Here is a 72,089-nt window from a genome sequence, read left to right as displayed (position 1 = left end):
CATTTTCCCAACATAAGATATACCAATCCTTAGTTGAGGCATCATTTTGACAGTAAGGAAACACCATCTAAAAAAAAATATAATAACTCACGAAATTTTTCTAGTAAAAACTAAGGCAGAAAAATTTTGTTTGTTTGTTTGTTTTGGTGTCTGAGCAGCTTTTACCTCGAGGCACAGAGTTTGAAATGACCCAAAAGAAGAAGTCTCAATCTAGAATAAAGAAAAAAAAGTGAACCCACAATGTAGAAGGGGATGAAAAGATGTTGACTGCCCAAGACATGATTGAAGTCACGAGCATTGCATTTTCCTTTTTGATCAGAAGAAGCCATAGAAGAATGAACTAGCACCTACAACTAGCAAGCATCAAGATTGAGATCAGGGTCTGCATGAAGAACCAGTCAAGACTCAAGATCAAGTTTCAGAAGACTTATAGATAGGAATCTTGTAACTCATAGCTAGTAGGATTGTTTAGTTTCTCTTGATTTTGATTATGGTGTAATAAGGAGTTCATCAAGCAGTAACAACAGAAACAACAGTGAAATCACAACTCTTTGTTAGTCCCAGCTACCAAACTTCCAGAACTACACTGACCTGATTCCTTTATAGCCAAGGATATGTAGGCAACATCGAAGCAATGTTCGGTCACACTTCTTCAAAATGCTTCCCATGGAGTATCAAACGGGCAAAAATTGCTCATAATTGCTCACTTTATCTTTGTCCAAAAACTCTTCATGTTTTCGAGCAAAGAGGGGTAGCTGTGAGCACGTAATTTTTGTCCCGTGTATAAATTACTCCTAAAATCAAACCAAATATAGGTTTAATTGCTTTATAGAATTTTATGAAAATTTTCTCTATTTTTAATTGATTTGTTTGGTATTTATTTGCATCTTCATGCATTTAGAAATACTTAAAATTCATTATAAAAAAGGGCCAAAAATATTTTGTATCTTATTCATTACATTTTTATATTTTTATTGCATCATTAGCATCTAGTTGCATGTTAGTTGCATTCATAAAAATAAAAATCACGAAAAATACATTAGTCGCTTTGCCGTTGTTTTGCATTCTTAGAATTAATTAATTAGTTAATTAGTTATTTATTCAATCTTTATTTAAAATTAGTAAATAGGTTAAGAGACCATTTGGATGGGCTTATTTTAAGTGACTTTTAAGCCAAAATAGCTTTTAACCCATAAGTTAGGAATTCTAGTTTTTGGCTTTTTGCATATTTTTGTCATTTTTGTTTAAAAATAAGTACTTAAAAATATTTTTTACTTTATCCAAACACTACAAAATGGATTAAAGGCAATTTTGACTTAAACGCACTTAAAATAAGCCAATCCAAACGGGCTCTAAGTTTGTAATTTGAGTTTTAAATGTTAAGTTAGTTTGATTAGTGGCTAAATACAAAATGAAGAGAAAGAGCTTAAGGCTTTTTTGAGTTCAATTGAGACTAGGCCACAATTTTCTGAAGCCCAATTGCTCAAAATACGCCCAAACCCGCTCCCATACCCGGTCCAATACCTGACCCCTAAGACGTCTCAAACGGCGTAGTTCTATAACCAAACTACATCGTTTTGCTGATTGGATCCCTTTTAATAAAATACCCCTTTAAAGATCTGATTTTTATTTTTCTTCAAACCCTACCCCCAAATGTCCTCTTCCAATTTCTAGAATCCTGGGCGGCCGAATATCGCCTCCGCCACCCATCCGCCACCGTTGACCACCGTCTAACCACCGCCGAAAATCGTCCCATGATGGTTGGCCACCCCTATCAACCCCAATTTTCACTCTACAATCGTCACCCCTTCCTCATCCTTATTCCATCAACTATTTCTTCAAAATCTATCCAAACTCCACAATTTGACGGCAAACAGTATTGATAGGTAATCTCTGCCCCTATGTTTCATTTAGTGTAGATTAATGGTCGCCCTTGTTCGATTTCGGTTCGCCTTTAATTTTATTCGCTATGTTTTAGTTAGTTAGTGATACTTGCACGATTAGAGTAATAGTTAATTACATGCTTAAATTAGTTTACTTGAATTTTTAGGTAATTAATGTTTAAGTATAATTTGTTGCTTAGTTTGAATCTGCATTTGTTAATGTGTGGCTTTTTATTTGGTTTTGGGCTTGTCTTGTTTGATAGACATGCCCATTATGGGTAAAGTCCAATAGGGAAATAGTACTCATGGGCCTTGATCTCGTCCAATTTCACGCCTCAAATCAAGGTTATGAAACGGTCGATTGCAATAATAGTACCCAACAAGAGTCGGGATCGATTTTCACAGGGAGCTATATATGGGAGTTAGGAGTATATATTGTAGTATGTGAGTTTGACTATCTCAATTTACACTTCCACAAATTTGGGTTGTTTCTATGTCTTATTTAAAACTAAGATTGCAAAGTTAAGAAATAAAACTAATAGAATTATTTTTGTTGTTTTTCAAGTTTTGTAAAAAATCCTAGGGCTATGACCATCACCTAGGTATTTGCCTTATGGGATATAGACCTTAATGCTTGTTTTATTGATCGGGATGTATTGTAGCTATCAACTCTCAATTACCCACCCAATACCTCTCGTTCAAATAGTGATTTTGCCCAATTTGGCTTTCTCAAGTCCAAATGGGTATTGCACAAAATGGTTGATAAAAGCTCATGTCGGGTTATTACTATCTCTAGGTTGAACCCTTTAATTGGGATTATCAATCTTTCGATTGACCCAATTTCTTATTAGCCAAGTTGTCCTAGACTAAGTCTCTCTTTCTCAAGTAGAGACTAAGTCAAATATGCATGAACTAACGTTTGCAATCATTAATTCCATAAATTAAAGTATGAACAAGGCAAAATAATAAACACCCAACCATAAACAAGCATCAAATTAAACACCCATAAGGTTTACACACTAGGGTTGGGTCACAACCCTAGTAAACATCTAGCTACTCATGCTTGAAATTGAAGAAATAAAAGAAGAAATGATAAATAAACTCATATTGTGAAACCAGAATGATAAAATCTATGTTAAAATATCCCAAAATATGAAAAATTACTAAAAGAAGTAAAAAGAAATGGCTACTGTAGCTGCTGATGTCAAACGTTCACCTAAAATTGTGAAACTCGTCTATTTATACAGGGCTAGAAATTTCGGACAAATATGCCCTTCGAGAGAGATTTCTTCAATCTTGCCCTTTGAGAAGGCATCCTTTCTGTGGTCCGCACTTTTATATCTGCGGTCGCAACTGGGTCTTCTGCGGTCCGCACTTTTACACCTGCGGCTGCAAGGCACTTCTTCTGCGGCCGCACAATTCCTGTGCGGTTCACACTTCTGAGGGGCTTGAAATGCACATTCTCTGAACTTTGTTCCTAGCCATCGTTTGCGGCCGCACAATTCATGTGCGGACCGCACTTTGCACAAAGGTCTTCCGGCCTTTCCTTCATCATCTACAGCCGCAGATGATATTTTGTGGTCCGCACTTGTGAGCTTTTGTGCCTTTTATGGCCTTAAATTTAGATTACTCCTTTTTGAGTTGGATTTCATCTCGGGAGTCCATCTTCCAATATTCTTGCAATTTAGCATATTTCATCAGTTTTCGAGAACACAATTAAACTCTTTTGGACTAAAATAAAAGCTAAAAGGCGTTAATGAATAGTCAAAATCCTCACTTATCAACTCCCCCAAACTTAAGTTTTTGCTTGTCCTCAAGCAAATAGATTAGTTCCCACCTCCACATGTTAAGGGCCATTCCAGCTAATCAAAAGTGAGTAATTCACACATTAATTGGGATCAACAATTACCCACGCCACTTATTTATTATCAACAAGGCAACAAGTTAAAATTTTATGCACATATAGTTCTAATATGACACTTGAGCATCAAGAGTTGAATTTATTCATCAAGGAAGCTCGCTCTTTCATGTAGGTCATTGTGGATCCCAAACTCCTCCTCCTGTACTCTCCGTTTGCCTATCTTGCTTAAGAATTTTAGCACTTAATCCAAATATTTGTGAAAGGTTCACTCATCTCTCTCAAAATAATATCGTAAGTACGGCTTTAAGTACCATAGGCTTGCCCCTCATGTAGATCGTCACTAATGTAAGCTCACTCGGCTTGAGATCACGTAGGGCTTTTTAGGAATGCAATGAAAGCTTTTGGACTAAGGTTGGATATGCTATGATAGAGTGGGTTCATCTTTCCTTAAGCACTCTATTTTCTGTTCTCGGCTCATGCCTTGCCAATTCTTTGAGGCATTTTATTTTCCTTGGGGGGACTAGAGATACTTAGCATCACTCTTTCTTTATGATGACATTCATTTTTCTCTCTTTGATTTCTCCACGCTTTGCATCATTACTTTTCTTTGAATCCCATCAACTCTTCCACTTATTCACTTTATTTTTGCATTTTTCTTTTTATTCTTTCCTTTTCTTGCCTTTCCTTCTCTTCATTATTTTTGTTCCTTGATACCTCTTTCAAGTTCCTCATCTCTCCCCCAAACTTACGTTTTTAGCCAATTGTTTCACAAGAGTGTTAAGGAAATCTCGGGTGCCAAGAGAGGGTCACGACAAAACGGGCATAGGCTTGTAACATGGTTATCAACTAAGAAAGGTTCGAGGCTCAAATAGGTTGACTAGGGATAACAACATTGGTGGGCAATGAAAAACTTCAAGGGGGTCAAGTAGATCCTGCAATCACTTCTCAAGCCAAGCAACACTTAAGATTTCGTCTTGAAACACATTCGGGGCAAGTTCTAGACCATTCGCACGAGTACTTAGACTTGCAATAAAAACATCTCACCTCTCACGCAGCTGGATTGTTAAAAAGGATAGAGTCGAGGGCCCACAACGAACATATTCAAGATTGAAAATCACTCTGGTTCGATTAAACCACTCGTTGATTGCCTAAGTCAACACAAGAGTCACAAGGTCACTAACTAGAGCTATTTATTTTCAAAAACCTTGTTTTTAACCATAAGCATGTAGTTAAGTGTGTTGGTACCAAGTGAATCATGTTTGACTCTTCGAGCATGACTTAATTAGGTCTTTTTATTCATTACTACTACTATTATTACCTAAACGCAAAAATTTTCGTACGTGAGAGTACATCATAAGTCAATTGATGTAAGACCAGAAATGATATCATCTTTGAAAGTATAAAATGTAAGTTAATCATGTTACCTTGGAGGTTACAAATCTTTAAGATCATGGATAACAACTACCAAGAGGGCTGAAAGGCTTAGGAGCTAAGCAAATTAAAGAAAATAAGTTTCGTTGAATATCAACAAGTTGGGAATGTTATAACATGTACTTTTGGAGTGATACTAGGGTTCTTAACGTGATACGGAGGTCATGTTATGAGTTATTTTAGTCGTATGATAGTCATGTGTTATATTTTGAAGTCAAGCGAGTTTTGGATCAAAAGTTGGTAAAGGTCATCACAAGTTATATTCATAATGTGCTGAATATTAGGTCAAATGTAGCAGAGCTTTTCTCCTAATATACTTAGAATTACAGGATGATCCATATACCAAATTGAATATCTACGAGTCTAGTTTCTAACACATTAAACCGTTTGTCGATCCGACATCGGAGCAGAGAGATATTTGTCATTCCGCGAGACTGCACAAACTGCATAGGTGACAAGTAGGTGGGTCACTAAAGCTTTTTGAGCTATACCTTTCGTGTATTATATGAGGTCTTTTTGGGACATATTATATACCAAATTGAAGTTCTAGTAATGTAGTTTCAAACACTTTTAAGTATTCATTCATACGACATCCGGATAAAAAGATATAAGCGTTGGAAAAGGGCCAATGCTAGGGTGCCAAGTAGCACCTTTTTGACTTTTCAACAAATTGGATATTTATATCCCAATGTCGTCTCTTTCTTCATTTTCCCAGAGACCACGACCAAATAAGACCCATAAACTTACCCTTAAGCTCTTTACAAGGGTTTCAAAGAAGATTAACATCCCGGGTACGAAATCAAGAAGCGATAACATTAGAACGATCCCTACGACGTAATTATCGCTATATCACCTCTCTTTTTCTTTGTAGTTTGAGTTTTGGAAGGTATTTAATAGTTAAGAAAATGCCTAATTTCTGTATTTAAGATTTTAAATATCAAGAAAGGTTGATTCGTTTCCTAATAGTTAGAACTCACGAGACGATGATCGGAAGCCATGAGTTCGAGTTATTCGACTTGTAGTGGACTGTTTTGTGGGTTGTTTTGTGTTATTTTTGGGTTGTCTATTTTGCTACTATTTAGTGGAGTTTTGGAGGGAAAATGGTGTGAAGAAACACCACAAATTGAGAAATGGTGGATTAGTCGTTCTTTGTAATATTTTCGGGGTGTTTGACACTACTATAGTTGTCGTTTTGAGTATGAAGTGATTGGGATGTGTTGGGCTGTTGTAAGCTAAATATAACATGTATTTAGACTTGAATCCACTGTAGGAGATAATTATATTGTGTTATTTATTAAGTTAAATGGATGGGCTAGACATGAACTAGTGAATACAGTTACTAATTGAGGATAGTTGGAGTTATGGATTATTTTCTTTGTTATAAATATATGGTATAAAGATGGAATCATTGATGAATGACTTCATTATCATGTTAATGATACTTTTAAGTTAAATTAAAAAGTCTATAAGGGGTGATATGGGGTATACAGGTTTCAATCGGAGCTTGCCGCTCGTCATGAAGTAGTTGTGACTTGTTGTTATTATATGGTGTCTTGTTATTGATAATTATGTATTGCTGGATTGCTATGGCCATTATTTTTGGTATATGGTATTGGATGAGGCTCTTGTTATAGGGTATATGCTTCCCAAATTTACATAAGCGAGCTACTAATTTAAGTTGCGGACTTAGCCTTTACTCTACACTGATTTTGATTCTCTTTATGCTATGGTAGATTGAGTTGAGTTGTTTGAAGAATTGCCTGGAAGGTATTAAGGACTCAATGGAGTTAAGGTATGTTAAGGTAATCCCTTCTTTCCTTTTGTCATGATCCATATGATTCAACGAAATGAGCAAGCACGCAACTTTCACAAATGATTCTATTCCTAGAAGTAATAGGGTTTCATATGTTCTTTATTCCCCATATGTCCTACTATCATATCGTCTGTTCATGGGTCTCATGAAATTCCGAGAGATCTTATTAACTTACTTCATTATGCATTACATTCATTTATACATGTATATTGACCCATATAGTATATGTATATGGGGTATAGGGAAATGTTATGGCGTTATATACGCACCACCACCTGATCAGCTGGTCTACGTTGATGATTTCACCCACAGAGGCCGAGATGATATGATGGGATGCCCTCATGGGCTTAATGATATTATGTAAGCACATACCTATGCATGATGTGACATTTATACACATATGCATGAAATTATAAATGTTTCATGATTCACAGAGCTATTCAGACTTACAGGTTAAGTTCTTTACTCCATGTTTCTTTCATGTCTTTTATATACTGCTTTCATGCCTAACATACTCGGTACTTTATTTGTACTGACATCCCTTTTTTCCTGGGGACGTTGTGTTTCATGCCCGTAGGTCCCGATAGACAGATTGAGAGTCCTCCTAGTAGGCTATCAGCTCAGCGAAAGGTGTTGATGCACTCCACTTGCTCCGGAGATGCCTATTTGGTCAGTATGATTTGGACATGTATTAATTGGTATGGCAGGACCCTATCCCAATCTTTATGATATTTATGTACTCTTAAAGGCTTGTAGACAGATGTCATGTTTATGGATACTTGTATGGCCTTGTCGGCCTATGTTTTGAGTGTACAAATGATCATGCCGGCCTTATAGGCCCGTATGTCACATGTATAAGTTTCTATGTCATGTTGGGTCGTCCTATGTCTAGTATTCCCTTATGTTTTATTCTGGTTATCTCATGAAGTCACTTCTGTCCTATTTACCCATGATGGTATGATAAAAAAATATACGTTACATTGGTGCTCGATTAGGTAAGGCACTGGGTGCCCGTCGCGGCCCATCGGTTTGGGTCGTGACAATTATTACCTAAACACGAAAAACAGACTCAATCCCTTAAGAAGGTTGTCACACCATCCATCGTTGGGAAGAGTCACCTGGTTCACACAAAAATTACCTTTGGAAAGAATCGTGCCATTAAGAAAACCAAAGGCTTATTATCCACTAAAACATAAAAAAGCTATTAAATCAAAAAGAAGCTACCTAGTTAAACACTAACTAATAAGAAATCAAACATAAAGAAACTACAAAGCAAAAACTATTGAAAGCGTAACGAATATATATAATGAGAGAGAAGAGAATATATATACATAATGAGAAAGAAGAAGAAAATAGTATCAAGTTAATTACAGGCCAAATATTTCAGAATCATCAAAATATATCAAATAAACTCCCCCCCCCCCCCCGAAATAAGAATAAGCATTGTCCCCAATGCGTAAAAATAAGAGTAAAGGAAGGGTAAGAGTGAAGAAAACTCCATATGGCTCATTGGCCATCTCTTTTTCCACAACAGTATCACCGACCTCAGCCTCATCCAACTGGATCTCATCATCCTCAACTCCGGGAGTGGCTGGGTTGGTGAACATCTGACGTACTACCTCGGCAGTGTCAGCAGCAAAGTTTGGCTCCTCAGACTGGCCAACTGGTGTTATATGTGCTGTAGGATCTGGGCTTGGATGGTGCTAGTCAATCAACATGTCAAATGGAATGTCTACGGCTACTGCAAACAAGGTAACCTGTCTCCGGAGCTTGTCCACTGATTTCTTGGAGGCCTGGGACTTCTGCATCTTCTGCATTTCCTTTCCCATCTCTTCTATCAATGACCCATGTTGCACCAAAGTGGCCATGATTGTGTTCTGATTCTCCAAGAGCTTCTTCAGAGTTTCTTCAACCGTTGGGGGAATCTGGGGTGCCATAATGGATGATTGTACTGCAACATTACTGGATATGTGAGACCGCTTTGCAGTAGCTGTCTGCATCCAGTTGTTGAGGCTCGCCAATGTCGGGGTATTGTTGAGGCTCACCAATCTCTTCTATCAATGACCCATGTTGCACCAAAGTGGCCATGATTGTGTTCTGATTCTCCAAGAGCATCTAGTTGTTGAGGCTCGCCAATGTCTGGGAGACTCGCACCGGCTTCAAAGTCGAGGTGGAGGCACTGAGGCTAAAGGTGGGGGCATAGCTGCTGCACTGGATGAAGGGTCTGCCAATGTAGATGGCATGTCGACTATCTGTGTAGCTACCACCGATGGCTCATCAGACTAGCCTATGGTGGTAGTCGGCTGACCCTTTTCTTAGGGTTGTGTGCATCCATCAGAGAATACGATGAGAAGGGCTTCTTTTGCCTGAACCTTTGTATCAAAATCTCTCGGCTCTACCCGTGCATCCATAAGATACTCAGTAATGGTGTTGGGATACGGGTAGGAGGTATCAGCTTGCCTGGCGACCATATATATGTTGGCCGACATCACGGCACCCATATTGATCGGGTACCCGGCCATGATGGAGGCGACTAGAACTGCCCGCAGGATAGGAAGACTTGTTTCATTTTGGTACGGGTCTAATCTACTACAGACAAATGCCTGCCATCCCTTCACCTCAAATTTTAGGGTGTTCGTCTGAATAGGAACCCCTATTGTGATCCATGGTGGTGGTGGCCCCAGAGCTCTAAGAATCTCAGCTAGCCATGGGCGAGTTGCATCTCCCATTGCCAACTTCTCCAAGAACTGTACAAGCTCAACATCATCAATCCCCAATTAGGTGTTCAATGTGTGCTGGTCAAAAGGCACCTTCAGATTCTTCACTTTAGTTACTTTTGTCCCTTTCTTTATGTGCGCCATATTGGCGTAGAACTCCCGGACAAGATATTCTTTTGCATCCAATACGCTCTAGGTGAACCACATCCACCCCTTCCGCTCTTGGAACTACCTCAAGACTGCAAGATTGTACTTTTCAAGTTCTTTCAGCTGAAACTGTTGCTCAAGAGTGAGCGATCTCACTGGCCACCATCCACGAAAACTTGTGAAGGCAGCCAGACTGACGAACCGGTCCTCCCAGACCTCTTTCTTCTTCGACCGCTCAAGTCCGGCAATTGTAGTATCTCCCCCTCATCCATCATTTGAAATATCATCAACTGTAGTCGTTGGTGCCTCAGGGACAGGTGTAGAGAAGAGCTCAGAAGACTAACTGGCACTCTCCGAACCCTTAGAGGTGCTATGTGATGTGGAAGGCTCGTCCCGGAGTTGATACCTTCCTGGTGGCTTTGATTGGACAGCCGGCTACTCTTGAACTAAGTTGCCCTCCGATGCTTCCCTAGATGGGGCATAACAACTGGATTCAGAGGGCTCTGCATTTCTTCCTGGGCTGGCTGTAGCATTCTTTGTGATTATCTTTTGGAGGGCGAGGGGTAAAGTACTTTTGCCTCAGCCCCTGGAAGGTTGACCCCTTCCCTTTGAAGTATCTCCTCTGCCTCGAGATCTAACCATTTTATGTAATAAGCAACATCATGTGTCAGTAGTAATTCAAGCGTAAATGTACAAGAACACACCAGAGAGACAGTGAACAACATAGTGTAAAACATGCTTGCAGGGTAAGGGAGTGTGGTCCGCAGAATTAGAAGTGCGGCCGCAGGCTGGGCATTGCGGAACGCACAATTTAATCTTGCACCCACAGAATTGGATTGCGGTCTGCACAATTGCCAGTCCGAACGTAGAATTGAATTGCGATCCGCACAATTTCTATTATGGCCGCAGATGAGAGTGATCAAATTGACAACTCTCTGATAACATAAAACTAGTCGTTCTGCGGTCGCGATGGGATTTTTTCGGTCCGCACAATTTTAAGTGCGGCCGTAGAATCATGCTTGACCAAAGTCCCTAATCTCAACTTCTGAGGACCGCACAATTTCTTGTGCAGCCGCAGATTTCAAAATAAATACGATCAGAGATTCTGGGGTTTGCAATTGTTTGCACAAATTTGACATGGTGGCATTATATAATCATGAAAAACTGTTTACCCATTCCCCATACAGCAAGTACTAGTTGACCCACTACATATTCACCCCAAAAGATTGTTCAAATAGTTTCACTTACAAATGGTTCACAATTTTGCTAAAAATCTAAAAATTAAAAGAAATTAATCAAGATGATGATGCATACCAGAGATGAATTTGTGCAAGAGATGAGTGATCAACAATTGTTAGGATTGTGATCAGCTAATTTAACACGAAATTGTGATTTTAACACTTTGTGAGCTCATAGAGGGAAAAAGAGGAACAGTGCCCATCAACCCTTATTTATAGTGAAGAAGTTCTGGAAGGTGAAGGGGAGGTGAGTGTGGCCGCAGAATTTCTACTGTGGTCCGCACTCTTTTTCCTGGGGCTTAGAAGCCATTGTTGATTTGCGGTCCGCAAAATAAGCTGTGCGGCCGCAGATTTATTTATGGTCCGCAGAATATGGGTTGCGGCTGCCGATTGGCTATTTCTCTGACAAACCAACTTTAGAGAGTTGGAATTTTTCCTTTTCAATTTGTCCGGTCCGCACTACAATTGTGCGGCCATAGTTCGCCTTTTGTTGTAGCAACCAAAATTGTGCGGTCTGCACAATACACTTACGGTCCGCATTTTGTTCCACACTTAGCCAAATTCTGGGCAGAATTCCTGTAGAGAACACTCATTCCTGCAACACATTTCAAATTCAGTTAGCACAAAAATAACACCTAACTATAAAAGAAGAAAATAAAATAAAATAAAAATAAACATGGGTTGCCTCCCAAGAAGCGCCCGATTTAACATTGTGGCACAACACAGATTACCATCATTTGAAATGAATAACTGCCACCACGTGGCCATCATCAACATTTCCCAAATAATGCTTCACCTGGTGACCATTGACTCGGAATACCTCATCATTTTTGTTCTTCAAGTCCAATGCACCAAAAGGTGTCACACCCACAATTTCAAAGGGACCACTTCATTTAGATTTTAGCTTTTCGGGAAACATCTTCAATCGTGAGTTGAACAACAAAACAAGATCGCCCACCTTGAACTCCTTGTGCCGAATGTATTTGTCATGAAGGTACTTCATCTTCTCTTTGTACAAGGACGAACTTGCATATGCGTAGTACCGGAACTCATCCAATTCATTCAAATGTGAAACCCGCAAGTTAGCGGTTATATCCCAATCAAGATTCAACTTCTTTAAAGCCCACATAGCTTTATGTTCAAGTTCCACCAGAAGATGACAAGCTTTGCCAAACACCAACCGGTATGGAGACATCCGGATATGAGTTTTGAAAGAAGTCCGATAAGCCCATAGTGCATCATCAAGCTTCTTTGACCAATCCGTCCGGTTAGCATTCACTGTTTTTGACAAGATACTCTTTATCTCCCGGTTGGAGACTTCCACTTGACCGTTAGCTTGTGGATGATAAGGACTCGTAACTTTATGAGTGACACCATACTTTCTAAGCAAAGTGTCAAAAGACATGTTGCAAAAATGCGACCCCCATCGCTTATGATAGCCCACAGAATACCAAATCTTGTGAAAATATTTTTCTTCAAGAACGCCACTACACTTCTCGTTTCATTGTTGGGTAGAGCAGTGGCCTCAACCCATTTAGACACATAATCAACTGTGACCAAGATGTAAGTGTTTCCATAAGAACTCACAAAAGGACCCATGAAGTCAATACCCCTCACATTAAAGATATCAATCTCCAAAATGGTAGTGAGAGGTAATTCATTCTTATTCGAGATTCCACTGGCCCGTTGGCATTCATCACATCTTTTCACCATATCATTTGCATCTTTGTAAAGAGTGGGCCAATAGAAACCGCAACTTAGAACTTTGGCCGTCGTTCTTGCTCCGCCGTGGTGACCACCATAAGGCGAAGAATGGCATTTTTCTCTTCGTCCGGTATACATCTTCTTATTACCCCATCCGTGCAAATCCGAAAAAGGTATGGCTCATCCCAATAATAATCTTGACAATCCCGTTTGAGCTTCTTCCTTTGATTTGAAGAGAACTCATCCGGGATGATTTCACACACAAGGAAGTTTGCTAGATCCGCGAACCATGGCACCTCCTTCATTGAAATAGCCAAGAGTTGCTCATCGGAGAAGGAGTCATTGATTTCAAGGCCATCATGTGGCCTCATCTCCTCCTCTAAATGAGACAAGTGGTCCACCACTTGATTTTTACTCCCTTTTCGATATTGGATGTCAATATCAAACTCTTGCAACAATAGCACACATCTCATTAACCGAGATTTTGAATCTTTCTTGCTCATAAGATAACAAAGTGACACATGATCCGTATGAATAATAACCTTTGCACCCATCAAGTATGGGCAAAACTTCTCAATTGCAAACACAATGGAAAGGAGCTCTTTATCTGTAATGGTGTAATTGACTTATGCATCATTCATTTTCTTACTTTCATAGTATACCGGATGAAAAACCTTGTTGATGTGTTGCCCCAAAACTGCTCTAATCGCTACATCACTAGCATCGCACATGAGCTCAAAAGGAATACTCCAATTAGGAGCGGTGATAATGGGAGTGATTGTCAACTTGAACTTTAGCAATTAAAAGGCTCTCATGCAATCATAATTGAAATAAAATTTAGCATCTTTCTCTAAGAGCTTGCAAAATGGGTTCACCACTTTAGAGAAATCCTTTATGAAGCATCGGTAGAACCCCGCATGACCCAAGAAACTTCGCACGCCTTTCACTGAGGTTGGAGGTGAAAGTTTAGAAATCACCTCTATCTTTCCCTTGTCGACCTCTATGCCATTCTTTGAAATTTTGTGACCAAGGACAATGCCTTCCTCGACCATGAAATGGCATTTCTCCCAGTTTAGCAACAAGTTCGTTTTTTCACATCTTGCCAATACTCTATCCAAATTTGCCAAGCAATCATCAAAAGAATCCCCGACCACCAAGAAGTATTCCATGAAGAGTTCAAGGTAGTCCTCGACCATATCCGTAAAGTTTGCCATCATACACCTTTGAAAAGTCGTCGGTGCATTACATAAGCCGAATGGTATCCGCTTGAAAGTGAAAGTACCATAGGGACATGTGAAAGTTATTTTCTCTTGATCTTCCGGATCAATAAGGATTTGGTTGTAGCCTGAATATCCATCTAGAAAGCAATAGAAAGCATGGCTGGCCAATGGATCAAGCATTTAGTCAAGGAAGGGAAGTGGAAAATGGTCTTTCCTCGTGACTTTGTTTAGCTTGTGATAGTCCATACACACTCTCCACCTGGTCATCGTTCTTGTGGGAATCAACTCGTTCTTGTCATTGGTGACCACTATCATGCCCCCTTCTTTGGGACACATTGTACCGGAGAAGTCCACAAACTATTTGAAATGGGGTAGACACCCCCGGCATCCAACCATTTGATAATCTCCTTTTTTACCATATCTTGCATAGCTTCGTTGAGTCTTCTTTGATGTTCAATAGATGGTTTCACATCTTCCTCTAATTTAATCTTGTGCATGCAAAAGGCGGGGCTTATTCCCCGAATATCCATCAAAGTCCACCCAATAGCCTTCTTCCTCTTGTGGAGCATCGCCAATGTAGAGTCAACCTGCACGTTAGTCAAAAAAGTGGAAATAATAATCGGTAATGTAGAACAAGGACCAAGAAATTCATACCAAAGATGTGGAGGCAATGGCTTCAACTCCAAGGTAGGAGGCTCTTCAATTGAAGGCTTTGTAGGAGTAGTTTTCCTATTTTCAAGATCCAAGGAAAGTTTTCGAGGTGCATAGTTGTACGACCCTATTCCTTGCAAAGAATTCACACATTCCATGAAGCCATCCATCTCGTCATCATCAAAGTTGAGCAAGACGGCCTCCAACATATCACCCACATTAATCATGGCACTTGTATCATCAATAATCACATCGATCACCAAGTCCACGAAAGAACATATTTCATTGCTATTTGGTTGCCGCATAGATTTGCACACGTGGAATACCACCTTCTCATCACCCACCAAGAAAGTGAGTTCACGAGCTTCCACATCAACAAGAGCCTTCCATGTAGCAAAGAAAGGTCTTCCAAGAATAATCGGTACCTCATAGTCCACTTCACAATCAAGATTAACAAAATCCACCGGAAGAATGAACTTATCAACACGAACTAATACATCTTCAATCACTCCCAATGGTTTCTTCATTGTACGATCGGCCATTTGTAATCTCATAGATGTGGGTCTTGGTTGCCCAATTCCCAAAGTCTTGAAAATCGAATAGGGCATCAAATTGATACTCGCCCCAAGATCACAAAGAGTTTTAGCAAACTCGGCAATTCCAATGGTACAAGGGATTGTGAAAGCACCGAGATCTTCAAATTTAGGAGCCATCGAATGCACAATTGCACTCACTTGATGAGTGACTTTGATAGTTTCAAAATTCATCCACCGCTTCTTTGTCACCAAGTCTTTCATAAACTTTGCATAACCATGCATTTTCTCCAAGGCTTCAACTAATGGCACACTTATCGAGAGACTCTTCATCATGTCAATGAACATTTTGAATTGATTCTCGCCATTTTTCTTGACGAGCCTTTGAGGATATGGAGGAGGTAACTTAGGCAGTGATGCCTTAGCCTTTTGCACTACCGGATCTGGTATATCAATAACATGATCCCTAGACGGGTTCACTTCCTCTTGAGTCTCTTCCACAGTGTCATCAAAATCAATTCACACTTCATCATTTGCTTGCACCACATTATTCGGGATCTCTTCTACTTCTTTTACCACTTGCGCATCATCCACAAGTTGCCTTTGACTTGAGGTGGGTGTATTCCCACCTCTTCCACTTCTTGTAGTAACGGCCATGGCATACCCCGTATTGTTCCCACCCTTTGGATTCACCACCTTGTCACTTGGTAGTACCCCCTTAGGACGAGAATTTAAAGCTTGAGGGATTTTCCCCATTTGTACTTTTAAGTTGCGGATCGATGTGCTGTGTGAGGCAAGTTGGGCATCAGAATCGGCATTCTTTTCCATCATTTGGTTAAACATATTCTCAATACGACACATTTCATTGTTGAAAGAACTAGGACCATGTGAAGGATAAAGAGGTGGGTAACTCGGTTGTTGATACATCGGGGGCCTTTGAAAACCCGACCCTCGATTTTCTTGATTGTTATTCCACCCTCCTTGATTGTTGCCTCCCCAATTCCCTTGGTTATTGTTGTTATGCCAATTCCCTTGATTATTGCCTCCACTCTAATTGCCTTGATTGTTGTTGTTATTCCAATTGCTTTGATTGTTTCCACCACTCAAATTACCTTGATTGTGAGAATTCCAATTTCCTTGATTATTTTGAGGTCTACATTGTTGTTGGCTTGGGAAATGGGAGTTGTTTCTTTGCCCTTGAAAGTTGTTCACATATTGGACTCTTCTTCTTGGTCATTATAAGAATCCTCTTGCTCAAACCCACTATCTTCTTGAATAAAATTTTCCACTCGTTGTTTCACTTGTAGACTTCTTGTTCTTCGCTTGTTCACCATCATACTTACTCCCTCCATTGCATTGACTTGCCTCGGGTTTTGCACTTATTGAAGTTGAGCCTTTGCCAATTGGTTCATGATGGTGGTCAACTCGGTTATGGCTTGCCCATGGTCATACAATTCTTTGTGAAGGTGAATCACATTGGGATCACCTTGTGGAACATTTGCTTGGGATTGGCACGCCGATGAATTATCTTCCATCTCATCCAAAATATTGCACGCCTCCGCATAAGGCATAGTCATGAAGTTTCCACCGGTAATTTGGTTCACTACACAGTGGTTGGTTGTATTGATCCCCCGATAGAAAGTTTAATGAATCATGTTCTCCGTCATATCATTGTTGGGGGCACTCTTTCACCATTGTCCTATACCTTTCCCATATCTCATGTAGTGGTTCATTGGGCTCTTGCTTGAATTCTAGAATTTCATCTCGAAGAATAGCCATTTGCTCGGGAGAGAAGTACTTAGAAATAAATTTCTTCGCTAATTTATCCCACGTATGAATGGAATGATTTGGCAAATGTTCCAACCAATCTAAAGCTTTCCCCCGTAGAGAGAAGGGGAAAAGACTTAGCCTCAAAGCATCCTTGGAGACATTTGTTTGTTTACTCCCCCAACATGTATCTACGAACCCCTTCAAGTGTTTGTATGCATTTTGACCCGGTGCACCGGTGAAGAACCCTTGTTGCTCGAGTAAAGTGAGCATCACGTTGGTTATTTTAAATTTGCCCACCCTGATACGGGGAAGGACTATTGCACTTGCGTACCCTTCATTCGGCAACAGACGGTGTGGAACCGCTCGTGGTGGAGGTGGGGGTGGAGCGGGCACATTATCATGAGGCACTCGGCCTCGTCTATTGGCTTGAGGTTCAAGAGGGACCTCATCCATTTGATCATTCTCAATATCCACATCCCCCAAAGCTATATTTCCAAGCTCATTGCTTGCCATGATTGCACCTACAATAACTCAACACATTAGTAACAAGGAAGGAAAAGAAGATATTCTCAAAAATACACCTAAATATATAGCTAACACAGTTTTTAGCTCCCCGACAACGGCGCCAAAAATTGATCTCGTCCAATTTCACGACTCAAATCAAGGTTATGAAACGGTCGATTGCAATAATAGTACCCAACAAGAGTCGGGATCGATTTTCACAAGGAGCTATATATGGGAGTTAGGAGTATATATAGTAGTATGTGAGTTTGACTATCTCAATTTACACTTCCACAAATTTGGGTTGTTTCTATGTCTAATTTAAAACTAAGATTGCAAAGTTAAGAAATAAAACTAAGAGAATTGTTTTTGTTATTTTTCATGTTTTATAAAAAGCCTAGGGCTTTGACCATCACCTAGGTGTTTGCCTTATGGGATAAAGACCTTAATGCTTGTTTTATTGATCGGGGTGTATTGTAGCTATCAACTCTCAATTACCCACCCAATACCTCTCGTTCAAATAGTGATTTTGCCCAATTTGGCTTTCTCAAGTCCAAATGGGTATTGCACAAAATGGTTGATAAAAGCTCATGTCGGGTTATTACTATCTCTAGGTTGAACCCTTTAATTGGGATTATCAATCTTTCGATTGACCCAATTTCTTATTAGCCAAGTTGTCCTAGACTAAGTCTCTCTTTCTCAAGTAGAGACTAAGTCAAATATGCATAAACTAATATTTGCAACCATTAATTCCACAAATTAAAGTATGAACAAGGCAAAATAATAAACACTCAACCATAAACAAGCATCAAATTAAACACCCATAAGGTTTACACACTAGGGTTGGGTCACAACCCTAGTAAACATCTAGCTAGCCATGCTTGAAATTGAAGAAATAGAAGAAGAAGTGATAAATAAACTCATATTGTGAAATAAAAATGATAAAATCTATGTTAAAATATCCCAAAATATGAAAAACTACTAAAAGAAGTAAAAAGAAATGGCTATTGTAGTTGCTGATGTCAAAAGTTCACCTTAAATCGTGAAATTCGTCTATTTATACACGGTTGAAAATTTCGGAAAAAAATTCCCTTCTAGAAGTTTTGCGGCCGCACAATTACATGTGCGGTCCGCAGATTTCTTCAATCTTGTCAGGAACTGGAGGTCTGCGGCCGCATAATTCTGATCTATGGCCGCAAGGCATCCTTTCTGCGGTTCGTACTTTTATATTTGCGGTCACAACTAGGTCTTCTGTGGTCCGCACTTTTACACATGCGGCCGCAAGGCGCTTCTTCTGTGGCCTCTCAATTCATGTGCGGTCCGCACTTATGAGGAACTTGAAATGCACATTCTCTTAACTTTATTCCTAGCCATCGTTTGCGGCCGCACAATTTATGTGCAGACCGTACTTTGCACAAAGGTCTCCTGGCCTTTCCTTCATCATTTGCAGCCGCAGATGATATTCTGCGGTCCGTACTTGTGAGCTTATGTGCCTTTTATGGCCTTGAGTTTAGATTACTCCTTTTTAAGTTGGATTTCATCTCGGGAGTTCATCTTCCAATATTTCTGCAATTTAGCACATTTCATCAGTTTTTGAAAACACAATTAAATGCTTTTGGACTAAAATAAAAGTTAAAAGGTACTAATAAGTAGTCAAAATACCCACTTATCAGGCTTCTTGGCCTGCGGCCCAAGCACAATGTTGAAAGGAAAGAGTAATTAACAAGAGCTGGGAAGGGTAGTTTAGGGTTTTAACTTAGGTAATAATGTTAATAACTACTTAAGAGCTTCTAGAAGAGGGTAAAAGGACCGACTAGCAAAGGAAAAATAAAAAGGGGGTCAGATGTGAGGGATTTAATGAGTAAAAATAGAAAATTAAAAGGGTTGAAAGGAAAAGAAAATTAATGAAGGAGCCCTAAATCTTTGGCTATAAAAGGACACTCTTCTCATAGAACCACACACACATTTTTTCACACGCCTAAGCCCTATAGCAGCTGGAAATTTGAGAATTCCATATTTGAACTTCAGAGAAGCTTCAAAACCCCAAAGTTGAAAAGGCAAAAAAAAAAGGGGAATCAGAAGCTGATCCAAATCTCAGCTTATTTACTTTATATTCTCTGGGAATTTCAAGATATAAGTGATGTTGTTTGCTACTGTTTGTTGGATCTGTTATTTGAGCTTCTTCTTCATCATTCTAGACCTTTATTTGGTCTTTGTTTTGTTCTTTTCTACCTTAGGTATGTGTACTTTCATCTATAGCCTTTCGTTTTGAGTTTGAGAATGCAATTTGAGTTGCATGTGCTCTATTTGTGTTTATTCTTATAGATCCAAGCATGCTGGCTACAAATCTGCCTGGTTTGCCTTCTTAATTAACCTTTGAATTGTTTGTCTACTCCTGACAATGATTTACACTCTTAAATAATAATTTCTAAGTAATGTGGTCATTAATAGTAATTGATTTGAGCCTAATGTGATGTTTATCTACTGGATTTTTAAAATAGCCAAACTGATTTACAAGAGTAACCCAAATAGTTGTGTCTTTGTAAATTTAGAAGTTGTTTGGAGAAAAGAGAACCACACGGGAGGCAGACTTTTGTTATGGAAGCTCATAGAATAGAAGCCTAGATTTAATTTTATATTAATGAGTCTGTAATTCATGCTATGATTAGTGAAATGTATGATTTAAATTGCCCGCCTCTGTCTTTGCAATTTTATATTAATGAGTTTGTAATTATACATTTCTGAGGCCCAGGTCTATTGCTTAGAATTTTGAATTTGTTTGTCCTGGTCCAACAGTTTTTGAGGCCTGCGATAATTTGTGGACTTCTGGAAATATTAATGACATTGAAACATGATGATTTGGGCTTCAAGTTTAGCCCATTTATGACTACAAGACATATTAAAGGTCTGGTGCATTTGTTTAGTTCATTTGAGTCCATAATGATTTACTTCTTTAAATATGCATGTTCACCAAATAATTCCTTAGGTGTGAGACCTCATTCAATAATCTCAAACATTTAGAAATTAATTAACCTATGAACACTCGTAGAATGCTTTAGGCGCGCTCTTAATGTACTATCGTGATTATGTATATGCTTGCGTAACATAATTATGATTCCAAAAATAAATCAAGGTACGCGTTAACGCGACATTGGTTAAACAATCTTATTAATAATAAAGTATTATTAATTATGTACACGTATGTGCGACATAATTTTAGCACACCAAATAAAATGGATTCACACACATATGATCTGTTCCAAGATTAATTCCATAACGTCACAATCAAGTAATTAAAAGCGGTAAAAGGTAAAAATGCACATAGGTTCCTAAAATACGTAATTAACAGATAATCAAGCCAAGTTATGATTGTAATGCGACCGTGCTAAAACCATAAAATCCGGAAGTAGCTAACACCTTCTCCCGAGTTAACATAATTCCTTACTCGATCTTCTGTGTTTCGCAAACTTAAACAAATTCAAAAAAAATCCTTGATTTGGGATTTAAAATAAATGGTGACTTGGGGCACCGTAAATAATTATTCCAAGTGGCGACTCTATTAGATTAAAATAATCCCGTTTCAATATTATCACTTAAATTAAAAAAAAATATTTCCCCGTAAAAAGGAGGTATGACAACGGTAAATTCTCGATACCCTTCTAAATTGTCTCTGATGCTTGATAAGACGCACGTCTCTTCTCATTTAATACCCCGAACACGTGTTACCCCACGATTTAGCACTATCTTTACCCGTTCTCGAGGTAATTATGACTACGATTTTAGCCGTCTATACCTTTACTTATACGCCTCATTTTACCTCTTTCACTTCTAAAAATCCTCATAAGCTCTTCTATCCTCTTTGACTTTAACTTCCTTCTACTTTACTCTCTCTCTGATCTTCTTCGAAAAACTCTATCACCTTTTTACTATCATGGTTTCTTTGGTTGAATCTTTTAAGAACTCAGGTCTTCTCTTTGATGGAGGTCCGAAGATAAGCAAAGATAAAGAGGTTGATGTTGATGTTGATCCCCCTACGATAATCACCATCATACCCAAGTACTTGAGCACTGTTAACGACTTCCAAGAGAAGTTCTCTTCTGCGAACCCTTGAACTTGGGCTGTCAGCATGTGTCCTTATTCTATTCGTCTTTTCAGTATTCCTACTGTGAAGGAAGATTATAACTGCCATGACCTAAACATCATTGCCCCTGACCCTGTGGAGTGGGTGACCTTCACCAAGAAGTGTTTTACATATGTTTCTATGTACCCCTACACTTTAGGCCCGTTTTCTTTGAGCGGGGGACTTGACCCTGTGATTTTGGAGTTATGCCACCGGTACCAGGTCTTCTTGGCACAAGTTGGCCCTTCTGTGTGACGAACGGTTGCTTGCATACGCCGGTTGTGCACAAAAATAGGTAAAACCCTAACCCTGGCACATATGATGAACCTCTACTCCCCCAAAAGCTTTTGTGGGGGAGTAATAAAGTTTAGAAAATGTGGCCATCACTATTTGCTTACTAGCATGGATGATGACAATGATCGTGTATGGATGGAGTAGTTTGTCGTCATTGCTACCACGGATATCATCCCGGCCACAACTTCATCAATTTCGGAATCATGTAGTCGTTCACGTAAGTTTATAATCTACCTCTTTCTCCGTAAAAGGTTGTTCCATGTCATTGCTAACCCTTTTTCTTCTGTTATTTCAGCTACTCGGCGGACACCACCAAGGGTCGAAGGCCTGGACCAATGGGTTCAGAAGATTCTGGACATTATTGTTCTAGATACCCGTTGGTGGAAGGAGTTGGACCCCAAATACGGGTGGAAGGCCAAGAACCACGGTAAATTGATTCTTTATACTTTTTGCCTTTGCATATACATAAGTAAACTTGCTAACCATAACTTTTTATTTGATTCAGGACTCCCACAAGGTTCTGTTACCTGCCCTAAAGTCAAAGTATTGACCGATCCTACGGAGGGATCGAGATTTTTGCAGGAGGCTCTTACTCAGAGCGGTGCCCTCGGATCTGCCTCAGATGTAGGTGCTTCATCCCAGAGTCCCCAGCTAGAGAACAAGTAACCAAAAAGGCAGCATTCTTCCTCGACTGGGAAAAAAATAAGAAAATAAAGAAGGCCACGCCCGAGTCGGTCGCAACCACTATGGCTATTGATAATGACGGGGAAGCTAATGATGAATAGTTTCCCCTTCAATGAAAACAACGATCTTGATCAGCTCAACATAATGCTCAATCTGGAGAGCTTAGAACCCCAACCGAGGGTGAGGTCTGAGCGCTTTGGGGAGAAATGGATTTAGTGGAGAATGTTGATTCTCCTTTTTCGATCCCAGTTATTTCTTATGGTCCTATGAGGTCGGATACCGGGCCTCTTCTGCCTTTGGTTGATGAGCAACCAATAATCAGCATTGCATCTGTCGCAGTTGCTTCTCAACCTATAATACCATTAGCTTCATCTCCCTCCACACCAGCTGTGCATTTATTACCAGCAACTGTTACATCTCATTTACTGGCCGCAGGTGCCCGAGAAGAGGATGCCTCCCCTCCTTAATCCCATAACCATGGGAATTTGGGGCACAACTACTTACCCACTTCTCCAGATCCCCGAGGGAGGAGGAGCATCGCTCTCTCCGTTTCAAAGGAGTGGCATCTGTTGTCCAGGCTAGTGGAGCTTGCCAACTATCTGAAGTCGCTGACTTCAGAAAAGGATAAGAAGAAAATACACTCTCTTCCAGGGGAGTGTATGTTGAATAATGCTATGCACATTGCGGCAAGGGTACCTTACTTGTTCTCTCACTGTTTGTTTTTATTTATCTGTTATAACCGGGTTTCTAACTTTGATACACGTTTTACAGGCCAACTTCCTCGCTTTTAAAAGCCTTTAGAGATTGATCCTTGATAAATAAGGACTCATATCCGAGCGGGATCAGCTGTTGGCCGAGAGAGATTAACTCATTACACGCCTCCCGGTACTACAGGCAAAGGCTGCTGAAGTGGCCGAGCTTGAGGCCCGGTTGTAGCAAAGTGAGCAGGAGTCGATGGCTCATAGTCAAGAAGCCACTCAACTACATGCACAATTTCAAGATGCTAAGGCTAGGTGGGCTGAGTCTCAAGACGTTGCTCTTGCTTCTACCGAGCGCGAGTCTGCCTCCATCGAACGAGCAAATAATTTGGAGGCAACCTTGAACTCCAAAACCGAAGAGGCTGCTGATGCCGAGGAGAAATGTAATGACCCGGTCAGTCGTTTCAAGTATTACAACCCTGTCTCCCCATTTACTACTCAAGTTATGATTTTCAGTTATTTTATGATTTACCGGATTAAGTGGTTCGTGTCCGGTGAGGTTTGGAATGATTTGGAACATTTAGTTCGAAGGTTTAAAACTTAAGTTGAAAAGATTTTATGGTGTTGAGGTAGATTAATTAGTACAAAACAATGCACCGATGTGTAAAGGAAATTTTTTGCCAAAAAAGGGTCATATCTGTGACCCACTATGCGGTCGCAGAATCACTCTGCGGACCGCATAATGGCCGCAGAGTGAATCAGGAGTGGGGCAAGTGTGGAGGAAAGTTTGCGGTGCATTATGCAACCGCATATCAGTTATGCGGTGCATTATGCGACCGTAGAACAGGTCTGCAGATCGCATAATGACCGCATACTCATGCAGGCTTGCCCAGTTCCGGAGGCCACATTTCGCGGCCATTTCGCGAGCCGCAGAAGCGTTATGCGGTCGCATATGCGACTGCAGAGTGTGTTTCGGGGCTTAATTTTTCTGGTTATATAAACCCGACCCCATTCTTATAAAATACTATTGGGAGTCATTTTAAAGGGTTTCATCTGATATTTTAGAGAGAGGTGAGAGCATTTTAGAGAGAGAAAGTGAAGACTTAGTCATTTATCCATTAATTCTTGTTCAAGGTTTGAAGATTTCACAAGAATCTTGCTAGGGCTTCAAAGAGGTAAGAATTTCTTTCCCCAATTCTTCAATTTCAGGTTTGGAGTAAAAGATGGGAGATTAAGAGTATGATTCTTGGGTGTAAGAGTATCATGTATACATACACATACCAATAAGGTTGTGGAAAGATTGTTGAGTTCAAATGGGTAAAGATTGGATTGAAAATGGTAGAAATTTTCATAAACTTTAATTGAAGATTTGAGAGTCGAGTTGATGTCGGAATTTGGTGAAATATGTATGGTTGGACTCGTGGTTGGATGGGCGTTCATATTTTGTAACTTTTGTCGGGTTCCGAGACGTGGGCCCCACGGGTGATTTTTTATTGCAAATTTCGGATTTTGTTAGAAAATTTGTATTTTCATATGGAATTAATTTCCTATAATTTGTATTGACTGAATCAAATTAATTATGGCTAGATACGAGACTTTCGGAGACCAATTCACGAGGCAAGGGCATAGCGGAGTAGGAATTATATGGTTTGAGGTAAGTAACACTTCTAAACTTGGTTTTGAGGGTATGAATCCCTGAATTACGTGTTGTATGAATTGTTTAGAGATGACGCACATGCTGGGTGACGGGCGTGTGGGCGTGCATCATAGGAATCATTATTTAATTGATTCCGTGGAGTTGTATAATTAAATAATATAATTATCCACATATCCTCCACATGTTATAGAAATTGAGCTGAGACTCATATTAAAGATCATGTTTAGGCTATACACCGATATATTTTGGGACCCACATGGGTCGTGCTGTTGTTGAATTAAACTGTTTAAAATGTAATTTTGTACTCAGTCACATCTATCACTTGCATATCATATCTCAGTCTCTGTTATTATTCATTGATACACCATATCATTATTTTGGGCTAGTTTCATGACATTATGAGCCCGAGAAACTGGAGAGAATGATGACTGAGTGAGGCCGAGGGCCTGATTGTGAGGTTATTACTATGAGATCGGGCTGCACGCCGCAGCAAGTTTTATTTACTTATGCTTGGATCTGGCTTATTATAGTGCTTGGGCTGAAGGAGCCCCTCCGGAGTCTGCACCCCCACAGTGAGCGTAGTTGATATATATATATATATATATATATATATATATATATATATATATATATATATATATATATATATATATTGAGGGATGGATCTTTCCTGGGCATTGATATTGCTTGAAGCATTTATATTGAGGGATGGATCTTCCCTGGGCATGGATCTTGCCCGAAGCATTTTTATTGAGGGATGGATTTTCCCTGGACATAGATCTTGTCCGAATCATTAATGATTGGGAATGGATCTTCCCCTGGGCTGGATTGGCCTTATACAGTATTGGGTGACTGACTGTCAGTTGATGGATATACATATATATTTGGGATGGATTTTTCCTGGGCTGGATTGGTCATATACAGTACTGAGTGATTGAGTATTTTAGATCGTGAGTACACGGAGTTTTCACTAAGGTGCATCACATACAGTATGTACATTGGCATGTAGATACAGAGATGTAATATTCCTCACATTGTTCAGAATTGATCTATTTTATTTGTACTGAGAGTAACTTTTGAACTTGAAATCATGCCTACATTTCTGTATTGTTATTTCTATACTGGACTGTACCTGTTGAGCTCGTCACTACTTGCAGCCCAAAGGTTAGTCTTATTACTTATTGAGTTGGGTGTACTCATACTACACTCTGCACCTCGTGTGCAGATCCAGGTGCTCCCAGATATGACGGTTGCTAGATTTCGGAATTCATTCTGTGGAGATTATTAAGGTAGTTGTTTGGCGTACGCAGACTTTGAATCCCTTCCTTTTTAGTTATTGTACTGTTTTGTATTTTCAGACAGTGATTTTATCAGTCAGACCTTGTATTTATTTAGATGCTCATGTACTCAGTGACACCGAATTTTGGGAGTATTTATATATGTATTTGTGAGTTTTCTTCCGCTGAATTTAGATATTATGTTTTCAAACTTAAAAGATATGGTGGTTTATTAAGATTGTCCGTTTGCCTAGTATTTAGATAGGCGCCATCACGACAGGTGATATTTCGGGTCGTGACAAGAAATGGGCTCGGATGCAAGATAGGTATAAAAAGATCATAGATCAAAACTGGTTTAAAATATCTACAATCCGTGATCTCGATCTTAGCCTTAGTGTCATGAGATCCAAGTGGGATGGCATTTTGGCCAAGGTCAACAGGTTTAAGGCAAAGCTCCAGTACCAAGGGGATTCCCTCATCTTTGAAAAGACATATTTTATGTACCATATAAGGAGGAAAACCTTGGAAGAGGCCAAAATGGGCATCATTGATATTGACGATAAGATCGCCAAGGCCCGAGCGCTGGAGTTAACTGCTCGAGAATGTCTCCCGGCTCAGCCTGATGCAACTGTCTAGTGTCATTTTGAGTATTCAGGAACTGAGGAGGAACTTGAAAAGAATGATGATGAAGGCCAAGATCCTGCACCGGTGGCAGATCCGCCTACTTCTCCCGGGGGCATAGATGCCTCTCTTCCCCCGAGTTCCGGTGGCGATGAAGTTTAGATTTTTCCTTTTTATTTTGTTGTTTTCTCTTTGTATTTTTGCACTTATGCCATTTGGCATGTTTGATAAATAAAAAGGACATTTTGCTTAAGCATTCCTCAAAGTTCATTATTTTTGCGACGAATTAGGTGAGGCTTCGGGTGTTTTTTTCCAGATAGCTTTTAGGTTTCGGGCATAAACTCTTATGGAACCAACCCTTTACACTGAGGGTTTCATAAGAAAGAGCCCTCTTATGTTTATGAAAGAAGTCATCCATGCTTCTCCCCAAACACAAGACCTCTAGGTCCTGTACACTGACGGCGCGTCCAACACGTCAGGGTCTGGACTGGGACTCGTACTCGAAGTCCGAACCAGTGAAGTGATTCGCCATTCCATAAAGTGCCCCGACATGACTAACAATGAGACCGAGTATGAGGCCGTGATTGCAGGGCTGAGACTAGCACTCAAATACGGGGAGAAACGGCTAAGACTACATTGTGATTCTCAACTCGTTGTCAACCAAGTCACAGGAACTTTCTAAATCAAGGAACAAAGGTTGCAAAAGTACCAGACCGAAATCTGCAAGCTGCTTCCCGAGTTCGACGAATGCCAACTCGGCCAAATCCCCTGAACCTGACTTGGGACTGGCGCAACCGTATTGTCACATATTTGCAGGACGACGTACTCCCAAGTGATAAAAAAGAAGCCAAAAAACTGAGAATGCAAATAGCCAGGTATAGCATCATCCACAATGACCTGTATAAGAGAACGTACGGCGCCCCTCTGGCGAAATACTTGGGCCCAAATCAGACGCGGCGCATTCTTGAAGAGGTCCATGAAGGTAATTGTGGAGCTCATTCCGGCAATCGGGCTTTGATCAGATGCCTCATACGGGCAGGGTATTACTGGCCCAGAATGAAAAAAAGGCCGCGGACTTCGTGAAAAAATGTGAGCAATGCCAAAAGTATGCCCCAATGATTCACCAAGCAGGCGAACACCTCCACTCAGTCACTTCCCCTTGATCGTTCATCAAATGGGGAATGGACATCGTAGGCCCCCTCCCGGCAGGACGAGTTAACGTACGATTCCTTTTGGTTTTAACTGACCATTTATCTAAATGGGTAGAAGCAGGAACATTCTCCCAAATACACGAATAGGAAGTGATCGCCTTCATATGGAAAAACATCGTATGCCGATTCGGCCTCCTTAAAGAGATCAGCTGCGACAACGGACCCCAATTTACAGGAAAGAAGGTCGCTAAATGATTTTAAAAATGGCATATCAAAAGAATACTCTCAACGCCATATCATCCCGCGGGCAATGGACAAGCAGAGTCCTCCAACAAATCGATACTGAACATCATGAAGAAAAACCTTGACGACGCCAAAGGGTTGTGGCCGAAAATATTACCAGAAGTACTCTGGGCCTACCGAACAATGCCGAAGACAAGCACAGGAGAGATACCTTAATCATTAGTTATTGGGACTGATGAAGTAATACCGGTCGAAGTCGGGGAGCCCAGCCTAAGATACTTCCATGATAGCGGACCAAGGAACGATGAAAGCAGAAGGCAGGAGCTCGACGAAGGAACAAAGGGTCAATCCAACTAGAAACAATGGAAGGAAAGCTACTACCAAACAACTGGAATATTACCCACCTCAAGTACTTCATATTTTAAGGGATTAAGCATCCCCCAAGTCGTACTCTTTTTCCCCTCACTTGAGTTTTGTCCCAATTGGGTTTTCTCAAGGAGGTTTTTAACGAGGCGACGAAAGGGACACTTCAGGTCGAAGTGCGCACAAATGGAGACACAGGATGGCTAAATCATTACTCGACCTCTCAAGACTTCTCCAGGTCGACCAATGAAGGGACTAGATAAACTGGGACTGGGACTGGAATGCCAGCCAATGCCCAAAAAAAGATGTAAATTTCTCCAAATGTATGAACAAAGCACAAATGCATGAAGTTTATTTCTATTTCTCCGGATATACAACCAAGGCAACGTTGCCTTAAAGTTCAACACGTAGACAAATGTTGCACCTAGAGGAATATCTTTCAAAACATAGGTTATGTTCGACCTCGCTCGAATTAACACCTAATTAGCCCTCGGCCATAACTCAACATATGTTATATTAGACCTCGCTCGAATTAATACCTAACTGGCCCTCGGCCATAACTCAACATAGGTTATATTCGACCTGGCTCGAATTAACACCTAACTGGCCCTCGGCCATAACTAAACATAGGTTATATTCGACCTTGTTCGAATTAACACCTAACTGGCCCTCGGCCATGACTAAACATAGGTTATATTCGACCTCGTTCGAATTAACACCTAACTCGCTCTCGGCCATAACTAAATATAGGACATGTTCGACCTCATTCGAACTAACATATACTGGCCCTTGGCCATAATCAAACTTAGGTTTTGGTTCGACTCTGTTCGAACTAACACCTGCTGATCCTCGGTCGTAATTAAACTTAGAATGTGTTCAACTTTATTCAAGCTAAATGATTACGGCTAAGAAAATCAAAAAGCATACAAGCGCGAACCAAAGAAAAAGAGTCAGGTACGAGTAACAAAGTTGGCATTTCATACTTAAAATATTTTTACAAAGGCTTGTAAAGACGCCTACAAAAATGCACAAGTTTGCAGCAAAATAAATGAAGGAAAAAGAAAAACTATTGGTCGCCACCAGGACCATCAGTGTCATCGGCTTGACCAGCTGCCCCCTCACTATCACAACCGCCCTCAGGGTACGCGTCCTCGTACCAGACATCCTCTTCAATCTGATCCACATACGCATCTCACTCATCGTCACCGGTCTCCGGCGTAATAGGATCATATCCACAAGCAATTCAAGCTTCACGGGCCTTAACACGAGCATCTTCAAGGGCGTCCCTAGGAATAGACCTCGTCGCATGCAAATCTCGGAACACGTCCAACTGTGCCTCAGCGTGAACCCATTCATCGTACAGGCCCAGGGGAACGTTTGGAAAATCTGAAGTGTGAGAAAATGATGGCTGCGCAAGCATTTGAGCCTTCTCGGCCTTTAAGGCGTCCACCTAGTCCTGAATGAGGGAGTTGTCTTTATCCAACTCCCCAGTCCTTTCATTAAGCCACTCTTCTTTAAGCCTGGTCGTCTTCAAGTCATTTTCTCGCTCTGAGCAAAGAATACGGATCACTACCTCCAAAGTTTCCACCTTCCTCAGAGCCCCTGACCGAGCAAACTCAGCTTTCTCAAGGTCCTCTGCCTTCTCGGTGACCTCACCGCTTAGAGCATCCACTCTGAATTGCCATTCCTCAAGTTGGGCGCGCAGATAAATCACTTGGGCTTGGAGGTCGCCGCACTAGGCTTCGACCTCCCTGCTAACCTCAAGATCTTCCTCTTTATTTCTCAGCGTCCTCTCAAGGACGCTGCACTTTTCGATGACCCTCACCACCTCGTCACCCTTCTCCTTCAGTTCATCTCGAAGAGCCTGGAAATTACCGTTCTCACCAAACCGCCTATAAATTTCCCGGTGCTTGCCACGGTACTCGTAGTATTTTCCCTGGAACTTCATAAAAATAGCCTTACGTCGCTCCTCTCTTCGGGCACTTTTAATTTCCAAGATCACGGTCTGAAAGGAAAGAAAAAGAAAACAGACAGAGTAAGAACAAAGCCTAAACGTTGAGCATAACGAACAGAAGTGTCAAAAAACTTACCCTGAGAGCGAGGCCGGCTATGCTCCTCGATAAGGTAGCATATTTCAGCTCTTGGAGAGTTCGACTCTCCACGTCGGAACAAAGGGGACCGAGGGCACGAACCACGTTCTCAGTATCTTTTAATAAATCCCGATCAATGGGGATCACAATAGTCCGCGTGGACCCCTCCAGTCTCACCTCCAGTTGGGTAAATCCCTCCTCCATCATCCTCATCTCGTCAACATCGAGATTAGAAGTCATAGTAGCCAGCCCCTCGGCTCCTACTGCCTCAAAAGGAAGAGGTATATCCCCAGCAGCCTCCACCGATATCGAAACATTAGATTCCAGTTCAACGTCGTCCTCAAGTATTATGGTCATCGTCTCACGTATGACAAAATCATCCCTTGCTGAATCCGCAGCCCGAGCGACCCCATCACCAACGTCCATCGATCTTCTCTTACATAGGACCAAATTCCCACCGCTCGGCATCGACTCCTCCTCCTTTTCCACTAGATGGTGCAAAGGGAAAGCCGGAAGCTCCGCAGTCAAAATATCCGCAGGTGGAGAAGAAACCGATACTGAGGCAGCATTAGATGGGGCCGACGACCGAGCAGACCTAGCCGCGGTTGAGGATGGAATAGAAGCTATCGAAGAGGACGTCTCATATTCATTCCAGCACTAACATTTGAAGTTTTTATTTAACTTTCAAATGATAAAATCAATTCATCGTTTGGACAAGAAACAAGATAAAACTAAAAGGACTTCATTTTTTATTACTTCTATCTTCAAAGTACATAAGTATTTGTTTTCTGGAAAAAAATATGAAATTGCCAATACATGTGGCTAACTTGTACAACTTGTTTCTACGGGGCAAGTTGTGCAGTCCTCGGTCCCGATGAGACATTATTATTCCCGGGTCTCATAGTCCTATTTTTCGTGACAATCATGTTGTCGTATTCACATACTATCCCCCACCCTCCACCCAGTGTTTGAATGTGAAGTATGAGAATTGGAACACTGGAAGTCTTCCTCCTTTGAGGAAAAACACTTGTGAACGGTTGAATAATATTTGGTTCGATGGCAAGCTTCGTTTCCCGTTAGGAACTTTACTATCGAGCCAAAGATCATCTAAACATCCCATAGTGGCTTGTTGTTTCAGTGCTTTGTCATTTAAAGGTCTTAACTTTGCTGGTGATGATCCCTTCGTAGTATGATTTCCGTTATTACCTCATTAAAAACCTTGCTAGAAAAATTTGATTGGGACAAAAGCTGGTCGAAGAAAAAGAGTGCAACACATACTTTTAGTATATGGAGGATCCATCAGCAGTAATACCTTTTGAGGTGAGTCACGTTCCAATTGCTTGGCAATTTGACTCCATCTTGATTCTCCAGTTCATATGATCCTTCTCGATGACAGCTGAAACCTGGTAAGGACCTTCCCACATCGGACCCAGCTTTCCAGTGTTGATCTCCCGAGTGTTCTGAATCACTTTCCTCAAAACCAGGTCTCCTACTTTAAAGTAGCGGAAATTGGACCTTCAGTTATAGTATCTTTCCATCCTTTGTTTTTGAGCCACCATTCTTATGTGTGCCAAGTCCCTGCGTTCATCAAGCAATTCCAGTTTGACCAGCAATGCCTCATTATTTGTTTCTTCGCCCGTTCGGGAGTATCGTAAGGTCAGTTCTCCTACTTCCACCGGGATCAGATCTTCTGCACCGTATGCAAGAGAGAAAGGTGTCTCTCTCATGCTTGAGTTTGCTATCGTCCGGTATGCCCATAGCACACCGGTAATTCTTCAAGAAATTTTGTGACTTTGGAGACTATGAACTGTGGAGCATTATCACAAGAAATCTCCTTCGGTATTTCGAACTGGCAAATTATGTTTTTCCATAGGAAGTCGACCACTTCGCGCTCACTGATCTTTGATAAGGACTTGCGTCAAAGCATTTAGTAAAGTAATCAGTTAAAATTTAAAAAAATCTTACCTTTCTGGGACCCGATGGCAACGACCCAACTATATCCATCCCCCATTTCATTAACAACCATAGGGATAGCACTGAATGCAAGAATTCTGCCGGTTGGTGCACCAACTGTGCTTGGCGCTGACACTTGTCACATTTCTGAACGAATGCCTTTGCGTTTTGCTCCATCCGGGGCCAGTAGTATCCTGCCCTAACTAGTTTTAATACCAATAAATTTGCGCCTGAGTGTTTCCCACAAATTCCTTCATGGACCTCTCTCATTACGTAGTCCGCCTCTAAGGCTCCTAAACATCGGGCCAATGAGCCTTGGAACGATCTTCTATATAATTGTCCACCCAAAAGGCTGTAGCGAGCCGCTTTGGTGCGTAGTGCCCGGGACGCCTTCGGGTCTTCGGCCAACTTCCCATTTTGAAGATAATCTATGAACTCATTCCTCCAGTCCTAAACTAGATTGGTTGTATTTACTTCACAATAGTCGTCCACATCCACACCGAATGCATAAGTTGAAAGACAGTACCAGAGTCGGATCCTTTCACTCCGTGGACGACCCCAAATTGGCCAATGCATTTGCTTCTAAGATTTCTTATCTCAGGATGTGGGTGATTGACCACTCCTTGAACCGTGTGAGCAAAGTTTGAACTTTAATCATATACGGTTGCATATGTTTCTCCTTTGTGTCGAAAATCCCATATACTTGGTTTACTACCGGCTGGGAATCACATTTGATCTCTATGACCTCAAAGCCGAGTCCCCGGGCAAGTTCTAGTCCTGTGATCATCCCCATACTCGGCTTCACTGTTAGTTAACAGAACAATTTTATGCCTTTCTCAGGGTTTCTGAAGGCGTGATTAGGACCACCCTGAGCCCAGATCCTTTCACATTGGAAGCTCCGTCCGTGAACAAGGTCCAAACACCTAATGTCATTTCCGACACCATCACCGCTTCTTTAGCAGCCAGAGGTAATAGACCAGGACTGAAATTGGCCACAAGTCGGCAAAAACTTGCGATTTGATCGCAATCCTGGGTTTATATTCAATATCAAACTCAATGATTTCGACAGCCCTTTTAGCCAACTGGCCTGACAATTTAGGTTTGTGAAGAACATTCCGCAAAGGGAAGGTCATCACAACGGCTGTCGGGTGGCATTGAAAATAAGGCATAAGATTTCGAGAGGCGACTATGAGAGCTAGGGCCAATTTTTTAAGGTACGGGTAATAAGTTTCCGCTCCTGACATAATAGACAGTAAATTGCGTACATTCGTCCTCCCAGACTAGCATGACACTTACCGCTACCTCTAAAATGGCTAAGTAAACTAGTAGTTTGATAGTAGCGGGGCTTGACAGATAATGTTTCAGGTCTTTTAAGGCTTGTTGACATTCCGGAGTCTATTCAAAATTGTTCTTCTTCTTCAGAAGAGAGATGAAGTAATGACATTTTTTCGAGGATTGAGAGATGAACCTGCTCAGAGTGGCCAATCTTCCGGTTAGCCTTTGGACTTCTTTTACGCTTGTCAACTGGTACTTGATGAACCTGTCGTGGATTTGGTTGCGTCTGTCTCTTCCGGTACCTTAAAGCATCTTGGTACTTGGTGGGATTCTGATGACTCCCGTCTTTATCATCTTCGCTAGGCTTGGAGTAGGCACTGGTTCCTGTAATTGCTATTTCTTAGGTTCCTTCCCCTTACTACTGGAAACTGACACTGCTTTCATTTCTCTTATTGCTGATTGATCTCCTTTTATCTGCTTGATTCTCTCTAGGGTCGGGATTTTTAGCAGTTGGTGATAAGTTGATGGTACAACCTTCATCTCATGAAACCATGGTCTACCGAGGATTATGTTGTAGATCATGTCACCATCTATCACTTCAAATAAGGTAATCTTCGTTACCCCATCGGGTTATCACACTTTCCAGATTGAACCCGGCGAGAAGCTTTGTTGCCGGAATGGTGCTTCTAGTTAATTTAGCTTGTTCTAGCACTCTTCATTGAATGATGTTGGTTGCGCTTCCTTGGTTAACTAAAATACGTTTAATCTTAAAATCTAGAACATTAAGAGAAATTACCCAGGTGTCATTATGCGGTAGAAGAAGATTGTCGGCATCCTCTTCCGTGAAGGTGATGTCGTCTTCAGCAACTTCTCGGAGTCTCTTGCTGTGGGTTACCGATACTTTTGTCTTTTTGGCCGCCGAGAATGTTACACCATTGATTTCATTCCCTTCAAAAATCATGTTGATAGTTAGTTGAGGAGGGTCCTCCACTATCTTCGAGGGTTCTATGTTGTCACGGCTGCGACCGTAATTGTTCTTAGCTCGGTCGCTCAAGAACTCCCTGATATGGCCATTCTTCAGTAGCGTTGTCACCTCCTCGTGCTGATAACGGCAGTCCCTAGTTCTGCAGCCATGAGTCACATGATATTCGCACCATAAGTTGAGATCCCTCTGGCCAGGATCCGATCTGATTGGCTTCGAGAATCGCACTTCCTTGATATTTCTCATTGTTGATACTACCTCCACTACGCTGATGTTGAAATTATAATCTGACAGCCTGGTACATGAGGAACCCCGGGTTCCCCGTACCTCCTTTTCTTATAGCGACATATTGTTCCGACCGCGGTTAGTTCTTCTATCGGGAGCGAACCTATCTGCGGACCGGAACCCTTTGCTGCCACATCCTTCGTCTCTCTCGTAAGGCAAGAATCGGCCCTAGAAGATCGTCGGTCTGTATCAAACTCATCCTTGAATTTATCCCGATTCTTGTCTCGGTCCCGTCTCTTGGTTGATCTCGGGAACCCGAGCTGATCATCTTCTATCCTTATATTCGATTCATAGTGGTTATGGAAATCCGCCCATATAGTCTCTTAGAACTTGAGCAGGCTTTCCTTCAACTTTCGGGAGGCGTCGGAGCTGCTCAGGTTCTAACCCTTAGTGAATGCCTCAGCTGCCCGTTCGTCTGGTATGGCCGGTAGCAGCATCATTTCTTTTTGGAATCTAATGATGAATTCCCGCAACAATTTGGACTCACCCTGTGCAATCCTGAATATGTCCGCCTTCTGGGCTGGGACCTTTCTGGCCCCGGCATGGTCCTTTATGAACGAATCTGTGAGTATTTTAAAAGAATCAAATAAATGTTCGAGTAAAAGCAAATACTATGTCAAGTCCCCTTTCGTGAGGGTTTCCCCGAATTTTTCAGCAGAACCGACTCAATCTCGTGCTGAGCCAAGTCGTTCCCTTACACCTTCATTGTATAAGTTGTGATGTGCTCCTGAGGATTTGAAGTCCCATCGTACTTTGGTATGTTTGTCATCTTGAACCACTTTAGAATCAATTCCAGTGTCGCGCTTGGCTTAAATGGTAACTTGGTGTACTTCTTCGAATCTGGACTTTTCAAAACTAGTGGTGCACCCGTAATTTGATCCATTTGAGCGTGGAACTCCTTCACATTCTGATCCATCCGCTCGTTCATTTCCCTCATAAATCTCATGAGTTCGATTTTGAAGGGATCATTACTATTGTCGTTACCGGATCCATCATCCCCCCCCCCCCCGGGCTCCGTCAAAGCCGACCTCACCCTTTAGGGTGTTATTATCAACTCTTTGAGCCGTTTAATTTGCAGGAGTGCCGGGAGGAGTTGGGCCTCTTCCGTTTGCATTGTTGGAAGCGCCTGATAACGCCTATTTTAGTTCCGTCATGACCTAGTCCAACCTTGAGAGATGGACCATGATGGCTTTTTGCTGTTGTCTCAAGATCCTTACCGTTTCCGCAGCATGCTCGTCCTCAGTATCGTCAGGAGTCGTTTCCCGCACATGTCGAGGATATTGTCCGCCATGAGTTGCTACGTCCCCCTCGTTGCGGGTGTCACTGATTGAATCCGCATGTTAAGCCAGATTTTCGTACGCCTCAACTTTGTGTGCGAGGACATAAGTAAGAGCAATATCAGACAGAAAGTAAAGTTGTATTATTTAGCTTGAGAATAAAGTATAGCATAAGTTTTTGCCAGAGATTTCGTGTTCTTACAATGGTTATTGAAGCCACTATATATAGTTATACCTAGGAAACAAGATCCTACGATCAAGCCGCTCTTAAATGAAAATAAAGGTAGCCATTGATAAAGGTGTAACGGCAGGCCATGAATGCCAAAATTCTCTGCAACGACTGCCTATTTAACATTGGGGAATATTCTTCATTAAATGTTATCCAGTAACAAATATTCATTTTGCTTCCGTTGATTATGTTCTCTTCGGGATCTATCTGATACCAACTGCAATTGTTGTCCTCGGTTCTCGGTTCTTATTCGATTCATCTTTCGTCTGCCTCCGATTTTACGTGTCACGCAATCATTCGATCATTTAATATAAACTAATTTTACCCTATATACATTCTACTTGTTATATTCAATTGATGGATTTGCATGACTTGATACTATTAAAATGTACTAATAAACAAAAATTGACATCAATTAAGGAAATATATCCAATATTAAGCCTGACACTCTGAGAAGAACTTAAGATAATTAGATGTGCAGATTTAGGTAAAGCACATCAAGTTCCTCAAAGTAATAAATCTTAATATCAGCAAAAAGAAAACAAAATGAGACATGGTTTATAGAATAGCAAATTTATATAAACAGTTTACTTCCTTTTCTGCTTGAAAAGCCAACTATATATTAAAAGAAGATCATTCGCGAAAAAACAACAGCAAATTTTGCAAATAATTTGCGCTTACCACTCAATAATTGGGTAAAGCTGATGAAGCAAATAAGGTAAAAGAAGGGCTCTTAAGGAAAAACATGGAGATTAAGTACGAGATAGTAAATATTAACAAAAAGAGAAGAAGAAGAGTTGGAGAAGAAGTAGAAGAATATAAAGGGTAAAATTATTAAGCTTTACTCACTATAGCATTAAAATCGATCAAAATTATTTTTATTATATTATAGTAACTGAATTTTTGACTTACTATATATAACCTCAAAGTACACCATATTTTACATATTATAAAAACCAAACCTACCCGTCAAGCTTTCAGGGTGATTAATTTACTGTTATAGTGGGTAAAATTTACGATTTTACTGTTATAATTGTAAAAGATATTTACTTAAACGTGACAAAATTAGTTATATGACTTTACTGTAATCCCACCTCAGAATATCAAGAACTGGAATTTTCAATTTTCCCTCTGGTGATAAAAACGAAATTTTCTGGTTTTTTCAATGATGTTTGATATTTTCTTTTTATTATTTGAATTAATCAATCAATACGTAGTTTTATGACCTTAATTAGCAAAGTTGCTAATGCTTAATCGATAACGTGACTTGCATCAGCAAAAGCATGACAAGTACATTTGGAGAAAGCTCCATATTCCTAACCCAATATTCTACTGTAAGGCTTTAGCATATTGTTTTGTCATCAGAATTTAGTGAAATGTGAGAATAACATTTTGGTCCCAAAAGAGTTTAACTTTTGGTAGTACAAAAGTATTTTTATTCTATCACATCATTTAAAAAAAAAATAACTACACATAATTATCTAAAATAAGTAGAGCTAGTCACCTGAAAATAAAAGCATATAACAATCATTATAACAAGTTAAATTATAATGATTGTTAGTATATGTAAATTAAATTTTTCTTAACATATATAAAAATAAATTAAATTAAATTAAATTTAAAAAATGTACCACTTGTTTCCTGCATGAAATTGTACGTTTAGAAAGGGGCGAAGCTAACTTTTACGTTACGGGTTTGACGAAACCCAATTATTTTAGTTCATACCATATATTTATCTTAAGAAATTCATTAAATATGTATAAATTAATAATTTAAAATTCAGTAACTTAAAATTACAAAAATTTCGAATACATAAGGGTCAAATTCTAGCTCTGCTCCTGTGTTTAGACACTATATTATACGTTTTCCATGGTGTAACGAATAAGCCAATCTACTTACTTGTTGGAGTACTAATTTATTTTGTTTTTTCAGTTCAACCTTGTTTGGTATTTAAAAGAAAAAAAACTTGTGAACGCAGGTCGAATATTCAGAAAATGCTGCGTATTTTATGTATTAGATTTTACGTTTTTGTTACCCTCTCAGGTCTGATCAACTTTCTTTTTCTTTTTCTTTGTCTGGAAATTATAAGCGAAAGCAAACCTAACCTTCTGTACAGTAGTTCACAATTTCACATCTTAGCAGCTTAAATTTAAACATTTATTGGTAGTGATTAGTTGTACTAATACTTTTCATTTTCCTTAACTGAAAAATCTTTTTTAAAGAATTTGTCTAGACTTTGAAGTCTTGTACTAGCAATTATCCTAATTCAAAAAACAGATCAAGTAAAACAAAAAGAAATTAATGAGCGGCAACATTATGTCTATGTAAATCTTCAATTATAGTTTTCATACCCATTTATTAGCTAATCATCTTCCTATGTAAACGAGAAAAAGGTTAAAACGCGATTATTTGATAATACGTACTCTACATATTATCAAAATTTCCTCTCCTAACCCGAGATTTTGTGACAAATAATTACTTATAATGAGTTGTGACCAAAGAATCTTGACTTTATTTTATCCTTATTCTTGCATCACCCTATAATATGAATGATTAAAGCCTATTGTTTTGATCCACTAGTAATTACAATATTTTACCTATGCGTTAGCTTAAGGCAGGTTCAACAAATAGAAACAAGTCTTAAATGTCAAAAAATTGATCAATATACTCGGCTAATTATATTAAACCAAGAAATATCACGTTGAAACATCACTATCCTTATTCCAAATGCATGGTACTTTAACTTTAATTCAGTGAAGAAAACAAAAACTTAAGTTTTATTTTATCAAAGCACACATGCTTAGAACTCTATATAAAGAGACTAAGGGTAACCAGTCCTTCCCACTACTCACAAAGCAAAGAGCTATTTTAATTTTCTCTTAAAGTTTGTCTACCAATGGACTCTAAATCATTATTTGCAACTCTATGCATTCTTCTTCTCTCCATATCTGCACAGAGCTACACTCGTCGTGCTCACACTCCTTGCAAAGAAATGGTATTTTATTTTCACGACATTGTTTACAATGGTGAAAATTATAAGAACGCAACTTCAGCCATAGTTGGCGCGCCAGAATGGGGCAATAGGACCATAATGGCAAGTCCTAACAATTTTGGGGACTTAATTGTGTTTGATGATCCAATTACACTTGACAACAATTTACACTCAACCCCAGTTGGAAGGGCACAAGGCATGTACTTTTACGATCAAATGGACACTTTTAGTTCTTGGCTTGGTTTCTCTTTTGTGTTCAATAATACAGATTATAAAGGAAGCTTGAATTTTGCTGGTCATGACCCTTTAATGAACAAAACTAGGGACATTTCAGTAATTGGTGGAACTGGTGATTTTTTCATGGCTAGAGGAATAGCCACTTTGAGTACTGATGCATTTGAAGGAAGTGTTTATTTTCGACTTCGCGTCCATATTAAGTTGTACGAGTGTTGGAAATTACTCTAGTTCCCCATTTAGTTTTCTTGATCATATGCACTTATGTCCTTGTTGAAAGGTGTATAAACTCAATTTGAGGGTCAAGAGCTGTTTCTTGACTTTGATTGTACTGTTTCAGCCTTCTGTTTCAATTTTAAAATAAGCTTTCAGACTTCATAATATAAGTCACGTACGGTAACAAACTAATCTGTCTTTATTATATTTTTCTTTGTTTTGTTTCATACGAAAAATTGTTTTAAACTAATAATGCCCTGCTTTCTTTCTTTTCTTCTGTTATAATGTTTTTTCCCTTTTCAACGCTTTCCTGCGTACATAGTATAATAAATGGTTGACGAGCAACTCTACATACAATTGTTTCACCAAACATATTTGCTTCAGTTGCAATTTAAATTAATACCCTAGCCACCTTTGTTGTTTGAATTTTAGGGGCATCTAACCACAGGCCATATCAGAAAAAGAAAGGGGGGGGGGGGGGGGTGAAACGAACTAATAAGTAATATCATACAACTGATCAAATTAGTTAACTGGTAGTACTTAATAAGTTTATTCTGCGAATGAATCTAGTTACTATTTTTTGTGCGAGAAAGAAAATATAAATTCATCTGGACATCACAAGTTTAGCCGATTTCGAAATTAAGAGGAATTTAAATTAGAGGGGAAAAAAATCAGAAATAGCTATATTTGTAACTGGTAATTGAAAAATAGTCACAATTTCAAAAGTAATCGAAATTTAGCCACTTTTCATGTAAATATAAGATTTGAACAAAAACACTCTTAAAAATCCGAAAATATTCCAAGCTGGATTTCGAATTTTTTATATATGAGCTTCCAACATAATATGCTGGAGTTCCATCATAATATACTGGACGTTTATATATACATGAGCTCCATAATCCCACATATTATACTAGAACTTTTCGTGTGCTGGAGTTCCAACATAATATGCTGGAAGTTTATACGCATGAGTTCCATAATTCAGTATATTATGCTGGAACTTTCTGTGTTTCAGCATAATGCTAGCTATTTTTCAATGACTCCGCATACGCTGGCTATTTTTCAATTGTCATTCCGAAAAATAACTAGCTCATGCTATTTTTGCTAAATTAGATCCATTAACAAAAGATTGAAATGGATGACTTAATCGAAACTGAAACTAAATTATTTGATGAGAGAATTCCATTACATGGTACAACCGGAGACAATTTTGCATTCAAGACTTAATAGATAAAAAAAAAAAGGAATTTTTACCTTCCTATATACTATTTGAAACCTTATTAACCTCCCTACTCAAGTTTCAATTTAATTACATGGTCATATACAATTTACCAACTATATATAAATAAGTTTTAAATGAGTATCCCTTTATATATTAGGAATTGAATAAGGAATATCAGTTATTTTCTTATCCATTTATACTTGCCCCCCCCTCTCTCTCTCCCTCTCTCTCTCTCTCTCTCTCTCTCTCTCTCTCTCTCTCTCTCTCTCTCTCTCTCTCTCTCTCTCTCTCTCTCTCTCTCTCACAAAGCCTGAAGACACTACTAGAAATTCGCTAAAAACCGACTAAAAAAATCGACCAAAGTTGGTCGGTTATGGCCAATTACCGACCAAAACGCGACCATTACAGCATGGACGGTGTTTTGATGGTCGGTAGCTTAAAACGACCATCTGACAAGTTTAATTACTTACCGACCAACTTTGGTCGGAAACATATTTTATTAATTTAATTTTACCAACCAAAGTTGGTTGGTTTAACTAAATTATATTTTTTATTAATTATTAAAATTAAAAAAAAACTGACCAACTTTGATCGGTAATTGAAAATATATATATTTTTAAAATAATTAAAATTAAACATTACCGACCAACTATGGTCGGTAATCTCAACAGTGCAAGCAAAATACCGACCAAAGTTGGTCGGTAATGTTGAATTCTGGGAATTCAATGTTCATTAACCGATCAACTTTGGTCGATATTTTAGAATAATTTATTTTTTTATTAAAAACCGACCAACTTTGGTCGGTTTTTTTGGGTTTAATTTTGGCATAAAATGCCTGTTTTGGCAGCTATACCACCTGCCAGCATACCAATACACCTAATAACAACAATAACACAACAAAAATAACAACAACACAATAATAACAACAACAACAACAACAACAACAACAACAACAACAACAACAACACAACAACAACAACAACAATAACAACAACAACAACAACAACAACAACAACAACAACAACAACAACAACAACAACAACAACAACAACAACAACAACAACAACAACAACAACACAAAAACAACAACAACAACAACACAACAACAACAACCAAAACATTCAATAAATATTTTAAAACTAACAAATTAAAGTTCAATTGAACATAAAAATCCAAAACCAAGTTAAAACTAATTACAACTAGTTCAAAACTGGTTCTATTTGTCTAGTTCAAAGTATATAAAAGTCAAGGGGTATTTTCTACAACATCATCATCACCGTCTGATGAACTTTCATTTACAAGACGATATAGAGAACGGTCTTGTGGAGGACGGGAAGCACGATCATGGGGAGGACGGGAGGAACGATCACGAGCAGGACGGGAGGAACGATCACGTGGAGGTCGACCCTCTGGAGATGACTCACGAGATCGGGGCAATGGAAAAGCTCCACTAGATAGGAGAGTTCTGATCTGAGCTTGCATGCCAAGAAATTGAGCATCTCTAAGCCTTTCTCTTTCCTTGGCCGCTTCTAGCTCTGATGTGAGCTTTGTCACTGTCTCCCGTATAGCGGAGAGGCTCTCCCTATTAAGTTGCTCGCCTTGCGAGGAAGTCCCTATTTCTCGCATTCCACACTTATAGCGATGGAAGTTTTTAGTAGGAAGCCCGTATACCTTCCCCCATTTTGGACTGCCAACAGACTCCAACCATATTCTTTCAGCATCCTCATCCGAAGGTTGGGTTGGCTCACCCGATTCACCAGCTGGATGACTACAGATGAATTCCTCCACGTTACTTTGGTAGCGACCCTATATTATTTTAAATTAAATCAGTATTTCAAAATTTTTATAAAAGTAAATTATAATACTTAAAGAAAATTGAAAGCTTACATATGCAGTCGAGGCCCGGTCCTCGACCCACCTATCTTGATCCCCCTCTTTCTTCTTTTTCACAATATATGTCTCTTTGAATAGCTCATCATAACTCATTGGACGCCCATACTTCTTTTCCTGAAAACAAATTAATTTAGTTAATAAACAGAATAGATATACTTAGAAAAGTAAAATAATTTAAGCAATTACGTACCAATCTTCTTTTTATTGTCCCTAGGCTGATCGCACCTCCAGTGTGCAAGGAGCCTCCCTTCTCGGATGCGTGAGCTTTCTTTCCTTTTTCGCTCCTCTCTAAGAACTCTGCGGTAAGCCATTGCCTTTGCAAATCATTCCACAAATTCTCAAGTAACCAGCCAGGCCTCTTGTTCGTCTTTCTAGCATCCGAGAAAGCATCCGCCAATCTCTTGCGAGCTTTATGATGAAAATTTGTAGCTACTTCCGCGCTATAGCGGTCTTCCCATACACACTTGCTCTGTATTTCAAAAGTTAAATATTAGATGGAAAAATCATAAATATAAATTATTAAACTGTTTAAAAGAATATTTATACCTTAAATTGATTGAAAAGTTGCTCCTTCAGTGAGAATGGGCAATCAGTCCAAGTCGCATAAGGGCCATCATAAAGCTTTCTGATGGCATTGGTGATTATCCTCGTAGTCTTATTACCCGGCCTGAACCTGCAATTTAATAATAAAAACACATTAATATCTTAGTAAAAATGTTACAAATCAATAGACGCAAAAATAATGAATAACACTTACCCATCAACCTCAGGGACTATGATGATCCTGCCATATCGATCATAATGCACTACCTCGTCATCATCATCCGAAGCATGTGTATCAGAGGCATGTGAAGACGGTGTAGGCGGGTCAGAGCTACTGCCTCGCAGGCGAAGGCTTGCAATAGATGGAGTCGATGATGAAGATGGTTGCGATCCCTATGACTGCGACATAGCTGGATGCGACCCAAGTGGATGTGATACCGATGGCTGTGACCCGAGTGGCTGTGACCCGAGTGGCTGTGACATGGATGGAGGCGATCCATGTGGCTGTGATATGTAGGGATGTGATCCATGTGGATGTGATGCAGATGGTTGTGAGGCAGCTGGACTGTATGTCGGACGTATAGTCCTATGGCCCTGTGATGGAAGACTTGGTGTCTGAATGAAGGTGTACGGCTCGTGATGCTGTGGCAGCTCAGTATAGCCGTGTGGTTGAGGATAAGACATAGGCATCTCTGAAAAGGGTGGACAAGAGGGAGTATTATTTTCTACCCTCCTCTTTCCCTTCCTACCCTTTTCTCGACCCCGAGAACTAGTAGGGTCATTGTTACCTTGACCCTTGCCTGCCATCTGCATAATATAATACACATTTAGATTGAAACATATAAGAAACTAGCTATAAAACGAGAGTGCTTTAAAAAACTAACTTTTTAATCCCCATCGACGTATTGTTCCTCGTCCGAGAATTCTTCGTCCTCACTTGTTTGAGCTTCATCAGTTGATTCTTCATCCTCATTTTCTATAATTGTTACTTCATTTATATCAACTTCTTCCAATATACGTTCAGGATGTTCCAAATCATTTTCTAACTGATCATCCACTATTTGGTGAACATTGGAGATATCATTTTGATATGCAACATCTAACACATTCTCGACTTCCACCCTACCTACAGGCTTAGTTTTTATTACAACCCACCAATCGGACTTATTCCGCCGCAATGGATAAGGAGCATAATACACTTGCCTAACGTTATGTGCAATTACGAAAGGATCATAGCGATTATACTCCCTCATATGATTAACCTCAATTATGTTGTATTGGTTGTGTACTCTTGTACCTCTTGTTAGATTTGGGTCAAACCACTTGCATCTAAAGAGTATCAATTTCTTATATGGCCAACCTGTATATTCTAATTGTAATATTTCTTTGACCACACCATAATAATCAATATCTCCAACTTGGTTGCCATCACCACCTTGAACCCACACCCCGCTGTTGTTGCTATTTTTATTTTTAGAGCAATTATCTGTATTAAAATTATAACCATTCACTACGTACTTAGACATTGTTGTGACCTGAAGCCCAGGTCCCCAAGATATATCTTTCAAAAATTGATTTACACCATTATTTGAATTATTTACCTACATAGAGTTAAAAAAATTCATAAGTTAGCACAACTTATGAATCAATTTTTATACATTCACTACATATATATATATATATATATATACACTTACAAACTGTTTGAACCACGTTACAAACTGTTTGAACCACGTATCAAATCTCGTATACACAGCATCATGGCCAAATTGACCCACGAAGTGACTGTGACATATCAAATATTTTTAGTAGTTGCATCAAAATGTAGTCACAGTAAATTTTACATTTTGATAACTAATAAATCAATACTTACTTAAGAAATGGTACAACTTCGGGACAGTTTAGCAACACATGAAGTGTAGCTGACTTGTACTCCATATTACTCAAACTTTTCTTTCTAACATCCTTAGAACATCGGCCTGGTTGATTGAATATGGACATTGGTGGATATAATGGATCATTCACACATTCGACCGTGTGCCTATTGGGCCTATTCCTAGAACATGGCATGTTACTCTCAAAATAATAAGAACAAAAATGTGCAGTTTCCTTTGCAAGATAGGCTTCGCATATAGATCCTTCAATCTTATTTCTCTGCTTAACAAATTGTTTGCATTTGCCAATTGTCCTACATAATCTCATGTTAGCCAAGAACATTCAAATAAAATAGAATATTACATCAAACTTATAATATTACCTCTCAAAGGGATACATCCATCCGCATTGAACAGGCCCTCTAAGTCATGCCTCGTGTACAAGGTGTATTGGAAGGTGTTCCATCACATCAAAGAAACCACATGGGAATATTTTTTCCATCTTACTAGAAATTATACGGATGTTTTGGTCCATCCGAAGTAGGTTTTCTTCCCTTAATGTGGTAGAACACAAGTCTTTGAAAAATAAACTAATCTCTGTGATGGGTTTTCAGATTCTTTTAGGCAAACCACAAAATGCAATAGGCACTAAGGTCTCCGTGAAAACATGGCAGTCATGACTTTTCAAATGGCTCAACTTCCTTACCTCCATATCTACTTTTTTTCCAAGATTCGACGCATAACCCTCAGGCATCCTCAATTTCGTAAACCAATCACAAATTTGTCGTCTTTCCTCCAAATTGAATGTGTAACTTGCTTTGTCCTTGAACACCTTACCATTGCTTGCTGTTTGCAAGTATAATTCAGGCCACCTGCAAGATTCTTATAAGTCCATTCTAGCCTTCGGGTTATCTTTTGTTTTACCTTTAACATCCATCACTGTGTTGAACAAATTATCAAAATAATTCTTCTCAATATGCATGACATCAAGGTTGTGTCGGAGAAGATTATCCTTCCAATAAGGCAACTCCCAAAATATACTCTGTTTCGCCCAATTATGATTAACACATATCCGGAGAATCTATAAGGTGGAGCCTCAGTAACTTTACTGAAGCTCTGGACCCTCTCCCAAATTTCCTCACCTGAAAGTATTGGAGGTGGAGAATCATATTCCACTTTATTCTTTTTGAATGCATTTTTCATCCTTCTAAACTCATGATCATCGGGCAAGAATTGACGGTGACAATCAAACCATGATTGCTTTCGGCCATGTTTCAAAGTGAACGCTTTACTATTTTCCATGCAGTACGGACAAGCTAGCTTCCCAGCAGTCATCCACCTAGAAAACATTCCATACGCAGGAAAATCATTAATAGTCCACATTAAATTAGCACGCAAATTGAAATTCCACTTGGTTGATATGTCATATGTTTCAACACCATCATACCACAATTGTTTTAGCTCATCAATCAAAGGTTGCAAATATACATCAATCAAACTTTTCGGATTACGTGGACCGGGGATAATACAATTTAAATGGACTAGTCATACACAACTCAGGTGGTAGATTATAAGGTGTAAGAAAGACAGGCCAACATGAATATGGTGTCGCACATATAGAAAAAGGCGTGAAGCCATCTGCACACAGACCTAACTGAATGTTCCTTGGTTCACTAGCAAAATCTGGATATGTCCTATCAAAGTGCTTCCAAGCTTCTCCATCTGAAGGATGACACATAACACCAGGTGGTCTTCTATTTTCAAAGTGTCATCTCATATGAGGAGCAGAACTCATCGACGCATATAACCTCTCTTTAACCTAGGTATAAGAGGTAAATAATGCATTGCCTTGACAGCGACCATATTCCCGCTGGAAAGCCTCTTGAAACGAGGCTTTTCGCAAAATTTACAACTGTCTAAAGTTGCATCATCTTTATAATATAACATGCAACCATCTTCACAACAATCAATTCTCATTGACGAAAGTCCTAACTTAGAAACCAATCTCTTTGCCTTATAGAAATCACCATGTAAGTTGATATTAGGGTCAACTAGTTCACTCATAAGGTCAATGAAAGAGTCCATGGCTGCTTGAGAAATATTCCAATTAGATTTGATACTTAGTAATCTAACTGCAACAGACAGCTCAGAGTGCGGACTTCCTTCACGTAGTGGACGACTAGCTTCCTCTAACTGTTCATAAAAACGTTTTGCGTCATCATTAGGAGTTTGTTCAACATTTTCATTGGGCTCACTCCCGAAGTGCATCCCAAAAGCATCCGCAACCATATCCTGAATTCTAGAATCAAGATTTGTATTCTCCACCGACCTACTACTTTCACCAATAACCATGTTATGAAATATCCCACGGCTACCATCGATCTCTCCATGATTAGTCCACACAAAGTAATTCTCTATAAACCCCTTCCTATAAAGATGAAGCTTAACTTCCTCCGATTTTTTAAACTTCATACAATCGCACCTGACACAAGGGCACCTAATTACTCCTTCACTTTGGTATGGTGGAAGTGACATTGCATGTCTAATAAAGTCATTAACCCCTTCTACAAAATCCTCCTGCAATCCCCGCCGATTAGGATAATTCCTATTGTACATCCAAGTACGATGTTCCATCTATACAAATAAAATAAGAACAAATTAATTTATTCTACAATTATAAATTAGTTATATCTTTTTTAGTTAATTCAAGATAATTATTTTTTTCTAATTACCCCAATTTATATCCTAAAAGTTCAATTCATATCCAAAAGGTCCAATTCATATCTTAAAAGTTCAATTCATATCCTAAAAGTTCAATTCACAAGAACAAATCCTAAAAACTAAAATTTCAATTCATATCATACGAGTTTAAACATAAACTAACTAAACTAAAGAAATTCAACCCATACCCTAAAAGTTCGATTCACAAGAACAAATTAATTTATTCTATAATTATAAATTAATTATATCTTTTTTAGTTAATTCAAGATAATTATTTTTTTCTAATTACACCAATTTATATCCTAAAAGTTCAATTCATATCCAAAAGGTCCAATTCATATCCTAAAAGTTCAATTCACAAGAACAAATCCTAAAAACTAAAATTTTAATTCATATCCTACGAGTTTAAACATAAACTAACTAAACTAAAGAAATTCAACCCATACCCTAAAAGTTCGATTCACAAGAATAAATTAATTTATTCTACAATTATAAATTAATTATATCTTTTTTAGTTAATTCAAGATAATTATTTTTTCCTAATTACACCAATTTATATCCTAAAAGTTCAATTCATATCCAAAAGGTCCAATTCATATCTTAAAAGTTCAATTCATATCCTAAAAGTTCAATTCACAAGAACAAATCCTAAAAACTAAAATTTCAATTCATATCCTACGAGTTTAAACATAAACTAACTAAACTAAAGAAATTCAACCCATACCCTAATAGTTCAATTCACAAGAACAAATTAATTTATTCTACAATTATAAATTAATTATATCTTTTTTAGTTAATTCAAGATAATTATTTTTTTTAATTACACCAATTTATATCCTAAAAGTTCAATTCATATCCAAAAGGTCCAATTCATATCTTAAAAGTTCAATTCATATCCTAAAAGTTCAATTCACAAGAACAAATCCTAAAAACTAAAATTTCAATTCATATCCTACGAGTTTAAACATAAACTAACTAAACTAAAGAAATTCAACCCATACCCTAAAAGTTCGATTCACAAGAACAAATCGTAAACCCTAGATTCTAACTAAACTATTCATGACAATACAAAGTTAATAATTCAATTCTAACTAAACTATTCAAGACAATACAAACTCAAAATTGAAACACTCATCAATTAAAACTAATTCATAACTAATTGACTAATTAACAAAACTAATTAGTTAATAAAACTAATTAAAACAAGACCTAAACCCTAATCCTCAATAAAATGCAATGTTCAAATAATTGAAACACTAATCAATTGAAACTAATTCATAACTAATTAACAAAACCTAAAAATAATAAATAAATGGGTTGTAATTCAAACCTAGAATTTTTAGGAGATGGAGAAGGAGAGGGGCGGCAGTGGCAGCGGCGACGGCGACGGCGACGGCTGGGCGGTGGCGACGCGGGATGGGGAATGGGATTCATGTGAGGGAAATAGAGAAGGAGAGGGGAAGGTTTTGAGTGAGGGAAATAGAGAAGAGAGGGGGAAATAAGAGAGAAATGGGGGTTTCCCCCGTTTTTCAATTCTCTGATTTCAGAATTACCGATCAAAGTTGGTCGGTACATTAAGTGTTGACCGTTTGACCAAAAACCGACCAACTTTGGTCGGTTTTTTTATAAAAAAAATTAAATTCTTTTATTTTTGTGTTTTTTTCTTAAAATATTATAAACTATAAAAAAAATATTATAACTACAAGTATTTATTTTATTTAACTATGCAATTATTATAAATAATTATAAACTATAAGCATAATCTTTATAAATAATTATATTAACTATTTAATTTTAATAAATTATAATAGCATCTATCTAAGTAAATTTTCTAAGTTATAATTAAGTATGTGAGTAATTTCTCACACACACACATACACTATATTGTAATTGATGCTAATAACTTCTTTTTTCATTCGTTCATCACTAATAATGCATGACACAGATTAATCGATATATAGGTCGAGACATTTTGATAAATCATCGATTAATATTCATCGATACATCTAAGTAAGTTATAAGTCGATGAATCAATTTACAAATAGATATATTTGATGATAAAGTATATATACTAATTAGTATCTTCCCAAGTCTATCCCTAAAAGAACCCGACCATGTGGTCCTAGCGCTTCGTGTTCTTATATATATATATATATATGTATGTATGTATGTATGTATATGTATATATATACACACACAAACACACTTCACTGTAATACTTTAACTATATATATATAGCTTGTTATAGTATATGTTAGTGTGTATATATATAGCTTGTTAAAGTTTGACCATGTTTGACCTATTAATTTAACTCGTTTACTTAATACTAATAGCTTCTTTCGTTTATTTAATTTGTGATCCATATATATATGTCAAAGATGTTTAGTATTAATTCTTTTATTTTTCATTCATTCATCACTAATAATGCATTCATCACTAATAATGCATGGCATAGCTAGATTAATCGATATAGGTCGAGACGTTTTGTTTTTACTATTAGTCGATATAGGTCAAACGTTTTGTTTTTAATATTCATCGATGCATCTAAGTAAGTTATAAGTCGATGAATCAATTTACAAATAGCATGTTATATATAGTATATGTTAGTGTATTCATTATTTGTATTACAAAAGTGTTAACGAATTACATTTATATTATTTAGATAGTAAATATAAAAGTAATTCGAAAGTTTGACCAATGTTGACATAATAACCGACCAACTTTGGTCGGTTATTTTGCAGAAAATAACAATTACCGACCAAAGTTGGTCGGTAAATGCTTCCCCTACATTAACCGACCAACGTTGGTCGGTAATTTTAAATATAAATTCTTAAATATTATAAAATATTTTAAATAATAAAATAATTATTAAAATTTAAAAAATTGGATCCAGATTACCGACCAACGTTGGTCGGTAATCCAAAATTTTCTTGTCTGACCAGCTGGGTCAATTCGTTGACCAATTTACCGACCAACGTTGGTCGGTATTTAGTTTTTAAAAAATATAAAAAAAAAAATTCCCAGTTCCCGTCCAACCTAGACGGTTTTTGGTCGCTTTTTTTGACCGACCAACATTGGTCGGAAATATTTGGTCGGTTTTTAGCAGATTTTTAGTAGTGAGACTCATAAGGAATATCAGTTTATGATTTAAAAAGACAAATGCTCAAGGAAGTTAAAATTGAAAAGCCTAAAGATTCACTTCGCTTTAGTTGGGTTATAACATATGCGGAGACTTTAATCTCTCCTAATTCTCTGTAGGATTATAAATTTTGAAGGTGTTTGACTCTCCACCATTGATAGCCATTAAAAAGCTTTGAAGCTTTGAAATCGAATTTGGGTTTTCAAAAACCATTATTTGTTTGGATTTGGCGTTGTTGCAAACAATTAGAATTATTGTTTGGAGTTTATTTCTCAATTTTGAGGGTGTTTTGGTGAAGATTAGACTTGATTTTGGCTGAATTTCAGATTGAAACTCGAAGAAGAAGAACACATGACATACAATATACTTACGAAATTGTAGTAAAGTTGTATTATAATTGTATGTAAATTATATTCTGTTGTAGTTATATATATATTTTTATTTGAATATTGTATGAAAGTTGAAAAATAGTTGTATAATGTATGAATCGTTATATAAAATTTGTAAAATAATTATATAATGTATGAATCGTTGTATAAAATTTGTATTTAAGTTTTCAATACTATCTTTTTACATAAAATTGTTGATATGTATCAAAATTGTATTAGAGAGTAAGTTTTTATTGGAATTTTAGAGAGGAAGAAGCACACACTACAGGCAAAATATATACAAATCAGATACAAAATATATACAAAAGACATTGTATAAAAATTATATAAAAATTATATTTAAGTTGTATGATATTATAGTTGTATTTAACTAGGTAAAAATAACGTATAAAAATTGTAGATAAGTTGTAAATAAGTTGTACAATATATAATTAGTTGTATGAAATTTATTTTTACTATGTATAAATCAGATGCAAAATATACAAAATACATATTGTATAAAATTTGTATTTAAGTTGTATGATATTGTAGTTGTATTTAACTATGTAGAAATAATGTATGAAAATTGTAGATAAGTTATAAATAAGTTGTATAATATATAATTAGTTGTATGACTATGTATGCTATTGTAGATATTCAAATTTGCATTAAATTTATACGAAATTTATTTTTAATTTGTATGTTGATGTACCATACATTGTTCTTTTTCTCAGTTGATTTATTAAGAAAAGAATAGTAGAGAATGAATTCCAAATTGACTCATGTGCACTGATTCATATTTGTTTGAATGGAAAAACTTGAATATTGATGGGAACTGAATGATTTGGGTGGAGAAATTTCGAGTTTCATATTAAAAGCGCCATTGTTGCACTTCGGAGAAATTGAGTTTTATGTGAGATTTGAATTTTGTGTGAGAAATTAACTGGGTAACATAGATTCTTGTTGGAAATACTAATGCAAAGTTGAATCCGAAGTTTGGAGGCGATTGAATTTAATATTTTCCCACTCGAAAGGTCTTGGTATAAGTGAGTTCCAAACGACCCAATCTTTTGGGTTCACATAGTTTAATTTTTATCACGCCCCGAACCTGGGTCTGGACGTAACACGGCACCCGGCACCTGACTACATGCATGATGCGACCGAGCGAACGAACTGGCTGGCTGAATCAACATGTGATATTATAACATATTGAATGCGAAAGATAAACTAACACATGCTGATATACTGAAAGTCTGGATGATATAAATCAAAGTGCAGAAATACTAATACAATTCTGAAACATATTTGTAGCCAACATAGCTTAACATAAAAAGCCTGTGACTCTGTCTAACTGTTACTCTAGTCTATGAAGCCTCTAATGAAGTACTGAAAACACTGACTGTCTGAAAATACTGAAGACTGTAAGGTAATGATAATGTCCCGAAAGAACTGGGGATCACCAAATAGCTGGTACGAGAATCCTAGCACAAACTGAGGCCTTGGGCCCAAAGATGCATAAAGCATTAACTATGGCTTCAGGCCCAAGAAAAAGGGACTTCAGTACATTTGAATTGCACTGGTATGTAAAGCAATTGAAAGAAAGAACTGTAAATGTTGAAACTGAAGTTGAGCTGATAATAGAGAACTGATAACTGAAATGATAATTGATAACTGATAACTGAACAAAGGAAGTAAGGATATGAATACTCCCTCTTCTGAATGATGAACAATCTGTTTATCTGAATAAACTACAGCCTCGGGCCCAATATATATGTGCACAAGCTACGGCCTCATGCCCAAGTATACGTATACATAACTACGGCCTCAGGCCCAAACATGCATAAAGCATAAACTACAGCCTCAGGCCCAAGTATGCATAAAGCATATAAATTACGGCCTCAGGACCAATACAGGTGTTCAATATTCAGGGATTTAAATTCAGGAACTGAGAATCATACTGCAATATGTAATGCTGAAATACTGAATCATATTAAGTTACATGATACTGGAATACTGAATAGGACTAGACTGAGACATGTATTCTTGAATTGATTATGAAAACTGAAACTTCAATTATTTATGACATGCTGAGTAATCTGGACTGAGACTCATGGGCATCAAACCCCAAGTCTATAATGATTACGCACTGAGCTTACAACGTTCAGAATGAAAGTCATGAACGAGTTACGAAGCTAGAGAATAGAAGTTCTGCAATTATTTAGGGAACTAGGCTTAACTATATTTCTGAGGCAATTAGTAAAGTCGTAAAAGAAACGTAGTGTAGGGAGAATCATTAACATTCCCAAACATAGAGAGTTAGCCTCACATACCTTAACTTCCTGCTCTTGAGCGTAATACAACATTCGCCACCCCTTTCAACTTTAATCTATATACAAGTCAAAGGGATTCCATATTAGTAGTAATACTCATGTTTTGGTAACTTAGGCATTTTATCAAACACTTGGTGGGTATAAAGCTTCATAGCCCTCAATAATAGTGTTTCTACCCCCCTCCCCCCCCCCAATATCTCATTCTCTTACTCCTAGAAAATTCTAAAATCTCAACTTTCTATAATCAATACCATTCTTCATCATCCATAAGATAAACAACTTCCTTAATCAATAATCAACAATCAACAACCCAAACCTATAATCATTCATGATTTTCAATCAAACCCATCAACTCATATCCCATGAACTAGAGTATATAATCATTAATCCAATGCTATAATCAATTAGAGGGTGAATATATTACCTTTTTAATGTTCAATCCTCTTGAATTCGAGTTCTAGGGTTTCTTTTCTCAATAATGATGTCCCAATCGAATATCTAATGATTTAGAGGATTTACTGTAACGACTCGACCAGTCGTTTTGAGAGTATTAGCCCCCGAACCCCTAATTATTGCTCCCTCTATTTCATTTTTGGGTTTTATGATTTGCCGGGAGGATTTTTTTTTGGTTTCGGTGTGTAATGGGACACATAGTGCCTAAAATGGAAGTTTAAGTCGTAGGAATCGACCGTAGTTGGAATTGTGTGAAGACGACTCCGGAATAGAGTTTTGACGGTTCTTATAGCTCGGTAGGGTAATTTTGGTCGTAGGAGCATATTCGAATGTTGAATTGGAGGTCTGTAGGTCATTTTAGCGTCAACTGGCGAAAGTTGGAAAATGGGATGATATTTGGAATGTTTGACCGAGAGTGGACTTTTTTTATATCAGGGTCGGATTCCTATTCCGAAAGTTGGAGTAGGTCCGTAATGTCAATTATGACTTGTGTGCAAAATTTGAGGTCAATCGGACTTGATTTGATATGTTTCGACGTTGGATATAGAAGTTTGAAGTTCTAAACTCCATTAGGCTTGAATCGATGCGCAATTCATGTTTTTAGCATTTTTTGATGTGATTTAAGGGTTTGACTAAGTTTGTATGATGTTTTAGAACATGTTGGTATGTTTGGTTGAGGTCCCGGGGGCCTCGGGTGAGTTTCGAATGGTTAACGGATCATTTTTGGACTTAGAGGAATAGCTGATGCTGGGCTGGTTCTGGTGTCATCGCACTTGCTGAAGGGTTGGATGCAGGTACGGTATCGCATAAGCAAGCTTTGAGTCACAGATGCGAGGGCGAGGAGGATGACCAGTGGTTGCAGATGCGATAGGAAGATCGCAGATGCACGGAAAAGTGATCGCAGAAGCGGAGTGAGTGAGGGTGCTGGGGAGGCCAAGGCTTCCGCTGAAGCGGACGAGGGACCGCATAAGCGCATCCGCAGATGCGGAGATTTGCGCGCAGGTGCAGAACCTGGGGGTTTATGTGAACTCCGCACATGCGGAGACTTCACTGCAGAAGCGGTACCGCAGAAGCAGATTTTGGACCGCAAAAGCGAAAATGCTGGACAGAACACTTAAAAGCAAGGGTTCGTGATTTTTATCATTACTGGACATTTTAAGCTCGGGTTTGGCTATTTTTAAGAGCATTTTTGAGGGATTTTTTGAGGTATGTTTCCCCATTGATTTTCCCACCTAGTTAGGGTGTATTTAAGTTGAAATTTGGGAGTTTGAGGCTAGAGGTTTGAAGAGTTTGATTTGAGGATTTGAGTGGCGACTTGATGTCGGATTTTAGTAATTTTAGTATCGGTGAACTCTCTATCGAATGGATGTTCGTATTTTGTGACTTTACCCGATTCCGAGACGTGGGCTCGGGTCGATCTTTTGGGGCGATTTTTTGATTCGTTGCTAAAGTCGTAGATTTATGATTTAAATTAGTTTCTTGTAGCTTTATTCATGATATGTAATTGCTTTTGGCTAGATTTGGGCCATTTGGAGTCAGAAAATCGAGGGAAAGGCATTCTTACCGATTGATTGAGCGAGATTTGAGGTAAGTGACTTATCTAACTGTCACGACCCAAAAATCCCACCACAGGCATCGTGATGGCACCTAGTCTCTAAGACTAGGTAAGCTGATTTCAATTACATTTTTGGAGCCATTTTTTTTAATTAAATAAGTAACCAAAACTAACAGCGGAACAAATATGAATGTACAACCTCCCAAGACTGGTAGTACTGAGTCACGAACTCTAACTGAATACATGGAATGATCACGAGGACCGAATATATAATACTGTTTAATTAAAATTAACAGTACAATGAAATGAAAAGACTCCAAGGGACTGCGACGACCAAGCAGCTCTACCTTGAATCCTCACGATCCCGCTTTAACTCTTCTCAAGTCCGATGTCTCCAATACCTGGCTCTGCACAAAAATATGCAGAAGTGTAGTATGAGTACACCACGGTGGGTATCCAGTAAGTATCAAGACTAACCTCAATGGAGTAGAGACGAGGTACAGTCAAGACACTCACTAGTCTAATAACCTGTGCAATATAATATACAAAATAATAGGAGACAAATAATAATAAGGGCAGGATAAAACAACCAGTGATATGCACAATAGACAACAAAAATATCATTAATATTACTCAACAATTAATAAACACAATTACACCCAATTAAATCAAGTCCTTCAAATAAATGTCTTTCACATATAATTCTTCCACATAACTCTCTTTCAAATATAATTTTCTCAAATAATTATTTTTTAAATATAATTCTTTCAATAAATCTTTTCAAATATAATTTCCTCAAATTAATATCTTTCAAATACAATTCTTTCATATAATACTTTCTAAGTAAAAATCCTTCCAAATAAATATTTTGAATATAATTCTTTCAATTAAAAAGTCACCATGTGACACCTCATTTCATAATCATAAAAATACGGGTCTCGCCCCTTTTTCATATTTCCCCGACACCTCGTGCCCTTATTTCATATCTCAACTGCACGGACAATTCACATACCAATTATCATTATCATTTCATCACAGCACCTCGTACCCACATTTCATATCACAACTGCACGGACAATTCATGTGCCAAATATCCTCATTATTTACTCACGGTACCTCGTGCCCACATTTTCTTTTATAAACCGCCTGGCAATAGCCACATGCTCTCAATTTCAACATAAATCAGATTGTTATCAATTTACCAACAACAAGACAAATTGCACAAGGTATAAAACTAAACACAAGAAAATCACAACATTACATGAAAATTATCACCACCACAACCTTACATCATCACATATCGTCCCTGACAATAGTCACCCTTATCGCTCCTATTTTCACCCTTATCACTCCTATAGCCACCCTTATCGTTCCGCCCAGACAATACTAATAGCCACCATTATCGCTCTTATTGCCACCCTTATCGCTCCTATAGCCACCCTTTATCGCTCCGCCCAAACAATATTCAGACAAACACAACATTGAAATCCCACCCTTATAACCACATAATAACAATGGTGAAATGCCACCCTTATCTCCCCAAAATAACAACACACACAACACAACAATTTACACGGGAAATTATCACAGCAACATAACAAAATCAATTCATATCACAATTTGCCCAATGGCCACAACCAAATTCCAAAGCTACAACCAAGTCAATTAATTTCACAAGAAATAGCCAAAAGCTCCACACAATGTGTACAACACCCAAAAATAATAAATAGAGATAGAAATTACTCAACATAAAGCAAAGTCTTCATTAAATTCAAATTTTCAATAATTATATAAACACCTCTTCTTAAGCTCATTTAATTAATTATTTGCAGAGGGAAAATCCATAATGAAATTAAATTCCAATAATTATCAAACCAACAAATTCACAGAATTACATAAATAATCAAGTAAAAATCACATCAAATTGTCATTTAACAACATATTCAACAACAACAAGGATTTAGGCACGACAATTAGATGATTAAATATATACTAACAATTACCCAATTTACCATATAATATGCTCAGGACTTTAACTCAATACAATTTATACATATAAGCCGAGTACGTACTCGTCACCTCGCGTACATGGCTTTTCACATTTCACAAATGTCACATAAGACTCGATGCCTAAGGGGTAATTTCCCCACTCGAGGTTAAGCAAGACACTTACCTTTTTGAAGTTAGGTCGATATTCCAAAATAGCCTTCTTGCTTGAATTGACCTCCGGACAGCTCAAATTTATCCAAATTAATTGTATAACTTCATTAAAATTCATCGAAAATAATTTTGGATAATAATACGTCGACTTAAAAATTTATTCCAAAAAGTCAACAAAAGTCAACGCGGGGACCGCCCCTCGGAATCCGACATAATTTTCATGAAATCCGAACACCCATTCCGATACGAGTTCAACCATACCAATTTTATCGAATTCCAATAACAAATCGACCTCCAATTCTTAAATTTAAACCAAGAGGGTTTTCTAAATTTTTCAACTCAATTTACTAATTTAGTGATAAAAACAACAATAGATTCATGTAATTTAACCAAAATCAAGTTAGGAATTCTTACCCCAATGTTTTTCTTGAAAAACTCTCGAAAAATCGCCTCACCGGAGCTTCCTTGGTCCAAAAATGGAAGAATGACACGAATTTAGACTTTATTCTACTGCCCAGGGGTTTGTTCTTCACGTTCGCGAGACTCCCCTCGCATTCGCGATGAACAAATTCTTCAAAATTCATTTTCAAACTCTTCTCAGACAACCTCTAGTATAATGGTCATATCGTTTTGTACAAAACTCCAAATGATGAATGGTTTGACTTTCTCAAAACTAGACTCCAAGGGCTATAACTTTTATTTGTTGTTCAACTCCCATTTCCTTATATATTACGAGATATAAGCTTCCAAAGTCAGCCCTATGCAACAGAGATTTCCAAACTCTTCCCGGACAGCCTATAGTGTATCCACCATAACTTTTTGTAAAACTCCAAATGACAAATGGTTTACATTTCTCAAAACTAGACACAAAGGGCTACAACTTTCATTTTTAGATCATCTCCAAATTCCTTATAGATTGCGAGATATGAGCCTCTAAAGTTAGACGACGAACATCAATATTTCCTTCTTCGCGAAAGCGAGAACCTCTTCGCGATCGCGAAGTACAAAGTCCTAACATGAAAATCCTTCTTCGCGAACGCAAGAGGCTCCTCGCGAATGCGAAGAACAACATCAGAACCAGTAACCAGCAGCATCAAAACACCCAAACTTGGTCCGGAACTACCCCGAATCAAACCCGAGGCCCCCGGGACCCCATCCAATCGTACCAACCAGTCCCAATACATAACATGAACCTGCTCGAGGCCTCAAATCACATCAAATAACATCAAACCCACGAATCATACCCCAATTCAAGCCTAATGAACTTTGAAATTTCAAATTCTATATCTTGTGCCGAAACACATCAAACCAATCTGGAAACCCCTCGGTCAAACTTCCCAAAAATTCATCTTTCGCCATTTCAAACCAAATTCCTCTACGGACCTCCAAATAATTTTTCGGACATGTTCCTAAGTCCATAATCACCATACGGAGCTATTGACATCAAATTCCATTCCGCAGTCGTCTTCACACAGTTCCGACTAAGGTAAAAATCCTAAGACTTAAGCTTCCGTTTTGGGGACCAAGTGTCCCAAATCACTCCAAATCATCCGGTAACTGAATTCAACCACGCACACAAGTCAATACACATAATAAGAAGCTGATCAGGGCCTTATGCCGCCAGGCGGGGTTTAAATTCTTAAAACGACAAGTCGGGTCGTTACATTCTCCACCTCTTAAACAAATATTCATCCTCGAACGTGCTAATAATTATTCTGAGGTTACCGAATTGATGATTTTTTAACTTTTACACATATACTCACGGTTGGTCCCATGTTACTGCATTGGAGGTAAGTCCGGCAACACCATCTCATTTGAGATTATTTCTTTTATCCATATTTGTGAACCTTAAGACCAATTTCTTACACTCCAAACATTTCAGAAAGTCCGATTTTTCATCAACGCACGGTATTAGTCTCAACTGGTTGTAGCAACTCGTGCCTACGCACACATCAACTTTCTTGATAGTGTTGAAGTACTTCAAATTTTTTTCGGGGGTGTTACATTCTTCCACGCTTAGGATCATTCGTCCTCAAATACATAACATAATTTATCTCTTCTTTCACACATATCAATCTCCCAAATTCTTTTTTTCTAACTCCCAAATGTTTTAGAAAATTTCGGCAGAGTCTCCCCTGTAAATGGGCCTATCTACCTGCCAGAGTAACACCAAAATGACTCCTAACAACACATCCACAAGGTATATATCAATAACATTGATCTCAACATTACAAGCATTGCATTATCATTATGATATCAGGACATGAAGTACATCATATGTATGATCATCACCATATCTCAGGCCTTAAAAGTTGTTCATAATTAATTCCAGCATCATCAATAAATCTCATATTAATCAACACCTCATTTCGAATTTTCACAATACTGACGACAGAATGTGAGGCATGAAGACCTCATAACTATTTACCCGACTTAACGAGTCACATTTAACGCCACCTGTGCATTCACCTCATAGGCTAAAACTCAATGTTTACAGCACAAAAATGGTTGAATATGAACAGAAAAATATACAAGAATTATCAAATAAGCCTAACAGGCATGACTCCCTATTAAATATTATTGTACAAATTAATTTCACAAAGGGATAATTTTAAACTCATAAATATTTCACCACAAGGACCTCTTCCTTACCTAACTTCCATCACAGCTTGCAGCCCGATTTAAATATTTCACATCATGTAAATATGCGAGGATCTCGTCCTCAACTCCGAATCTCAAGTATGTTGCACATTGTGCCAACTGAAATTTTTAATTTCCTTTCTTTCTTCTTTTCAATATATTTCATAAACAATTTTCACAACATATAATGAACCCTCCTACCGGTAGGGCATATAATTCATAAAAATTGGAATTAATTATTCCAAAACACATTAAACCCACTGTAATGAATAATAAAAATTACTTTTGGGCTTATAGCCCTCAATGGTGTACCAAAAATAAAATGACAGACATGGGTTCACATCTTTAATTCTTCCACCTCTTAAGCACCCACTACCCGCATGTCCTCCACCTCTAGATGACTGTGCACGTGGAGTATCAACTGGAATAAAGCTTGTGGCTGGAGTGTTCAGATGAAATCCACCTCTACCAAGTCCGAGACAATCTCTCATGATATGCCTAGTATCACCACACTCATAACAACCCCTCTGAGGTCGCGGCTGCTCTTACTAAGTCTGTGTCGGATAACTGGAATAACCACTGTAAGAATCTTGTGTCGGTGGTGCACTATAAACTGGAGCACTTCGAGTAATCTGATGTGCGGACTGAGCTGACCGACTGCTCGAGCCTCCGCTATAATGGGTTCTAGCTGAAGAGTAAAACCCATTGAATCCTCCAGACCTTCGAGACCTTTTGGCCTCCTTAGACTCCCTTTCCTCGCCTAAAACACCATCAATCTTCCTTGCAATCTCCACTACTTGTTGAAATAGAGTATCAATTTGCAATTCTTGAGCCATGCATATTTTAATATCATATTCGAGCCCCTCAATGAATCTGCGGACCCGTTCTCTGATTGTAGGAACTAGGATAGGTGCATGGCGGGCTAACTCATTGAACCTTATAGCATATTCTGACACTGTCATAGTGCCCTGACGCAACCGTTCAAACTCTGTGCGCCACGCATCTCTGAGAGTCTGTACTCTTTCAAGAACATTTCCGAAAATTGAGTCCAAGTTGGTGGTGTGGCATCGGTTGGTCTACCTTCTTTATAGATTTTCCACCACCGATTGCCTGACAGTTGAAATGTAGTAAAGGCAACTCTGCTCACTTCCACAATAACCATGGTACGGAGAATACGGTGACAATTTTTTAGAAATCCTTGGGCAACCTCTGTAGCTGTACCACTGAAAGTAGGTGGACTATACCTCTTAAACCTTTCAAGTCTCTTTTGTTCTTCTTCTGATGCCTTGGGCCTGACCTCAGGTCGAACCGGAATAACAGGTTGTATCGGTACTACACTCGGAACCTGACCAACGTGAACCTGCTGCTCTGAAGTTGTGATAGGAGTCTGAGCTACTCCCCCAATATGCGGAATGTTTGGTGTTACAGAGATCAATCCCGCCTGAGTTAATATACCGAACAAACTCAGGAACTGTGCTAAAGTCTCATGAAGTCCGGGGGTAACAACAGGTGCTTCTGGTACCTGTCCCCCAACTGGAGCTACTGGTGGCTCCTCAACTGTTGTTCTGACAGGTGCTCTAGTCGTAGCACGTGCCCTTCATCGGCCTCTACCTCGGCCCCGGCATCTTGCAGCCCTAGCAGTATGTGCGGATTCCTGCTCAGCTAACCCGGTAGCACGTGTCCTCACCATCTGTGAGAGAATAGAGATTACAAAGGCTCAAATTTCACATTCAACAAATTCCACCCGACAGGAATGAAAGAAATGGAAATTTCCTAACAGTTTTGTAGCCTCTCGAAGTTAAGTACAGACGTCTCCGTACCGATCCGCAAGACTCTACTAGACTCGTTCGTGACTCGTAGAACCTATGAACCTAGAGCTCTGATACCAACTTATCACGACCCAAAAATCCTACCACGGGCGTCGTGATGGCACCTAGTCTCTAAGACTAGGTAAGCCGATTTCAATTACATTTTTGGAGCCATTTTTTTAATTAAATAAGTAACCAAAACTAACAGCGGAACAAATATGAATGTACAACCTTCCAAGACTGGTAATACTGAGTCACAAACTCTAACTGAATATATGGAATGATCACGAGGACCGAATATGCAATACTATTTGATTAAAATTAACAGTACAATGAAATGAAAAGACTCCAAGGGACTGCGACGACCAAGCAGCTCTACCTTGAATCCTTACGATCCAGCTTTAACTCTTCTCAAGTCCGATGTCTCCAATACCTGGATCTGCACAAAAATATGCAGAAGTGTAGTATGAGTACACCACGGTGGGTACCCAGTAAGTATCAAGACTAACCTCAATGGAGTAGAGACGAGGGACAGTCAAGACACTCACTAGTCTAATAACCTGTGTAATATAATATACAAAATAATAGGAGACAAATAATAATAAGGGCAGGATAAAACAACCAGTGATATGCACAACAGACAACAAGAATACCATTAATATTACTCAACAATTAATAAACACAATTACACCCAATTAAATCAAGTCCTTCAAATAAATGTCTTTCACATATAATTCTTCCAGATAACTCTCTGTCAAATATAATTTTCTCAAATAATTATTTTTCAAATATAATTCATTCAATAAATCTTTTCAAATATAATTTCCTCAAATAAATATCTTTCAAATACAATTCTTTCATATAATACTTTCTAAGTAAAAATCCTTCCAAATAAATATTTTGAATATAATTCTTTCAATTAAAAAGTCACCATGTGACACCTCATTTCATAATCATAAAAATATGGGTCTCGCCTCTTTTACATATTTTCACGGCACCTCGTGCCCATAATTAAATCATCATATTTTTTTGGCACCTCGTGCCCTCATTTCATATCTCAACTGCACGGACAATTCACATGCCAATTATCATTATCATTTCATCACAGCACCTCGTGCCCACATTTCATATCACAACTGCACGGACAATTCACGTGCCAAATATCCTCATTATTTACTCACGGCACCTTGTGCCCACATTTTCTTTTATAAACCGCCTGGCAATAGCCACAGGCTCTCAATTTTAACATAAATCAGATTGTTATCAATTTACCAACAACAAGACAAATTGCACAAGGTATAAAACTAAACACAAAAAAATCACAACATCACATGAAAATTATCTACACCACAACCCCACATCATCACATATCGTCTCTGCCAATAGCCACCCTTATCGCTCCTATTGCCACCCTTATCGCTCCACCCAGACAATACCAATAGCCACCCCTTATCGCTCCTATAGCCACCCTTATCGCTCCTATAGCCACCCTTAACGCTCCGCCCAGATAATATTCCAACAAACACAACAGTGAAATGCCACCCTTATAACCACATAATAACAACAGTGAAATGCCACCCTTATCTCCCCAAAATAACAACTCACACAACACAACAATTTACACGGTAAATTATCACAGCAACATAACAAAATCAATTCATATCACAATTTGCCCAATGGCCACAACCAAATTCCAAAGCTACAACCAAGTCAATTAATTTTACAACAAATAGCCAAAAGCTCCACACAATGTGTACAACACCCAAAAATAATCAATAGAGATAGAAATTTCTCAACATAAAGCAAAGTCTTCATTAAATTTAAATTTTTAATAATTATATAAATACCTCTTCTTAAGCTCATTTAATTAATTATTTGCAGAGGAAAAATTCATAATGAAATTAAATTCCAATAATTATCAAACCAACAAATTCAAAGAATTACATAAATAATCAAGTAACAATCACATCAAATTGTCATATAACAACATATTCAACAACAATATGGATTTAGGCACGACAATTAAATGATTAAATATATACCAACAATTACCCAATTTACCATACAATATGCTGAGGACTTTAACTCAATAAAATTTACACATATAAGCCGAGTACGTACTCGTTCCCTCGCGTACACGGCTTTTCACATTTCACAAATGGCACATAAGACTCGATGCCTAAGGGGTAATTCCCCCACTCGAGGTTAAGCAAGACACTTACCTTTTTCAAGTTAGGCTGATATTCCAAAATAGCCTTCTTGCTTGAATTGACCTCCGGACAGCTCAAATCTATCCAAATTAATTGTATAACTTCATTAAAATTCATCGGAAATAATTCCGGATAATAATACGTCGACTTAAAAAATTATTTCAAAAAGTCAACAAAAGTCAACGCGGGGCCCGCCCCTCGGAATCCGACATAATTTTCATGAAATCCGAACACTCATTCCGATACGAGTTCAACCATACCAATTTTATCCAATTCCAATAACAAATCGACCTCCAAATCTTAAATTTAAACCAAGAGGGTTTTCTAAATTTTTCAACCCAATTCACTAATTTAGTGATAAAAACAACAATAGATTTATGTAATTTAGCCAAAATCAAGTTAGGAATTCTTACCCAATATTTTTCTTGAAAAACTCTCGAACAATCGCCTCACCCGAACTTCCTTGGTCCAAAAATGGAAGAATGACACGAATTTGGACTTTATTCTACTGGCCAGTGGTTTGTTCTTCGCGTTCGCGGGACTCCCCTCGCGTTCGCGATGAACAAATTCTTCAAAAGTCATTTTCAAACTCTTCTCAGATAGCCTCTAGTATAATGGTCATAACTCTTTGTACAAAACTCCAAATGATGAATGGTTTGACTTTATGAAAACTAGACTCTAAGGACTATAACTTGTATTTGTTTCTCATCTCCCAATTCCTTATATATTACGAGATATAAGCTTCCAAAGTCAGCCCTGTGCAACAGAGATTTCCAAACTCTTTCCGAACAGCCTATAGTATATCTACCATAACTTTTTGTACACAACTCCAAATGATAAATGGTTTACATTTCTCAAAACTAGACACAAAGGCTACAACTTTCATTTTTGGATCATCTCCAAATTTCTTATAGATTGCGAGATATGAGCCTCTAAATTCAGACGACGAACAACAAAATTTTCTTCTTCGCGAACGCAAAGAACAAAGTCCTAACAACAAAATCCTTCTTCGCGAACGCAAAGAACAACAACAGAACCAGCAACCAGCAGCATCAAAACACCCAAACTTGGTCCGGAACCACCCCGAATCAAACCCAAGGCCCCCGAGACCCCGTCTAATCGTACCAACCAGTCCCAATACATAACACGAACCTTCTCGAGGCCTCAAATCACATCAAACAACATCAAAGCCATGAATCATACCCCAAATTCTATATCTTGTGTAGAAACACATCAAACCAATCTGGAATGACTTCAAATTTTGCACACAAGTCAAAATTGACATAACAAAGCTATTCCAATTTCCAGAATTGGATTCCGGACCCGATATCAAAAAGTCAACCCCCCGGTTAAACTTTCCAAAAATTCATCTTTCGCCATTTCAAGCCAAATTCCTCTACGGACCTCCAAATACTTTTTCGGACACGCTCCTAAGTCCATAATCACCATACGGAGCTATTGACATCATCAAAATTCCATTCCGGATTCGTCTTCATACAGTTCCGACTACGGTAAAAATCCTAAGACTTAGCTTCCGTTTTGGGGACCAAGTGTCCCAAATCACTCCAAATCATCCGGTAACTTAATTCAACTACACACGCAAGTCAATACACATAATAAGAAGCTTTCAGGGCCTTATGCCGCCAGGCGGGGCTTAAATTCTTAAAACGACAAGTCGGGTCGTTACACTAACTTTGTGTGGGGAAATCCCCTTAGGATTTGGAACTGTTGTAACCATATGTGATACGTGAGAGCCGTGTACGCGAGGCGACAAGTGCGTACACAGGCTAATTATGGAAATTTTTGATTCTTGCTGAGTTGTCTTCTTTTAAATTCCTTAACGAGGTAATACCTCAGGAGATCCTCATGTACTGCATATTTACTTTGGGACTACGAGGCGGTACCTCGGGAGATCCTCCCTATGGTGCATATTTACATTTGGGACTACGAGGTGGTACCTCGGGAGTACCCCTACTGTTTACCTCTAGTTGTTGCGCTGTTAGTTTCTAAAATTTCTCGTTGTTTTAAATTCGCAGTCATTTTAAAATATTATTATATCTTCTGCCTTATTTTTCTTTTAAACCAGTAGGGCCCTGACCTGACCTCGTCACTACTCTACCGAGGTTAGGCTTGGCACTTACTTGGTACCGTTGTGGCATACTCATACTACACTCTGCACATCATTTTGTGCATATCCAGGTTCTTCCTACCAGACCAGATACTAGTGAGTTAGACTGTACGTGGAGACTTCAAGGTATATTTGTCAGCGTTCGAAGACCTCGGAGTCCCCCTCTATCTTTACTATATTATTTTTCCTTATTCTCCTTAGACGCTAATGTATAGAAACACTTAGTATTTGCTCTTAGTAGCTTGTGACTTATTTTCACCGAGTTTTGGGAGTTGTAATTATTGATTTGCAGTTTTATATTTATTTCGTGTGTTGAGAATTTGACTTCAGCTTTATATTATGATATTCTGTAAATTGTTAGGCTTACCTAGTCTTAGAGACTAGGTACCATTACAACATCCTACGGAGTGTGAATTGGGGTCGTGACAAGCTGGTATCAGAGCTCTAGGTTCATAGGTGTTATGAGTCACAAGCAGGTTTAGTAGAGTCTCGTGAATCGGTACGGAGATGACTGTACTTATCTTCGGAAGGCTATGGAACTGTTAGAAAAAGCTTCACTTCTTTGATTCTTTATCGTGCGAGATTTTAACTTCGGATTAGGAACTTCTGTAATTCTATTCTCTCATAGATGGTGAGAACACTTACAACTAGATCAGATGATCAGACACCCACGCCCCTTGCTAGAGCCATGAGAGGCCGGGGCCGGGGTAGAGGCCGAGGACGTCCACGTGGTGCAGCCAGAGCACCCACACGAGCTACTACAGAGGAGCCACCTGTAGATCCAGTTGGAGGATAGGCACTTGAGACGCCTGTCACTATACCAGCCCTTCAGGAGACTCTAGCCCAGTTCCTGAGCATGTTCAGTATCTTGGCTCAGGCAGGATTGATACCACTTGCTCCTGCCACATCTCAGGCCGGGGGAGGAGCACAGACTCCCGTCTCCGGTACCCCGAGTAGTGGGTTCAGGTAGACCAGGATCCAGAGATCATACCGATATAGCCGGTATCTCTAGTTCAGCCTGAGGTTAGGGCAACAGCTTCTGAGGCAGAGCAGCTCAGGCTCGAGAGGTACAAGAAGTACCACCCTCCTACTTTTAGTTGCTTGGCGTCAGAAGATGCCTAAGGTTTTCTTGAGGAGTGCCACCGTATCCTCCGTACTATGGGTGTTGCAGAGACTAGTGGGGTTTCTTTCACTGTGTTCCAGCTTAGATGAGTGGCCTATCAGTGCTAGCGCGCATACGAGTTGGATAGTCCGACTGAGGCAGCCTCACTCACTTGGACTCAGTTCTCAGATATGTTCTTGAGGGAGTATGTTCCCAGAGTCTTAGAGATGCTTGGGGAGCAGTGTTTGAGCAGTTGCGCCAGGGTTCTATGATTATATCAGAGTATGCGGTCCGATGCAGTGATTTGGCTAGGCATGCACCAGCCTTGGTTGCTACCGTTCAAGAGTGGGTTCGTCGGTTGATTGAGGGGCTCAACCCCAGCATCAGATTGAGCATGGACCGAGAGTTGGAGATGGATATTGCGTATCAACAGGTAGTGGGGATTGCTAGGAGGTTAGAGGGCATGCTGACTCGGGATAGAGAGGAGAGAGGGGCCAAGAGGTCTCGAGAATCGGACACTTACAGCGGTACTCGTGCCCCAGCTACAGCTCGTCAGGGCAGAGGTTATATGGGTTGCCCTGTTCATTCAGCACTTCCAGCCGTCAGCGGTACTCCGGTCACTCCTAGGCCCCAGGATCCTTATTATGCACTGCCAGTGTCTAGTGTGCCTCCTGTACGGGGTGCTTCCAGTAGGTAGTCCAGTCGATCAGGCCCGAGCCAGTTGCAGTAGCCACGTCCTCCGAGAGCTTGTTTTGAGTGTGGCAACACCCGTCATTTCATGAGGGATTGCCCCAAATTTAGGAGGGGTGCACCCCCACAGATTTCTCAGGCACCGCGTGCTCCACCGAATCCTCAGGCTATTATTACAGCACCAGCTATCACCCCACCTGCACAACCAACTAAAGGTGGAGGTTAGACAGGTAGAGGTCGCCCTAGAGGGGGAGGCCGGGCTAGATATTATGCCATTCCTGCTAGGACAGAGGCAGCTGCATCAGAGTCTGTTATCACAGGTATTGTTCCGGTCTGTCATAGAGATGCATCAGTCTTATTTGATCTAGGCTCCACTTATTCCTAGGTGTCATCTTATTTTGCCCCGCATTTGGGTGTATCTCGCAATTCTCTGAGTTCACCTGTTTATGTATCTACACCCGTGGGTGATTCTATTATTGTTGACCATGTGTATCGATCGTGTTTGATTGTTATTAGTGGTTTTGAGACCAGAGCTAATTTATTATTGCTCAGTATGGTGGATTTCGATGTTATTTTGGGCATGGACTGGTTGTCACCCTATCATGCTATCCTTGATTGTCATTCCAAGACGGTGACGTTGGCTATGCCAGGTCTACTACGGCTAGAGTGGAGAGGTAACTTAGATCGTGTTCCTAGCAGGGTTGTCTCATTTCTTAAAGCTTAATGAATGGTTGAGAAGGGGTGTGATGTGCATCTGGCCTATGTGAGAGATGTTCGTGTTGATACTCCTACTGTTGAGTCCGTTCCGGTAGTGAGGGATTTTGCAGACATATTTCCAGCAGATCTTCCGGGCATGCCGCCCGACAGTGATATTGACTTTGGCATTGATTTGTTACCGGGCACTCAGCCCATTTCTATTCCACCTTATCGGATGGCCCCAGCAGAGTTGAAAGAGTTAAAGAAATAGTTGCAAGAGTTGCTCGATAAGGGCTTCATTCGGCCCAGTGTATCACCTTGGGGTGCTCTTGTTTTGTTTGTGAAGAAGAAGGATGGTTCTATGCGAATGTCTATTGATTATTGCCAGTTGAACAAGGTTACAGTGAAGAACAGGTATCCATTACTATGTATTGATGACCTATTTGATCAGCTTCAGGGAGCAAGAGTGTTCTCTAAGATTGACTTGCGTTCAGTCTATCATCAGTTGAAGATTCGGAAGCCAGATATCCCAAAGACTGCTTTCAGGACTCGGTATGGTCATTACGAGTTCCTTGTGATGTCTTTTGGGCTAACCAACGCCCCAGCAACATTCATGCACTTGATGAACAATGTATTTCAGCCCTATCTTGACTCTTTCATCATTGTGTTTATTGACGACATTTTGGTGTACTCCTAGAGTCGGGAGGATCATGAGCAGCACCTGAGAACTGTGCTTCAGACCTTGAGAGAGAAGAAGTTATATGCAAAATTTTTGAAGTATGAGTTCTGGCTAGACTCAGTGGTATTTTTGGATCATGTAGTATCGAGTGAGGGGATCAAGGTAGACCCAAAGAAGATTGAAGCAGTACAGAGTTGGCCCAGACCATCCTCAGCTACAGAGATTTGGAGTTTTCTTGGCTTGGCGGGGTATTACCGTCGATTTATAGAGGGTTTCTCGTCTATTGCATCACTTATGACCAGATTGACCCAGAAGGGTGCTCCGTTCAAATGGACAGAGGACTGTGAGGAGAGCTTTCAAAAGCTCATGACTGTTTTGACTACAGCCCCAGTGTTAGTATTGCCTATTGGTTCGGGGTTTTATACGGTGCATTGTGATGCTTCGTGCATTGGTCTCGGCACGGTGTTAATGCAGGACGGTAGGGTGATTGCCTACGCATCTAGACAGGTGAAGGTACATGAGAAGAACTATCCTGCCCATGACCTCGAGTTAGCAGCTATTGTTCATGCCTTGAAGATCTGGTGGCACTATTTGTATAGTGTTCCTTGTGAGGTGTTCACTGACCATCGGAGTCTACAGCATCTGTTTAAACAGAAGGATCTTAACTTGCGGCAGCGAAGATGGTTGGAGTTGTAAGGATTATAACATCATCATTCTCTATCATCCCGGAAAGGCCAATGTGGTGGCCGATGCCTTGAGTCGCAAGGCGGAGAGTTTGGGCAGTTTAGCATATCTACCAATAGCAGAGAGGCCTTTAGCCTTGGATGTTCAGGCCTTGGCCAACCAGTTTCTTAGATTGGATGTTTCCGAGCTGAGCCGAGTTTTGGCTTGTGTGGTTTCTCGGTATTCACTTTATGATCGTATTAGTGAGTAAAAGTATGATGACCCCCATCTGTTTGTCCTTAAGGATACAGTTCGGCACGGTGATGCCAAGAAGGTCACTATTGGAGATGATGGTGTATTACAGATGCAGGGCAGGCAATGTGTGCCTAATGTAGATGTGGGGGATGAAGTGTATTACGGATGCAGGGCACGCTACGTCCAACCTTTTTTGTGTTTTGGGGTGTGGGGGACAAATTAGGGATTTAAAAATGACTCCCTCGAGTGCGCTCCCGTGCACCTGGATGCGCAGCAGGGCAGTAGCACTGCCACAAGTGCGCGGCCACGCACGGGACCATCTGGGCACGCATACTACGCATTGTCCGGTAAAATACACATAACATTTTATTCATAAATCCGTTCGGGCTCCACAATATATCTTTGGAAATCTATTTCAAAGGGCTACAACTTTTATGTTTTGCGTTTTCTCCAGTTCCTAATAGAATTCCATGAAATCAGGCTAAAAGACAAACCTTCCATAAACTTAGTCGATTTTATCGAATCTTATGCACCACACTCTCTGCCTTGATTCCAAAATAATTATTTCCACCCATACTCATCCCGATGAGACTTCACATGTCTAAAATATCACATTAATACTCATTTAACATGTTCACACCTAGTCCGAATTTTTGGAGTGTTACAATTTTTGCCTCCTAACTAAGCCAGATATGAAATAGAAACAAAGTGTCTGTTCATATGGTTACTCAAAGAGGCATAGCTATTTCAATATTGAGTTCACAAAATAAACTGCAAATTATGTATTCGATAACAGAGACACACACCAGAAGAACGAGGAGAGCCAGAAAAAAGAAGGGGGTTCGTTAGG

The 72,089-nt window shown here is 39.1% G+C and overlaps 1 protein-coding gene across 1 annotated transcript; it reads left to right on the top strand.

Moving 5' to 3' along the window:
* Window positions 1–39,530: 39,530 nt before the first annotated feature.
* Window positions 39,531–40,264, top strand: LOC107812225 (dirigent protein-like). The gene has a single exon (XM_016637277.2). The coding sequence runs from the start codon at window positions 39,565–39,567 to the stop codon at window positions 40,123–40,125; it is 561 nt and encodes a 186-aa protein (XP_016492763.1). The 5' UTR covers window positions 39,531–39,564; the 3' UTR covers window positions 40,126–40,264.
* The last annotated feature ends 31,825 nt before the right edge of the window (window positions 40,265–72,089 follow it).

Source organism: Nicotiana tabacum, chromosome 23 (genome assembly GCF_000715075.1).
Source record: "Nicotiana tabacum cultivar K326 chromosome 23, ASM71507v2, whole genome shotgun sequence".
Taxonomy (NCBI): Eukaryota; Viridiplantae; Streptophyta; class Magnoliopsida; order Solanales; family Solanaceae; genus Nicotiana; species Nicotiana tabacum.
This window is presented reverse-complemented; position numbering and strand designations above follow the sequence as displayed.

What these genes read in the sequence shown, in the direction of transcription:
- LOC107812225 (XM_016637277.2), top strand. Translation starts at nt 39,565, where the DNA reads ATGGACTCTAAATCATTATTTGCAACTCTATGCATTCTTCTTCTCTCC.